Below are 72089 nucleotides of genomic sequence, written 5' to 3'. Positions count from 1 at the left end.
AATCGGCCTTGTTCCCCCTCAACAACTCAAGCTGCCTTTTGTGGTCCTTTTAACAACTTTTTCCTTAAGTAGGTCCTTCTGAACAAAAGAGACCACTTAAGTAGTTCTTTTGAACAAATTTTCCATTAAAAAATTATGTTGGTAAGTTTAAAAAGCATATAAAGGCATGCCTAAGGCCGGATCAAAATGTCCCTAAACAACCCAATTTAGAAAATTTCTCGGCTTGAAATTAACAACACACAAACCCAATATAATTTTGGTGATTTTTTTCATTAGGAATGAAAATCAAGCTGACAACCTATGTTAGAGTGTTTGATAATTTTAATATAAATGAATGACTACAAAATTTATGGTCACCATTACATTGGTTATATATTTAAGGGAAAATTTATGGATGAAGCTTATTATCTCCTAGAAATAAAAGTTATAATCCTTACAAAAAAAAAAAAAAAAAAAAAAAACAAAAACGAAGAAAATCTCTTGGTAGGGGCTAGATATATCATCAAGTCGTCAACCAACAACTCATCATATATATAAACGTAGTACAAATTTGGCACCTTCGTTTCGAACATCTATCCTAGGTCTGAACTCTGAAGTTACAATCAATTCTTTGTTTGACTTCAAGGAAAATGTAATGTAGGCATTAGGCAACTAGGCATGCATGTACAAGTAGTGCGTACAACGATTGCTGTGAACTGCGGTCCTTAGCACAATTGTTAGGAAGACGTTGTAAACTTGTAATCCTTCTCAATCACTCAATTGTATGTCATTTGTCATGTCATCTACTCATTTTTGTATCTTTCATAATTGTAGATTTGTAGATGATATTGCGAATTTGCAGTGAAGAAGCACTCTAGCCCGAAAAATTACATGAGACAAAGTTATAAGGGACCTTACATGTGAGGGGGAATGTTGAAGAATAGACCTCCCAAGTATCACCACATGTAAGTGTCCTACATTGGTTGAAGAAGAGAGAGTCAAACACTTTATAAAGCTAAAGGGACAAACCTCTTATTGTCATATGGTTTTGGGATGGAACCTCCTTTGGACTTGTGAAGTGAACTCTCTCTTGGTTTGCGGGTGCGGCCTAAACCCGTATTTAACATGGTATCAGAGTCAGGCTCAAGATATGGGACCTTAAATGGCTAAAGTTTCCTAGGCCAAGAGAAGGTCTATGTGAGGGGGAGTGAAGAAACACTCTAGTCCGAAAAATCACATGAGACAAAGTTATAAGGGACCTTATATGCGAGGGGGAGTGTTGAAAAATAGACTCCCCAAGTATCACCACATGTAAGTGTCCCACATTGCCACATTGGTTGAAGAAGAGAGAGTCAAACATTTTATAAAGCTAAGGGGATAAACCTCTTATTGCCATATGGTTTTGAGATGGAACCTTCTTTAGACTTGTGAAGTGGACTCTGTTTCTTAGTTTACGGGTGCGGCCCAAACCCGTATTTAACAAATTCTCACATCATTCGTTTAATTGATCATACACATTGACGAAGATAACCTTGTACAATATAATTATACGTAGTCACAACTTTTTTAATAGGAAAGATATTCCTTATTATTTGCAACAAAGAAATATTAATCTTGCATTTACCTACATTAAATTAAAAGTGACCGCTCAATAAAACAGCGACCCAAGTCTCACAATGATACATGTATATTTATACTACTCCTAACACCTAGTTTAACCTAACACCTAGTTTGTTGTGCCTGTTGACTGGTGTCAATTTGGGTGTACGAGCTGAATTTGATGACGTCGAATCGAATCAGGTCTATTTTAAATTTAAATCATGCGAAATTAATGTGTTCATACAAGTTAAAATATAAATTTGAATTTTTTCTGGTCGGGTGAGTCGGTCGGATTTTGACACCTTTAGTGAGTATATAATGATGGTGCGTTCCATTTGTTGATCGCACTGAATTAATTAGGTTATTGCATGTCACTCAATAATGAAGAGGAGAATATGCATTGTAGGAGCAGGCATTAGTGGCCTCTTAGCATGCAAATATGCCCTTGCTAAGGGTTACCAACCCTTAGTTTTTGAGTCTCGTAGCACTATTGGTGGTGTTTGGACCCAAACTTTAAAGACCACAAAGCTACAAACATCTAAACCTTCCTACCAATTTTCTGATTTCCCTTGGCCTTCTTCTGTGGAAACACTATTTCCTGACCACAACCAAGTTTTTGATTACATCCAATCTTATGCTAACCACTTTAATTTAGTTACGCATATTAGATTTAATACTAAGGTGCTTAGTATTAAGTATGATGGTCCGTCTCATGAACACGTCCAATCTTGGGCTCTTTGGGGTGGTAACGGTGATCCCTTTGGCGATAAGGGCAAATGGATTATCACTACTCGAGATCTTCTCACCCAATCGACTGAGGTAATTTCATACATTTTTAATTTTTATGTACTACCTCCGTTTTATATTATTTACAACGATTTAACATAAAGTGTAAGTAAAAAATGTCTAATCGTTGCAAATAATATGAAACAGAGGTAGTATGGATTAAAAACTTGTACGGTGGTACGTAATATAATTAATCTTCAAGAATACTGATTACTTACTTAGATTAATATGACAGGTGATTGTAGTAGATTTTGTAATCTTGTGCTTGGGAAGATTTAGTGATGTACCAAACATGCCGGAGTTCCCCTCGGGAAAAGGGCCAGAAGTTTTTGAAGGGAAGGTCATGCATTCTATGGATTATTCTTCTTTGAACGATGAAACTGCTACAAATATGGTGAAAGGGAAGCGAGTTATGGTGGTTGGCTTGCAAAAATCTGCACTTGACATTACTATGGAGTGTTCGATTGCCAACGGTAAGACCGCCGTAAGAGGCTAATTAAGATTTAATTTGCATTATTGCTATTTCACGCATATACACGTATGACATTTTTATAAATAAATTAATAAAATTTGTTGCTGACTAGAGAAAGTTGATAAATTATTTACGAAAATATCATGTAATAATTTGATAAATTACTGAGACAATTATATCGATTATTTTGTTGCTTTAATTCCTACAAAGTGATGATGATTGCAGGAGTGGAACATCCATGTACGATAATATGCAGGACTCCGCATTGGAATGTAGACGAGTCCTTCCCCTGGAAAAGACTCTATTCCAATCGCTTTTCTCAACTCATGCTTCATAAACCCGGAGAAGGGCTTCTGCTTAATATTCTTGCCTCATTACTTTCACCCTTGGTATGTAGATTTTTCATATTACCCCTCAAAAAAACGATACACTCTCTGTATGCATGTGAGTATGCATGTGAGTGTTTTTAGTATCATTGATTATTGAATAATTGCATAAAATAATTTAAAGTACTGTTGGTATTACACAACTTTTGTACCCTTTGTGTTTTTTTTAAAATGCATCAATTGAGTTTTCACACATGTTAAAGCATAATTTTAACCATTAATATCTTAAATTAGATATTAGTAAAAATTAATTAAAAAAAGTTATATTATGAAAGTAGACATTATAATAAATCCAACAATAATGTTTATAAATTTTATAATAGTATAAAATTAAGTAAGTGTAACATATGAATAGTACAAAATCTCAAATGATCTATTAAAAAAACGAATGGAGTATTTATTTGTTTCTTGACTTGGAGGAAAAACTTTATACAGAAAATATAACTTTCAAACAAAAACAATTTTCTAACAAAGTAGAGAACAATACATAAAAATTTCAATTTTCCAAAATAAAATAAAAATTTCTAATACAATGTAAAACATATTTCCAGATCTCAACCATCAATTTAAGCTTATGTAAAACTTTATAAATTTCAAATCAATCAATCATCTTAAACTGATGGTTGAGGGTTTTACTACACTTTCAATTTCTTTCATAATCCATAAGTGCTTTTTCAAATTTTCCTTTAAAGTTTTTGTAAACTTGTGAAGGGTAAGAAGAATATAGAAAAGGGCATTATAAATTAATTATTTTCTTTTTTTTTTCTTACAAGCAGAGATGGGGTATTAGTAAATTTGTGGAGAATGACATTAAGAAAATGCATCCCATGAAGAAGTATGGCATGGTGCCAGACCATAGCTTCCTACAAGAGATGAACTCTTGTTCGGTGGCGACCGTCCCAGCCGGATTCTATGATGAAGTTGAGAATGGAAGCATCATTTTGAAAAGATCGAAAACTTTTAGTTTCTACAAAGAGGGTATTTTACTTGAAAATAGTACTAATACTCTTGTTCAAATGGAAGAAGCTACTCGTATTAAATGTGATTTGGTTATTTTTGCTACTGGATTCAAAGGGGATCAGAAGCTCAAAGACATATTTGCGTCTCCCATATTTCAAGATTATATATTTGGTTCCCCTTCCGATACAATTCCTTTGTACAGGTACGTTATCAGTACGAGTAACTACATACTTCCTTCGTTTCTTTATATTTGCAATACTTCCCTAAAATGAAATTATCAAAATAGCTGCAACACACTATAAAATGAAGGTTTTTATGATGAAAATTGTATTATTACCTTTATTTAAAGCTCATGTCCCACTTGATCATACTCCTAACAACCTTTTAACCCCAAAAAGGTGTATGATATAATACACCTTTTTTTCCCTCAAAAAGTGTATTATATCATGTGAGGTCCACTTTTCTTAAATACCGTGATAAAGTGTGTTGTAACTATAAAGAAACGGAAGAAGTACATATCATACTAGCCATATTAACTAATGTAGGTATACGTCTTGTGAACAATCCCACATAAAAAATAAACAATATAGTGAATGTCTAATGTTTTGTTAAGAATGAAGAAGGAACATATAGGATATAATATCGCGAGTGAAGTTCTATTCTAAAACGAATTAGACTAGTGTCTCAATGCTAGTTATTAATAATGCTAAATAATTTGTAGGGAATGTGTCCATCCACGGATTCCACAAGTAGCAGTGATTGGTTTTTCGGAGAGTGCCAGAAACTTGTTCACTTCAGAAATGAGATGCCGTTGGTTATTTGAGCTACTTGATGGGAAATTCAGATTGCCGAGCATTTGGGACATGGAGAAAGATGTGTTAGAATGGAACAACTTCATGAAGAGATACTCTGGCAGCTACTTCAGAAGATCTTGTATGGGAGCATTGCATATTTGGTATTATGATCAACTTTGCAAGGACATGGGCTTAAACCCGAACAGAAAGAACGGATTTTGGGCCGAGTTGTTCGAGCCCTATGGCCCAATCAACTATGCCTAATTACGATGCCTATTCAATCATGCATTATTCGACGCAAAGATCGAGACAATTCTACATACTACTTTTGTTTCTTATTAGTTGCAACAAAGAAATATTCTATATCTCACAAATAATACCCTTTATTGCAACTAAAAAAGTAACAGAGGTAATATATGAAATAAAAAAGTATTATTTGTTAGATGTATAAATATTATAAATTAAAATAAACTATATTTAGGAACGAATGGAGTAGTTTTTTCTTATATATAAATTAAAATACATAGACAAGATATTATAACTTTGAACATATACTTCATCCGTTTTTTATTAATCGCAAGGTATTCCTTTCAGAAGTTATAAATTAATTGCAACACTACTTTTATTCGGACATTCGACAATAATGTTCTGTCTCTCCTATGGTTCACCAGTTTTTTCCTCTTTCTATCTCTCCTCTCCTAAAACACCGTGCAACTCTATTATGTTGCAGTTAAAGAACAGAGGAAGTAAATAACAAGTGTAACGAACTTTTTTTTTTTTTTTAAAAAAGGAGCTGGTATCTAAGCTTCCTTATTTATTGCTAATTGATTCAACTAATCACTAATAAAGTTCATAATTAAGAAGCCAGTACTCTTAAATAGATAGAAACCTAGAGAGCCCAAACTTTAAACATCTAATAGGCTTGAATATAATACAGCTCAAAGATAAGGCTGATGCTGCCGTTTCTTAGGGACAAAGCAGATTCTTATGGGAGAAACTTGGTGAAAGAATGAGCATCTCACCATTTGATTCCGGCATTGCATGAGAATTTTGCCCAGCGGGTATTACAAGCTCTTATGCAATGTGATCAGCGATATAAGTAGCATCACCAAAGCTGAGTACATGTGCAAAGGAATGATGCCCAGGCTTCAAGTAGTAGTGTCGTCAAATCTGGAGGAAAGGGGGCAGGGCATGGGCTGGGATGGGGTTGAGGGATTGCCCATATGATGAGAGGGAAATTCTATTGTACACCGCTCCACCTAGCCCAATCAACAAACTGCATACCACCGTAGACATTGTTGGCAAATCGCACACCAACGGTGAAAGCCAAAGCAACTGGTGGAAAATTCTTGGCCAACGGTGATGTCTCAACCACACGTTCCAGTCCATTAATAACTTGGTAACGAGTATTGGATGAAATGGCGAGGAATGCACCTGTTGAAAATGCACAAACAGCCATTTAAACCTAGTATCAGCATGGCCAAGAGATGCAACAACGCAGATTCCCAAATACAAGGCAAACTAAAGATATTATTAGGGCCAGGGGATTGAGGGCAGAGGAGAATATTAAGGAAAATATGAAACAAAAGTCATGTGCATGCAGAGAATCATGTCTTAAGTTAGACAGCTCCATATTTGGATAATTTATTAGATGCTTCATATCTTCATCTTTATTCCATTGATTAAATTTATAAGAAACTACACAAGGATAACAATTTGGATTTTTAACAAAAGCTAAAATGTTTAACCACTAAATAAGAAAAAAAGAGAGGTGGAAAAGGAATCAGATGTTGCAACTAGAAGGTTAAAATTATAAACATTTCTTAATGAAAATTGTGTAGATATTCACTGATCACTAATCTAAAAATGCATATATTTCAAGAATTAAAAAATGATAATGTATGAAAGTCTTCTAAAACCAAAGAGAAAGGATTAATTGAAGAATACACGAGTTTTGTAAGCCAAGTTAGATCATACATACCCCAGAGTACAGCACTTTTTATTAAAGGTGGGACTGGTATATCTTCATCAGACTTCTTTATGCTCCTATTACACAAAAAACAACAGAAGGATGTTAAAAAAGTTCAATCTCACCAAAAAGGAGTACTATAACAAGAACATCAATTCAGGGTAATTAATAGTACAACAATTGAAAGATTGCAGTCATTGCACCAGAATAATCTATACAAATCTAAGCCAAACTATAGGTAAAACATCCAGCAGTTTATGAAATAATGAAGGTTTTCTAGCAAGAAAATTCAGTCAATTAGTCCTGGTTTGACGTCTTAACCTTAGGTTGGCAGAAATCTTACAGTTAATTAGTCCTGGATTGAGAAATCTCATCATATGTTAAGAGTTCGACTTCATTCAGGTGAACCTTAAAATTTGGTATGGCATTGTATGCATAGAGTAACTGCATTGGTGTTTGGACAAAGAACTTCACAAGTTTGAGCTGGAATCAAACTTTCTTTACTTTTTATACATCAACTTTTCAGTTTTATCCCCCCCTTCTCGAGGCATCAACTTTTCAGATTTAAATAAATTAGAGGGAGCTATCCTTCCCCCATGAAACCTCAATGGTTCACGTCTCTTCGTTTTTCACACCCACACACAAGTTAGTTGTTTTTAATTTAGCTATCATATACTCCCTCCGGTCTTAAATACTTGCTCCACTTTCCATTTCCAGCCGTTTTTACTTTTTAAATAATTGTTCCATTTTCTTATTTGGAAAACTTTTATAATATTTAATTCATTTATCTCATCTAGTGGACCCACAATAAATCATATTTTATTAATTTCATATTCTCTCTCCTCTAATTCTCTCAACTACTTTTGTTTTTTACAATTTTATATTCTTCACCAACCCCACTACCTCCATTTTTTATTATTTTCTCCAATTTCGCCTAAAACTCCGCACATGGAAAAATGGAGCAAGTATTTAAAAACAGAGGGAGTAAAACCTACTAAAAAAAGGTTGTAATCCAACACTTGTGCGCAGAGAGCAAAGACTAGCATTATTATTGCCATACTCTTACGTAATTGTCATTTATTTTTTGAAGGACGTAAGAGATAGGGGGATTTTATTATTTGATGATTTCCAAAGTGGTGTATAATATGTTGCAACTTATAAAAAATAAGAACAAAAAGATGGTAATATTTACCAACCATAACTACCAGATAGGATATTCTTTTTATTTTAATTTTCTCTTTTGGTGTAAAAAGCTTATGTAACTCTAAAATTATTACCTTTCCACAGCCAAAAAAAAAAAAGAGTAAGCCATGGGATTCACATTTAAAATAGCCAGTGTATATTTTTGGCTGCATGATGTGAACAAGTAGACCACATGTTCTAAATCACAAAACCAACATTTCACCACCAGCCTAGACATGCTCGGATAATTATTTTCATGAGTGACAGAATCTTATGAAGTGCCTCAACCTTCTTCAAAACTTTGTAATCCCAAAGTTTAAGTCTGAACCCAAGTAGCTTTGGACAAAGACCAACTAGTTTTAATAACATATGTTTCCAACATTTCAAAGAGTATCACAATCATTCATCAATTCAAATGCTAACAAAATGCATTTACAACGAACTAATTGACTTAAATCTGCAATCCAAGATGTAGCAATGATACATGAAAAGTGCACTTGATCATATTATAAAATGTTAATACTTAATAGTTTGTTAGAAAGCTTACCTTTTAGCAGTCATGATCAGATTTGCAATACCTTGGCCAACAATGCCACATCCAAATCCAACTCCCCCTTGCAGTACTCCCTGTAAGGACAATTGAATAATTTATACTTCATATTGCAAAAGCTGCAAGGAACATTATGAACACTAAAAAGCAGAGCAGACGCCCTATTACATTGCAATTATCAATGTAATCCCATTTTGCAGAGCAGACACCCTATTACAATAATAATTGAAGCTTGGCAACAACAAAACAACAACAACAAAGCCTTAGTCCCAATAATAAGAAATAATAAGATCAGCACAACTTCTTCTCAGAAAAACCTCAAAATAAGCCCAAATGCACATTGAAAACAGCCCATAAGGAACTTGAACTCTAAGAAACTGTTTAGGACTATTAAGAGTATGAATATAGAACTTTAGAGGATTCAATTCTCAAATGTCAACCAATAAATTAAACTAGTGAAGCAAAGGCCCAAACGCACAAAAGACATATATTGAAAGCCATATCACTATTTCAGTCATGCAGGGTGCATAATTTAGTCCTTGCAAACTCCTGCAAGGACTTCTGGAATGACAAGTACAAGATGTACATGTTTAAATACTGAACCTTGGCATTTATTATAAAAGTCAGAATTGATGCAAGTCATGACAATCATCCAGGATAACAGAAACTGTAGTTAGACTTCTAACATATGTAGTCCCAATACCGTGTAAAGATATGAAGCCATTCGCTGCTTCACTGAAAATCGACTTCCTGGCCTTTCAGCTTCGAAGACGCTACAAAGCCAAGATTAAGTAAATTAATTAGTTTTTGTAAACACCTGTTGTTCCACCCAACCGATACAGCACAAAAGCAGAGTAGATCCACGTCTTGTAATAGCAGGACTAGACAGGCTCAATCTCAGTGATTCTAAACTTTAAATTTAAAGTAAGCAGATAATCTATACAGAATAATTAGAAATTTAGAACATTTAAAAATAAATGCAGCGCCCTATATCCTAAGATCTCAGGAAGCTCCACTAACCTACTGGGAAGTTCATTACAAGCACGTCTGATGCCTCCAAGAAAACCGACAGCAGATGTAGATCGATTCCCAATACGGACATATGGCGCTAACATGCCAACTAAGGCCACATTTACAACCACACCGACAAGAAGATCAGCAAGATAAAGTTCAAATTCCGTCCAAAAATCTTTTCCCCTTTTCTGAACTTCCGCAAATGTTGCACAACAGGAATCAATCACAATCTGCATGGTTCCAACAAATCTGGCTTAATACATGTCATAAGCATTTATCACATTTTATAAAGCATAATCAGATTCAAGCATTATTAACAATCAGCTATTAAGCAGGTAGTCACCATCATCATAAACCAGCCTGGTCAGAATTATCTCCCAACACGTCCATGTATCAGTTTTCATTTCCTAACAGACTGACTACTTAAGAAGATTTTCTTATACCACAATATCTGTCATTTAAATATTAATGAAATATTGTTAGCCGTCATTGCCAATGTAAAATTCTAATGGAATAATACAAGTCTATTCTTATACATCAATAAAACGATTACAAATATTTATTATCATGTGCATTACCAACGTTATCGAAGTAGAGCGTATATACACACTGCATTATTTTCGAGTAATTTCTACTTCCCACATATCCATATTTCCTTTAACCTCAACAAGCTCATCAACATCATTTCAATTTTCAACACCTTTAATTCTAGCAACTAAATGGAAGACTCTAGCTTACCTCAGTCCCAATTTTAAATAAGAATGCAGGATCAGCCAACATTCGATTTCGAAGCATAGCACAATGTCTCATCAAAAAGCCTAGCGGCCCAGCTGTTCCCTGCAATCAAACCCCAATAAATTAGAAAAAAAAAATGAAACAATAATACAAGAATAATAAACAAATAGTATACTACTCCAATAGTCCAATTTTTTACACTTTCAAGCTAGCCAATGCACATTTTACACCATTAACACCTAATCATCTTCTACTACCTCCGATTTTTATTATTTGCAACTTTGAAATATTTTATATCTTAAAAAGAGCATTCAAAACAAATCAAACATGTTTATTTTTCCTAAGCTATAAATCACAATAGACGGTCCATAGAGCAGAACCTGTGTGACGGTGTACACGTCCAAACATTGCAATTAAAAAAAAAACGGAGGAAGTATTAAAAACTACTCGAATTCGTATTATATAATCAAGAACAAATCACCTGCAACTCCAAGTACCGCATCAAAATCAACTCTCTAATTCCAGTAGTTTTCGCAGCTTCAAGAATATCATTCGGAAGAGTCGCCCCATATTTCTCAGTCTCTCTCATCACTTCCTCGAATTTCAAAATCGATCCAAACTCCTTCTCTTCCCCATCATCCCCATTTCCGTCGCCTTCTCCGCCACCACCTCCGCCATTTCCGCCATTGTCAGGCGGTAACTTCCCATTACTATCGTCAGAACCACCGTCATCAAGCCGAGCCGAAACATTCTCATCTAAAACCCGAACATCATCATCTGGAATCGTCACAATAGACTCCGAGTTATACGAATTGACGATAAACCCAACTTTCTCTCTCTTCCAGTTGGCCGAATTCACGAGTTTAAGAGAGAAAGATGGTCTGGGTTGAGAAAACCCAGAAACCCTACAATGGAGGATGAAATTGGAGCTCCATTGATTGATTGCATTGTTGGGGAGATATGGAAGAGTGGAGCTCAATGAAGTAACTGACATGGCTGCTCGAGAATCTGTGTTGAGTATGATGAATGAATTCGGGAATTAGTGTAGGGTTTTTGGATTGAATTTGATGAAGAAATTGAGGGAATAATTGATTGATTGATTGATAGTTGATTGAAAATGGAAGAGATTGAAAACTTCAAAGAGAGAGGAAGAAAATGGGGTGCATGAAGAAGTGTGGAAGTAGAAAGTGTGAGTGAGTACGGCGGCGATGAGGGGTATTGACGGGCAAATTAGGAATACTTCCGGAATTATGAGGTTTTTATTAAAAACGTGTGGTTATTATTTTATTAATTATTAGAAAAATTTGTAAATTACCACCCAAAAATAGAACCATTTTCGAAATAACCACCCATTAAAAAATTTATTTTAAATTACCACCCCTTAAATTAATTAATTACGCAGATTACCACCTTTTTAAATTTTCGGTTGAATTCAGATGTGTGGGGCCCACAGTCGTTACTTCCCTCCTAAATTTTTTTTTCCGTCGATTTCACTATTGTAAGCTATTGAAGACTACTCCTCTCTCAATTCTCTCATTCAATTCTCTCTGCAAATCCACTTATCTCCATAATTTCTCACCCACTCTTCAAATTAGGATCCTAAATTGCAGATTAAAACCCTAAATTCGTTTTAGTTCACAAAAAAAGTTGCTTCTGTCTGATTGGGGTTTTGCTTGAAGCTTGATTGCGAAAGTCGCTATTCTTAGGGCGTTTGCTGGGGACCACTTGCTGAGTTCATTCACCTAACAGTTGCTTGCTGTCAATGGCGACGTCAGAGGTAAGTAATTTAGTTCCTTGCCTTTAATTTTGTAAGTTGTTGGTTGCTGATGGTAGAATTGCAATTTTGTTGAAATTTAGGGTTCAATTTTTACTTTGTTGAATTGTTTAATAGAGGTCAATTATTGTTTAATTGTTGGTTAATTGTTTAAGTATAGATGTGGGTAGGACAGTGAATTAAGGGATTTGTTTATTGCTGTTATGTATGTTGGGTTTAATAAAGAATTCAATTATTGGCTACATCTCTTAATTTTGCTATTACATGCACAGATTGCTGCTTCTGTTCAATTTGTTGATGTTAAGGTTAGATTAGGGGGTGTGTTTGTGAACAAAAAAATAAGGGGGAAGACTTTGTGTGGCTATGAGGGTGGTTGGGAATATTGGAGGTATAAGTGCAAAGTGAATAAGATGTCAGTGCACTTGCTAAGGGAATCTTGTATTTGGGGGTTTGTGAAGCTAGATTTACATGTGCCAAACTCATGGAATATTTGGTACAAACAAAAGGGGAAGACTTGGTCAAATGGTAAAAAAGAAATTCTGACTGAAGATGATGTAAAGGGCTTTTTGGAGACAAAGACTAAGGATGGGTTTGTTGTAGTTTATTGTACTAGCCAAGAACCAAGCACTGTTCAACCCACCCAAAACAGGAAAAACCAAAGCTGATAAGCCCACTGAACTTAGGAGAAGCCCTAGGTTTAAGGTCAATGTGGAAAATACAGATAAGGTTATAGATCAGACTGAAGAGGGAGGTCCATCTGAGAGTGTGAAAGGGAAGAAATCATCAAGGAAGAGATTGTTCTCTAGGAGTGTGAAAGGGAAGAAGAAGCAAGGGGAACAGGAAGGTAGTTTTGGGAGAAATATAGTGAAGGGAAAGGGAAAGTGTACAGCAAAGGGTAGGAGGAAGAAGAAGACAAAGAGAGAGGTTGAGGAAGAACCAGAAGCTGGATCTGGCTCCTCCAGCTCTGACTGCTATGACACTGACCCTGATTGGGATATAGGGGAAGAGAAGGGGTTAGATGAGGATGCTGAGCTTGGAGAAGATCTGGACAAAACTGTTCACAACATAATTGAAGATGTCAATGCAAGTTTGGAGTGTGTGCAAGATAAGATAGAGGATGAGGTGCAGAACCAGGAGTACTTCCTTGAAAGTGAATTGTTGAGCAAAGAAGTAACTCTACAGAGAGAGTTTACTTCTGATTCTGAGGAGTTGGATAGCCCTAGGTGTTCTGATGATGAAGAAGACAAGTATCCATGGTTTCATGCCTCAACAGACTTCAAGAAACCAATAGTCTTGCTGAAAGGACAGAAGCTTATCAATAGTAAACTGCTTAGGAAAGCATTGAGGATTCATGCAGTGGAGAATAGATATGAATACTGGTATTTGCACAATGATAGCAGCAAGATAACCATCCAGTGTAGGAGGAGATGTCAGTGCAAATGGAATGTAAAAAAGTGTAGGCTGCCTAAGTGTACTTGTGTTGGTGGGAGGAGATGCCATTTTAAGGTGGTTGTAAGGAGATCTGTCAACCAAGATTTTTGGCAGATTAAGAATTTGAATCTGAAGCACAGGTGTGTAAGGGTAAGAAGAAATCTGAATCTTACTGCTGAGTTTCTAGCAGACAAGTACATTGAGGATTGGAGAACTGACCCAGGGTGGAAGCTAAAGGGATTCATTAGGAGAGTGTTAGTTGATCTTGGCATAGAAATTACTTATAGCAAAGCTTGGATGGCAAGGGCAAGAGCTAAGCTAATGATCTATGGATCAGCATCACAACAGTATGCCAGAGTGTGGGACTATGGCAAGGCTCTGATGAAGTATAACCCTGGGACAAAATGCATTGTTGTTATTAATGGGATTGAGCAACCTGAGCCCCCATTATTTATGAGGATGTTTGTTTGCTTAGCACCTATGGAAAAGGGCTTTTTTTCTGGCTGCAGACCATTAATAGGGGTTGATGGATGTCATCTCAAGGGTCCATACTCAGGGCAGATACTTGTTGCAGTAGGGAAGGATGGCAACAACAACATTTTTCCCATTGCTTGGGCTACATGTGAAATAGAGAACACAGAGACATGGGTGTGGTTCCTAGAGAGCCTAATGAATGCCTTGAAAGATGAAAATGAAGGGCTTGGATTTACCTTTATGTCAGACAGACAAAAGGTAATGCATTACTTTCATTTTTTTCCTCACATTTTATACATTGTGAAGTTCTCTAATGCATTACTTTTGATTTGATAACCGGGCTTGTTAGAAGCTTTCAAGCAGGTTGTCCCATATGCAGACACAAGGTATTGTGTCAGACACATATGGGCCAACTTCAAGTTGCAATTTAGTGGAGCAACATTCAAGGAGCTGTTCTGGGCAGCAACAAGGGCTACAACACAGGTATGCTATGCATGCTGAATTGAGAGTGGCTTTCTGTGACTGTCTGTGAGTGTATGTGGCTGTGTGTGAATCTCTGTGACTGTATATGACTGTGTGTGATTGTGTTTGATTGTCTGTGACTGTATGTGAGTTTGTGTGACTGTCTGTGACTTTTTGGGACTGAGAAAGTGTGTGTGTAATTGTTGTTCTGACTGTGTTGCTGAATCTGTCTATGTATGTGTTGTTGTGCTTTTTGTAGTTTGATTTTGAAGTGGCAATGGAGTCAATAAGGTTCTTTTCTGAGGATGCATTTGAATACCTAGCTAACATCCCACCTGAGCATTGGTCTAGACATGCTTTTAGTTCCTTCCCAAAGTCAAATATGTTGCTTAACAATGTCTGTGAGACTTTTAATGCTGTGATCAAAGAAGCTAGGGATAAGCCCATGTTAACTCAGATGGAGTGGCTTAGGAGGTATATGATGTAAAGAACCAATGATAAATGGGAAAGTTATCAGAAAATGGAGGGAAAAGTAGTTCCATATGTCAAAAAAGCATTCCAAAGGATAGAACCAACAGCTAGGCATTGTATTGTGCAAGTTTCTAGAGGTGACATCTATGAAGTTGAGCTTAATTCTGACATAGTCAAGGTGGACCTAAGCAAAGGAACATGCACTTGCTACCATTGGGAGCTAACTGGCATCCCTTGTGTTCATGCATATGCATGCATCATGGAAAAAAGGGCAGACCCTGAAGAGTATGTGGACAGTGCTTACTTTGTGTCTACATACATGTTAGCATACAGGTATGAGGTAGCACCTATGCCTGGTCCAAACCATTGGGAGAAGGTGAAGCTAAGGGAGCCACTACCACCAGCCATCAAAGTACAACCTGGGAAGCCTAAGTCTAAGAAAAGGAAGTTGGAACAGGGAGAAGTTGTGGGGCAGAGCCAGCAAGAAGATAAACCAGTCAAAAGAAGGGCAACATGTAAGAATTGTGGCCAACTAGGACACTATGCTAAGACCTGTAAAAACCCATCTGTGACACCAGTGGCTGTATCATCCCCTAAGAAAGAAGGTGGTAGACCACATTTGAATAATGAGTGGGTGAATGACCAAAGAAAGAAGAAAGCAGAAAGGGCCTTAAGAAAGGTAAATTAGAGTGACTTATGTAAATTTAAGTGATTTTCAAGTTTTTTAGCCCTAAATGTTTTATTTCTTGTTCTGCAGAGTGCTCTTGGTGGTATACCTGGACCACACAGTATTGCCAGCAAGAAGTTCCCCCAAGAAGAGCATAGGAAGAGTTAGCAGCAAAGTCAGCAGAATCAGCAGCAAAGTCAGAAGCAGACTCAGCAGACCTAGGCTTCAACTATAACAACTACCACAACCTATGCACCAGATCCAAGACCACCAAGAAGCAAGTTGCATATTATTAGAGGAGTTAGTGAATATAGTACTTTGAAACAATCTTAGTTGAACAATGATGAATGCCTTTGTTACAATCTTTTGGAATCTGTTATGAATTAGTGAATGACTAATTGTTGAATGTATTGGCAAGATAATTATTTGAAATTTTCTGTGTTATTATTTTTGTTGTTTAAGTTAAAAGTTTTGGTAACTGTGTCAATAACACTTGTTTCATTCAAGATCAAAGCACAACTCATACCAATCAAAAAATTGGTACCAAAATAACTTGGTTCATTCATTACTGCTCAAAAATAGCATTACAAACATCACTACATTCACTCCACCTCCCCCTTAAACCAGCTTATTTAGTAAAACACAACCTAAAACTAAAAAGACTAAACACATAAGAACTACAACAACCAAAAGCCTGCTGTCAGAACCACCATTGTTGTTGATCATCTTCTTCCTGTCACCATTTAGGGCCTTGCATTTCAATCTCAGAGTATCAACCTCATTAAGCAAGCATCTTCTTTGGGCAGTGAGATCATCAACCTGAACTTTGAGTGTGTTGACTTCACCCTTCATCAACTTTTTGTCAAGCACCAGTTGGTTAATCACATCTCTCTGCCACTCAGTCCCTTCACTGTCAACCCATTCAAAACACTTACACCCCCTAGTTTCAGTGTTAGGGTCATAGAATTTGCAAGCCTTGAATTTTCTGCCTGGGTTCTCCCTAGTCCAAGATGTCAACTTTGCAAAAGGCAAGCCACAGTTGCATTTCTTCTGGTTTGTGGGAGATGTGTTATTCCAAGACATTATCAAACCTGAAATGAGCATAAAACAAGTCAGATTACGCAACAATGACAATAAACAACCAAGTATACAATAACTACTTAATCACACCTATTCACTGTGGTGGTTGGCCACCATAAGGATAACCAGGGGGTGGCCAAGTCCCATTTTGCTTCATCCTGTACTCAATGATACAGTCAGCCAAGAAACCAGGGTCATCTGTGCTTCCAACATGTATGGTGTAAAAGTCCTGATTAGGTAACCTCCTAATCATCTTGAACAAATCTCCATCATCTTCTAAAGTCCTATCCATATCACGAAGTTGATCTTCAAATGCTATAGTTGTATCTTGTAAGTTACTTTTGCCAATCTCATATTCAAGGTCAATAACAATACTCAAATACTTAAATCTGAGAACCACCTTATTCTCTTCCATTTCTGCCACAATAATTCCAACAACAAATAAACATAAAAGCTTAAAACAAGCTTCGATCAATCCTAACAGTACTTAAGTACACAAATTGCAAACACAATTTTCCCAGAATTAGCAGCAATTCAATGACAAAAAACCAAAATTGGGCGAAGAACATGAACCCTAATTAAATAAACACCCAATTTCCCCCAATTAAAATACAATAAGAACCCTAATTTGCGAAGAAAATAAACCCTAATCAACTAATCAACCAGTTTTCCCCAATTTAAGTACAATAAGAACCCTAAATTTAAAGAATGAAAGACTTTACCTGATGCGAATTCACCTATGAAGTTTCTTGAGGACGCTTCTGCAATTACAAGCTGATATGTTTGGGGTGAAATTTGTGGAATTCGGGGAGAATTTGGAGTATAAATCGCAAATTAGGGTAGGAGTTATGTTATACTGGAAAAAATCGCGGGGGGGGGGGGGGGAATTCATTTGGGAAGCAAGAACTAGCCGTTATTAGCCGTTAGGAGGGCCCCACACATCTGAATTCAACCGGAAATTTAAAAAAGGTGGTAATCTGCGTAATTAATTAATTTAAGGGGTGGAATTTAAAATAAAAATTTTAATGGGTGGTTATTTCGAAAATGGTTCTATTTTTGGGTGGTAATTTACAAATTTTCCTTTTTTTAATTTAGTTAATTTGAAGTGGGACACTCATGGTCAAAGTGTCAAATTAGTTCTACTACTCCCCCGTCTGCCTTATTATTCTTTACGTTTGGTATCAATGATTAAAGGTTGGAAAATTTGATTTAAATAATCCAACCTTTGACGTATTTATTTTTAATAATTCTACCTTTTGATTATTCCACAATAATTCAAGCTTTGGGGGGTGTCTTAGATTATCAGGCCTAGCAGGTCACTTAACCTAAAAGTGCATGTCACCTTCCACGTGCCGAATTGTCATTTGTCCAATAAATATTTTTAATTTTTTTAAAAAAATAATTTTTGTAAAAAAAATCCCCCCTTCCCTCTTTCTTCTTCTTCCCTTCAAACCTTCATGACAGCACCACCACTACTGCTTCCCCTCCAAAAATCGACCACCACCACTCCTTCCCCTCCAAAATCCGACCACCACCACGCACAACACCACCCCTCCCCTCCAAAATCCGACCACCCACAGTCAGTCCCTCCAATTGCCAAGCACCCTACCTTCTTCCTTCTCCTCCATAATTCCCAACAGCTCATTCCTTCCTCCTTCCTTCTTACTTCCTTTCTCTTTCCTTCCTCCCTCCTTCCTTTCTCTTTCCCTTCACTCTCCATTGATTCTGATCCCCTCCACTCAGCCACCCACGACTGACCACGCACCGCCGACCTCCCTTTATCGTCCTCAATTTCTCTCTCTTCGTACTCAATTTCCGGCCGCCGCCTACCCTCTCTCGACACCGAAATCTCAGCTCGCCCCCCTCAAATAACATAACCCTTTTTCGATTTCTAGGTTTTCGGTGTTTTAGGTTCTGGGTTTTAGGGAATTGGGGTGGATTTCGAGGGTAGTCGGTAACTGGACAAGGGAGATGGAGGGGCAGCAGTTGCGCTGGGGTGAGGGGAGAGGGAGGGTCGGCAGGGGGGTAGGGGTGGCGGTGGTCAGAAACTAGAAAAAGAGAGTGGGAAGGGCGGCAGAGAGGTGGGTGGCTGGGTTTTACCTTTTTTTTTAATTTTTTTTTGAAAAAAAAATTTAAAATGAAATGAAAAAAAAAATTAGCTAAGAAACAGGTTGCAGGTCACCTTGGCCTGATAATCTAAGACACCCCCAAAGCTTGGATTATTGTGGAATAATCAAAAGGTTGGATTATTAAAAATAAATACGTCAAAGGTTGGATATTTAAATCAAATTTTCCTTAAAGGTTTGGAACCTCGTTGTGCTTACGGCTATTCCCAATACTACGAGAAAATACAAGTTAATCGTCTATTCATCTAGATAAATGTTCGATGTTAATTCTTGACCACCATGTAATTTCCTCTGCAAAAACAAGGTCATTTTACAAAAATTACGTAAAACTAAGAAAATGATGAAGACTAAGATTTAGATGGAGCACCCGACAGACCTTATGAGAAGCTTTAATGGAGTTCACGACCAGGCTTCAACAGGCTAGCTAATGGAAGAGGATGACATCCTTACCCTTTGAGTTTAAGGGCATGTTCTGTTCAGCTTAATTGCAGTTCAGTTCAGCTTAATTGCAGTTCATTTCAGCTCAGCTCCAATCAGTTTAGTTTAGTTCCTAATTTCCTCTCTCATAATCAATTCATTTCAGCTCTATTCAGTTCCATTCATTTCAGCCTCAATCAGTTCAGTTCAATTGTTTTCAGTAAATCGGAACAGGCCCCAACTATATCATTCATTTCTACATTTGTTCTTAAGGTTTTTGTTCAAATGGTTGCGGAGGAATGAGAAAGAGATGAAGGTGTGTAGGGATCACTGGAAGGAGGAACAAGATGAAGCATTCTACTTTCTATATTAAAGCTTCTTGTGAACTCTGTCATATAGGTCATTTAAGTGATTTTTTTTATTTGCATTTTTTAAAATATTTATTTTATGATTTTACACTTTTTTTTTCAATTTATTATTATCAAAATGTCACCCCAATTAAACCAATTAGGATGCACAACTCATTTATTAACAAGGGAGCCCTAGTTTCTATCATTGATACACCTTTCATCTAATACGGAAGTTAAGTTTTTTTTCCTCTTTTGAGTTCGGTCTCAAGTTCACCCACCTATTTTTTATATCAAGTTTTTCACTTGTATGAAATTATGTACATATGACATCGCAAGTAAAATTGGATGGATTGACCGAGTGAGTATATATATTGATAATAATGCATGAAAAGTAAGGAGAGGCGCCATTCTCGTACCAAAATCAAATTATTTGGTACTCCGTACTAAAAAGAGTACCAAAAAACAACGCCTAAAATTCTAGTTAGTGCCTTTGGTGGAGAGGGCAAATACTTTTAACTCTTTAAGATGCCACAAATATGCAAGCCACCCAAATAAGTCACTGCCAGCGAATATAGCATATAAAATGCGCATAATAACATTGTTTGGTTACTAATTCCAACTGAAAATTACTATAGTACTAACTACTAACTCTGGCATATAGTTAGTTCATCAGGAAAGATGCAAAATGCAAGAACAAGAGCTTTTCTATAGAACTTATTATCTCATGAACAAGTAAAATACCTAAGTGCTATTGTTCTGTACATGAGAGCATATATTCACACGAATCACACCAACGGATAAATGTGTATCTGTTTTTCAAAATGCTATAGTTCATGAGCTCCTATGTAAAACCAAAAACCTCCCAAGTCACATTTCAACACCTTCAAAAATTCACGCTACAGGTCATATTTGAATATAACTTCATTCCCGCTGGAAATGGAATTGAGTGGAATTGAAGGCTTACGACGCCAATAATTCCGCTCAAATCCAGACCCAAAAGCCAGCCACAAAACAAAAAACCTCCATTTTCGATCCAGTCCTCATTGGAGGCAAGCACAAAGCTTTGGCATTCCCACAATGCATCTTTTGCATGAGAACTGTAGTTTGATTGAAATAGGCAAAAAATATCTTATGTTTCCCATACTTGAGTCATCACCGATAAACCAAGCTTTCCTCCAAAAGAATTCCAAATGTTCTTGTTAATATACTTTTTCCACCTGACTTTGTCAACCAGTAATGCCTCTACTAGTTTTCACTGGAACAAAGAGAGACTTTTACGATGCCTCAAAGATCGGGAAGATTTAGGTTGGTCAACTGATGCCCTTGGACTGGGTTCAGCAACTTCAACCACATCTCTTTGAGCATTTGAAGATCGAGGGAGTAACTTGCAACCAATTCTCCAAGCAACTAAGCGGGGAGAGCTAAGTGAACTATGTGATTTACTCACTTTTCTCATCTTCTGCTTTATTTTACTGAATTCCTCTTCCAGTTCCTGAACCCTACATCTCATCCTGTCCATGTCTCCTTTAAGACCATGGTTTTCACACACAACAGAAACCCATCCATCTCTCTGGATTATCTGGCCCACCAATGCATTTTGGGCAGTATCAAGATTGGTTGGGCCATTTTCAGGGTCGTCAACATGGAGACAACCAGCAATAGCAGTTCGTAGATGCATCTGCTCAAAGAAAAGGACCTGAAGAACAACCCTAAGGGGCAGTCTTTCATTTTGAGATGCATGAGTGCACGCATCAATGGAGAGTCTTTGGTAGTCAATCATGTTGCAAAGTTGTTCTTTCTCTTTGTCAGAAAGCCAAGGATGATCCTGCATTATTCGATAATAATTAATAAATTTCCATAATGAACATGAACCAAGGCAATAGAGGATAAGCAAATCTTATGGAAGGGGAATATTATAAGAGCAGCACTTATACTCCTTACATAATACTAAGCCATGTTGACCGTATAAATGAGTGCCACAATCACGTATTGGGTTCCAGGAATTCCTACAGTGAATGGAACTGTAATACAAGTATATATACTCATAAAAATCTTAGGACCTTGATAGTTTTGTAATGATTGACTACATCCGTATAAACGTGCAAAATGGTTGAACAGATGTGATAAAGCAGTTTATGACAGAGCATTAAACCTCAATTAAGAGACAAACCTTGAAATATATGTCAAGAGCTCTGTATAGGCCATCATGGAAAGGTCGACAATCTTCTGGAAGAGCCTCCACAAGGGCACGTATCTTGTCTGGTTTTAAGTTCACATCAGAAGCAACCTCTGCAACATAGCCATCCACCAACTTTGCTACTTTCCTCAATGATTCTGATGACGGTGATGCTTCTATATCTGGCGAGCAAGGGGAAAAGGCTGGAACTTTTGGCTCTGTTGATACAAAATGCTGGATAATTCTCTGAACACAATCTGTGTCGTACAAGGTATCAGAGTCTGAGTAAGTAGGAATCAGTAGACCATCTAATGTTGCTAGATCAAGTTGCATTCCAACTCTTTTCTCCAAATAGTCCTTGCATTTTTCACCAACATCCAAAATCAAAGCGGTACGAAGAATTCCCAGTAAGAAGCGACAATAAGATTTGCTCTTCTTTTCTGGGAGCAACTTTGCAATAGTTTCCAACAGAACCTTCTGATCAACAGTTACAGGAGTCAAGCTAAAACTTGCAACTGTTCGAGTTTTACCAACATGCCCACCCTGCCATCTTCCAAGGCCTGGTAGGAATTTCCTAGTATAGTACATTATAGAACCCGCAATATTTTCAGGTCGTATACCTCTCGCTTGCATTGTCTTAATAAGTTTTTCAAATAGATCAATGCAAAGATATGATATATCTTCGTACCACCAATCAGACTCTGCACTTCTAATTCTTCCTCCAGTGTTAATTCCGTTCCACAGTATGCTCCCACCCGGGCTTTGTAGGCTACCATACATCATCATAGGCCATCCAAACAAACTTGGATCTGTGCAAACCATTGTGGATACAGCATTCAAGCATTTGTCAATTAGCTGAAGCTTCTCTGGCAATGGTATAACAGGTTCAGCACTCTGAAGGGCGACAATACAGTCCTTCCAATTACGAAGTATGTTCTTATGGAAAAAGCTGTCACACCTAGACAACAAATTATCCGAGCCATATTGATCTGTCATCTCTAGATAGTCCGCAGCACAATAGATTATCATAATATTCCTCGGAGTCAAATCAATACGAAGTCCATAGCAGAATTTAGCAGCTATGAGAAAAGTGTCGGGCCCCCCCGGGAACCCTTCCAGTAACATGGTGGATGAATCTTTGTTTATATCTTGTGATGCTTCAAATTCTTTATCCAATTTCCCACATCTTGATACAAGAGGAAACTGAGAATAAAACAAATTATTAACTCAAAGGTACAATAAGAGCAACGAATTCACCGTCTTGGCAGCCATGACAGAATGAAACAGTAAAGCAGTCAAATGTATCAGAAAACAAGCTAAGATTTCAACAAAGTGACAATTTTTACTAACCCACTGTCAAAGTATCAAATCAATAGTACTGACAGAAAATGTAGAGAATATGCAGGACATTGATGCAAACATAAGTAAGAGACTAACCCTAAACTCATGATCAGTTTTGTAGCATCCAAAATCCTTGTGACTTTTCCCATTGTGGATGACTGAGGTTCTAAAGTGGTTTCACTTTAAGTATATCTTACTAGACAGAGATAGCTTTAGAAGTTACTTGCCAAATTGTTTTACAAAGTTCTGCACCAAAATTTCCCATATAATATGCAATTATCCCTCTTCTCAGTCTTCTGTCTCAGTTACCCACTAAAACAAAGAACCCTTGAATTAGAAAAATTTAAGGCGTTGCCTTCCTGTTATTTTGTTCTAATTCAACAAGTTCGGATGATAGAAAGTAGAAATACTACAATGTGAATTACACAGAATCTTCTCTTGCAATTCTTTTCTAATTCAAGGCCTTGCTCTTCAGGAAAAAGGATTATGCAAATTTACACAGGAAAAACAAGAAGAAAAAGTTTTTTAAATCTTGAAAGAAACATTCAACTGAACTCCTGCAGTACCTTTAATTTTTCTTATGTTGTTTCTCATCAGACAAAAAATTGCATATGGCTGTTAGGAGATTCTTTGTTTTCCATGGAACATAAGAATAATGTAAAGCGATTGAAAACATTTGAAGAAAAAGCAGCCACCATAGTAATTTTTTTTTTTAAGAATTAAAAAAAATGACCCCCTCTTGTTATGCTTGGGAAACAGGGAAGTAATTAACAGCAAGAACCTATTGCTCTGACAATCCATAGTGAAGCTAATCCCATAAAGAATAATACACTCAGTTATATATCACAATATGTGAATTAAATAGAACAATATTCCTGCCTTATGGTAATCATTTGTTTATCTACATTAGTTAATAGTAAAGAGAATCCTTCAAAATAAAGCAAGCTCAATAAAGCAAACAAAGCAAGAAGCAGGACAAAATGATTAGTTGTAGGTTGCAAACTGAAGACTTCGAAAGAACTTCAAGCAACCCTCACATGAAGAAAGCTGCCAATAATTTCCAGAACTACAACAGGCCCTACGTATGTCCTTAAGGCATCATTGCTCATAACTACATTTCTTATTACACTCAAATGACCCAAATCTGATATCGCTTTAACAACATTAGTATTAAGTATATAGGTAGGCCAACTGGCCGACTCATTGGAACACCCAACGAAACGACTATAATGTGCACAACTTCACATAGACTCCTAAAAATAACACACATTCATATGCAACTAAACAAAAAATAGGAGAATCAACACTTCATTGGACTCTTCATTTCACACGAATACACAATCCTCGAAACATTGACATGAGAATGGACACTTCAGCTAGTTCAACAATTCATTTTGAGCCAAAGTTATGCAAAATTTTCACAAACGGACATTCAGGCAGTCGGATAAATTCCAATGTCCGACTTGAGTACCCGAGTCCAAGTAACAAAGCTCTAGTACAAATCCAATCTTCAGCAATTATATAGACAGAAATGATAAGAGCAGTGACTACCTTGTGCAAATGAAAATTTACTCCTTCCACAATCACAGTAATATCGCTTGGCAAACCTGCATTGCAGAACCTGTCATAATCATGAAAAAACATCACAAAAACACACATTAAATATAAATGACTAATAATATACACCTAAAATATCCAATAATTACGCCAATAAACAACCCATTTGTACCAAAAAATAAATCATTATAATCATACTTTATTAATCACGCAAACACCATCAGACAATCTTAAAACTTCAATACCATGATTCCAAAAATAACATGGCTTAAATACAAAGTATATACTACCAGTAATTAAATAACGATCCGTTTAGTATGCGGTAATAAATTTGATATCAATTACAACGATCCAATACAGATTTTTCAAGCTTAATTCTAAACTTCCAAAATTAAACCCATCATTTCAACCCAAAAATAACCAAAACTTAATCCAACAAATTAGAAAAGGGAAAAGAAACCAAATTACATGAACCAAAACAAAAACAAAAACAAAATGAAGAAAGAGAAAAGAGAAAGTACCAATCACTGCCTTCACGTTGAAATTCAGCCATTCTTCAACAGAAAAACCCAGAAATCAAACCTTATTTTCTATCTCTCTCTCTCTCTCTCACCCAAAACATCAAGTATTATTCAACCAACCAAAAAAAAAACCACATTTGAAAAATAAGAAAACTACCAAAACCCCAAATCAATACCAATGAATTTGGAATGTATTTTTGGAATTTAATTACAAAATTAAACAAAGATGCTATTTATTAATACTTCCTTTAATGTCTGAGCCAACAAACATCACACTACTGAGTCAACTCGGGGTCCCCTTCCAAACGTTAAGTATAATTTCATTTTTATTTAATTTTTTTTTCAAAAAAAAAAGGAAGAAGAAGATAGATTAGTGGGGGGAAGTTGAGTTGAACTTTACAGCAACGACAAAAAATGGAAAAATGAAGTGGGGTTTTATACTTTCATTGAAGGATGTTGAGAAGAACAAGCAATGGCAGAAATTATTTGAATATCCTAATCATTTTTATTTGATTTATTTTGATGTAATAATAATGATAATAATAAAATCCTAGTAATAAGTTTGTTTTTTCGAATTTAGGGAGAAAATAAAATATTTAAGGACAAGAGGAGAGAGAAAATGGTGAAAGAAGAAGAAGGATGAAAGGGAAGAAATTGATGACGCGTGGATTTCCATAAATATAAGAAGAGTGGGTCCATTTGAGATGGGGTGGTGAGGTAATGTGGATCCTTGACGACCAACATCGACATGTCACGCTCTTTTTTTTAAATGAGTCCCGTATGCCACCCTTCTTTGAAAAATTAATTTCTCTCCGTCTCATAATATCTCCATTTCTCCAACATCTCTCCATCTCCATCTCATAAATAATTTCTATTTGTGTTTTTTCACGGTTTATAAGAAACAAGAGAATAAAGTAGATGAAATACTTCGTTCATTAACAAAAGTGAAAAGTACAATTATAGACAATAGTTAAAGAGAGAAAATGAAGAAAAGTACATAGCATGTGTAAAATTCAAGAGTAATGTAAAATGAATTAAGTTAAAAAAGAGAGGGTAAAATGATCTTTACATATTATCCAAAAATAAAAACAGAAATAACATTTTGGCACTCCAAAATAAGAAAACAGGAAGTACATTATAGGATGGAGTACTTATGAATAAACTGATGCTTTGATTGTGTGGGAGTTCAAAGTCGTAAGGTCTTAAATACGAGTCTGGGCCGCACCCGTCACGGGAGAGTGCAAGTCCACCACTTTACAAAACCAAGGAGGTTCTACCTCAAAACCATATGGCAATAAGGGGAGTAGCCCTTTAGCCTTATATTGTGGTGGTAACTCTTGAATTCTTTCAATGTGGGATCATATTACCAATACACTCCATCTTTAGTGTTTTAGTATGGAACAAGAGAATGTTCACACGTGAATTGTTCATACGCTGAACATAAGGTATTAGTTTATCATCATTTTTAAGTACCTGACCTATAAAAACTGAATTTAAATAAGTTGTGAGGGTTGACTGTGCTCAAGGTAATGAAATAAAATAAAATAAAAACGAATACCAAATAAATCATGAAGGTATTCCTAATGCATTCAGTGGCGGATCTAGCCTTGGTCCTGCTGGGTCACGTGACCTAGCAGGAAAAAAAAAATTTAAATGGCACTTATTGGAAAATAAGATATAAACATTATTTTTGGTTATAAGTTAGCAATACAATCTTGTAGCTTAGTGGTTGAAGGGATTGGGACAAAGCCCAATTAGCAAGGCCCTAGCCATACAAGTCTTGAGTTCGAGCCTTATTACTTGTAATTTTTGTATTCCTTTTATCTTTTTGTTTTTTTGTTTTGTTTTTTTTTTTTTTTTGGAATTCCTTTTATCTTTTTGTTTTTTAGTTTTTTTTTTTCCTTCCTATGTTATGGTTATGTGATTTATTGATTTTCATGTGATTATTTCAATTTTTTCCTTCTTTTTTCATTTAATTCATTGTAGTAGCATTAGCTAGAAATAGAATATTTTTTTTTTTGGTTTTCCTTTTGAAATGATAATGAACTTATGATATTTGATTATCATGTGATTAATTTGATTATCCTTCAATGCTGTTATGTTTTGTGTTGTTGAGACATTACATTAAGTGGTTTTTCTAATTTGTGTTGTATATATTATGTTTGTATAATTAAATTGGGTATTGTGACTTAATTGGCTATAATATTCTAAAAACCACTTGGGTATAGAATAGATAAGTTGCAAAAAGATTGAATTAATCTATTTTTGACAATATTGGATTTTGTAATTAAATTGAAATTGTGACTTAATTTTCATAAAAAACATATGATATAACAAGTTTCTTTAGTCCCAAGCATCCTCCTCCACAAACTCATCGTCTATCACAAAATTCATCCACCTCCGGTATGCGGTCGATGAGTGATGATCGATATAGGTGACAGTGACCCATGACAGGCTAAAGTCGTATCACCTAATCAAAAGTAATTACCTAAGTCCTCTAACTAAAGTAGATAGGGAAGTAGGGTCGAATCCACAGGGAAACTGGTCTTTCTATTCCTAATTAATTATTATAATCCAAATTATTAAAGTAACCAATATTTGTTGTGATTATAAACTATACTACGAAGATTATGAGTAAAGAGAATAATTAAGGAAGAAATCAATAATAATAAAGCCTAGGGCATAGGTTCACTAATAAACAATATTCCAGGGTAAAACACAATAATCAATCATCAATGCATTAATTAATCAGATCATAAAGGGCTTTCGCTACGTATTACAATCACAGAATTAATTTACCGGTATTAAATCTCATCTCTCGAATCTCGACCTAACCATTTATAAATTAATCTGCCTATTGAAACTAAGCCTAAATATCAATTCTCATCTCTCGAATCTCGAATCAATATTGCTAAACTCATACAATTAAACCTGGCCAAATCTAATTGCATAGCAAATAAACAATCAATAGGAAATCAATTAAGCATTAATGATCAACAATCATAAAATTATCCTTTCATATTATTTATTAGATCCCCATAAACCCTAGAAGGAAGACTACTCAGACATAATTAAAACTAAGCAAAACATAATAATTAAACAAGACATGAAAGAAAAATAGAATGAATAAAATACTGAGATTAATTAAGAGAGAAATCGTACCAAGACGGCGGAATTACAATAGAGTTGAGGAACAAGAAAGAGAATAAAAGTCTAGAGAGAGAAAGTTGAGTAGAGAGAAGGAAGAGAATAAAAGCTAGAGTAATAATAATGAAGAAGAAGTCCTAATCTTGCCTAATAATAACACATTAATACTAAGCAAGACAATCTCCGCTAAACAAAACAAATCGGAAATCAAAACTCCCTAATTCTACACGCGCCCGGTCGGGCAAGGGGCCGCCCGACCGGGCCCGCCTTTTTCTCTCAGATGCTTTCTCGCGCCCGGCCGGGCAGTGGCTCGCCCGACCGGGCCCGCCTCCTTCCCTCAGATGTCTTCTCGCGCCCGGTCGGGCGCGTGCTCCGGGCGCGGGACCCTTCAAGGTGTTGCTCCGCCCCGCCCGGCCGGGCGCGCCTTCGGGCGGTGCTCTGGTGGTCCGGGCGAGGCTTCTTGGGTCTCGAGGCTCTTCCTTGGGCTCTCCAACTTGGCCCAAACGCCTCATATCTCCAAAACTGAGCCCTTAGTCACCGATTTGCTACCTCCAATCGGTCTTGGGCTATCGAACGTGGTCGCGGTCTTTCAATACTTGTAGATGTTCCTCGAAAAACCCGGGAAAATGCTCCAAGTACGCAAATTCCTACAAAACTCAAGCAAAACTACCAAAGCACTGGAAAACACAAATTAGTAATAAAAGTGGCTCGTAAGAGCCAAAAACACTACTAATTACGACCAAGGGACGGGGATAAATATATATATAAAATGAACACATCAAACTCCCCCAAGCCAAACCTTTGCTTGTCCCTAAGCAAAGGGCTCCTCAATGAACAATAAAACATGCCTCACCCCAATATAAAAAATCAAGCACAAACGATTCAAGGCAAATCAAGCGAGCATGCTTCAAAACCAACCAATCCTATCCATCTAATCACCCTTCCTCCCCAACAATTGTCAAGTAGAGCAAACCACAAGAGCATATAGAATTCAAGACTAGTGCTCACACACTCAACTCTCATTTATGTGGCGAGTAAAAGATGTACTCGATCGCTCTCCATCCCAACCCCGTTAATGTGAACAATGCCCTCCCAAACTCACAACACTCGTGTGTTTAAAAAGACATACACTCAACCTATTAGTCGACTCGAAATATGTCAAGTCATAATTTGCATTGATAAACAACACTTTCACATTTACACAACTCTATGCACAAGGTCAAAAGGTCTTTTAAGCTTGTAATGTAAGGCTAGGGTGAAAGGGTAGGATAAATTTGGGAATATGTGAGAGAAAAGCCTTGCTAAAAGGGAGCCATATCCTAATAAACCCATGATCAAATATAATGATCATAAACATCTCCAACAAAACTAACTCCAACACAAATCCACCAAATATACTCCAATCATAAAAACCAAACCCAATACTTACAAAATTTCACTCCCAAAAATATGATAATATAAACTAGAGTGAATAAACAAACTTTGAACTCAAAACTCAAATATTTACGTTGAAACTCAACTTTTTCTTTCTTTTCTTTTGATAAACCTTCACTTAGATAATTTGAACATGAAACACTTTTTTCCTTTTGCTCTTTTCTTCATTTTTTTCATTTTTTTTCTTTTTCATTAGAAGTTCACTTTCTTTTTTTTTTTTTTTTTAATTTCTCACTTTTTTTTCCTTGAACTTCTTTTTTTTTCCTTTTCATCACACTTTTATTTTTCAAATATATACACAATAAAACTCATCAAAATAAAAATATGATCAAGAACAAATAACTTCTCAAACCCACCCAAATTGTGCAAATAATGTGCACACTACAAACTCCCTCACCTCACTCACTAATAGCTCCCCCAAGCCAAGCTTGGGACTAGTAACCAATGGGGCAGACATGGCTTGTAATGTGGCTAAAAACAATAAAAAGTCAAGGCAACAACATGGGTAGCAAGAAGGGAACAAATGTATCTAAATAAATCTGAAGGCTACCTAAAAGAACAAATGCCTTCGTCCTCCACATGCGCATAATAGTGAGTTATGAAACACTACTCATAGTTGCAAACCAATACTCAAATTCATTGACATACCAGGAACTAATCACACATTCCTAACCAAATCAACTAGTCAAGCACTATATTCACAAGTAGTTGAACAAAATTGACGCACGTTTAGGAATCCAAGTAACTAAACTTCAAATCATGATCAACTAATCCACAATGCTCAAAATCAAATACCAAGAATCAAAACAATTTTTCTCAAGTATGGGGCACAGGGAAGCATGATTTACAGTTCATTGGTTCGTATTTTTTTTTTATTTTTTTGTTTTTTCAATTTTTTTTTTCTTCATATAAGGAAAGCAATAAACTAATCTAAAAAGCAATAAATCTAAACTAACAAAACACACCAAAAATAAACAAAAATAAAGAAAAAGGAAGAAGAAAAATATATACCAAATCCAAAAATCTTCCCCAAGCCAAGATCGGGCAATGTCCTCATTGGCTCGAAAGTAGCCCAGCTGGCTACTCTTCCTCATCCTGGTCCATCCGAGAGGACCCACCTGCTCCACCACTGGAACCTGCACCATCTGCACCAAAAGAGCTACCACCAAAATAGTTAGCTTGAAAAGTCCCCCCCGGCGGTCCCCCAAAAGGAATGTCCTGGCCGTACCCATGGAACGAGGAATAGTTTGTGTAAATACCATGGGCAGTGGGATCCCTATCGTATCCCTGAGGTGGGGGCTGGAACCAGTCTGGGTAAACAGCATCGTCGGGAATGTTGCCCCGACGAGCATAATCATCATAAATGGGGTAGAGTCCCCTACCCTGGTTCCTCTCTAGGTAGCCTAGCCTCTGGTCGACAGAACCAATCATCTGTCTGAACTCGGTCTGGGTCTGCTCTATGCGACCTATGGCCTGGCCAATACTCTGCAAGTCCCAAACTGGGTCAGAGTCACCGTGAGGGACGGAATGGGACTGTCGGGGTGGTGATGGTGGCTGTGGAATGGGTTGAACTACAAGCTGTGGTTGGGCCTGGGCCTGCTGTGGATCCTCACCCCTAGCATGGGCAACTAACAGGGCATAAGTGTAGGACTCTTGCCCTGGGGGAAAGGCGGTAAGGTCTGGGTTGGGTAAAGGAAAAATGGGCAAAGGTTGTTCAGTCCCTGTCCTAATGCACCAATGGGTGACCTGGTTCTCGTCTACCCGCAACCACCCAAGCTCCTCAAGGTACCTAGAGGTCATGTAGGTGTCGGGTCCCATGTTAGTCATCCGGTGGGGTCCACTCTCTACAAAACCGGCCTTCTTGATGGCTATCCTAGTGATAAGGCCACCAAGACGGATGGGGGTAGTGTGGTGGTTGCTGGTCGTAGCATGCCTACCTAGGTGGTGGATGATATACCGAGCTATGTTCAATTTCTCATACCCAAACATGTAATGGCCAATTACAGCTAGTTCATTGCTCTGACAGTTATGGGGTTCATTCCTACCTAGGAAACATACACCGGCAAATCTTTGCCACATTTTAGGGACGGGGTGGTGGATAGGCCTAGCACTAGCATGTTGTGCAGAAACATGAGGAATACCAGTCAAAGCTAAATACACATCCTCCATTTTAAACTCAGCATGCCATTGTCTGTTTAATTCCGGTTCCAGTTCAAACAATTTACAAAATTCCGCAAAAGAAAGAGTGATGTTTTTATTGTTAAGCCTAAAAATTAATTTTGGACCACTTTTATGGTTTTGAATAACAAGAGATGACAAGAATTCACAGGTTAATTCACGGTATGTCGAATAATGCATATCTACAAATTTGCGCATACCAATATCATTCAAAAATCTCTTAACAAAGCCATAAATACCTAAAGCCTCTAAAGTGGGACGGTGTAACCACCGTGAGGGAATTACCTCTCGTCCGTAGAGCACCTCCAATTTCTCCCGTTGCTCCGCCGTCGCGATCTTAATCGTCGGCCACTGAACGAGTTGAAGAGCCGGGTCATATTGTTGGGATGACCCGCTTGAGCTTCCCCCGAGAAAATTCCTCGCCCTTTTAGCCGCCATTATGAGTGGTCAAAAATTAAATTTTGTGGAGTTTGAAAATTTTTGATGTAGGAGTGTAGAGGATGAAGAGAGGAGTAAAAATATGTGAAAAGTTTTGGATTTGGGTAAGAGATGAAGGAGAAATTTTAGAGAGAAGTCAGAGAACAATAAGAGTTTTAGAGAGAGAAAGTGAAGGAAAAGAGAAAGAAAGAACGAAGAAAGAAGAAGGAGAAAGAAAAATAAAAGAAAGGTGGGGAAAGAATTAGGCGCGCCCGGCCGGGCGGCACGGGGCCCGGTCGGGCGATCTTGTCTGGGGAATTGTTTGTTCTCGCGCCCGGTCGGGCGCCATTTCGCCCCTCGCGCCCGGTCGGGCGTGTCCTTGCCCGGTCGGGCGATTTTTCTTTAAATCAAAGCCCTCTTCTCGCGCCCGGTCGGGCAAAGCTCCGTCCGGCCGGGCCAATTTAAAGTTCGTATACGTCAACTCTCGCGCCCGGTTGGGCGAAGCTCCGCCCGGCCGGGCCCGAGAGTAAGGTTTGACGATTCTACTTTCTTCAAATTTGGCTAACTCTTTTCCTGTAAACTGTACCAAAAAACTCATAAAACTCATTAAATTCCCTCCTCTCTCCTCTCATAAGAAAAAGAAGAGAAACAAAAATAAAAACAAGTAAAATACGGGTTGCCTCCCGCAAAGCGCTGGTTTATCTAGGTCCCGCACGACCTACTTACCATAGTTTTCTCAAGGTGAGCTGGAACTAGTCAGGTGTAGTAGTTCAACTGCACCAATCGTAGCCCCGTCATGATAAATCTTAAGCCTCTGACCATTTACCTTGAACTCATTACCATGCTCGTCAAACAACTCTACAGAACCGAACTTGTTGGCCCTTTTCACTGTGAAAGGACCCGACCACCTTGACTTCAACTTTCCTGGGAAAAGTTTAAGCCTAGAGTTGAACAACAACACCTTGTCACCCTCTTTGAATTCTCTCGGAAGGATCATCTTGTCGTGCCATCTCCTAGTCTTCTCCTTGTAGACTCGCGCATTATCATAGGCCATCAACCTAAACTCATCAAGCTGGTTAAGTTGTAGAAGCCTCTTTTCTCCCGCTAGCTTAGCGTCCAGATTGAGCTCTTTAATAGCCCAATATGCCTTGTACTCTAACTCCACCGGAAGATGACATGCTTTACCATACACAAGTCTATAGGGAGTGGTACCTATAGGGGTCTTAAATGCGGTTCTATATTCCCAAAGGGTGTCATCCAACTTATCGCTCCAATCTTTCCTAGATTTTGCTACCACCTTCTCTAAGATGACCTTAATCTCGCGATTAGACACTTCGACTTGGCCACTAGTTTGGGGATGGTAGGCTAGCCCTGTCCTATGGTAAACACCATACTTCTTTAGGAGGGTATCTAACTTCCGCTCATGAAAGTGGGATCCTCCGTCACTGATTATGGCTCTAGGCACTCCAAATCTAGGAAAAATAGTTTTCTTGAAAAGCCTATGGACCACCTTGGCATCATTGGTAGGAGTGGCAATGGCTTCTACCCACTTGGATACATAATCTACGGCGACTAGTATATAACGGTTCCCTCTAGAGGAAGGGAACGGTCCCATGTAATCAACACCCCAAACATCAAAAATTTCTACTTCCAAAATCCCAGTTTGAGGCATCTCGTGCCGCCGCGAAATGTTGTCGGTCCTCTGGCAAGAGTCACAAGCCTGCACAAAAATGTTAGCATCCTTGAACATGGTGGGCCAATAGAATCCTGACTCGTTTATCTTGGCCACTGTTTTAGAGGGACCATGATGTCCTCCATAAGGTGAAGTGTGGCAGCTAGTGAGAATACCATGTACCTCCCATTCGGGGACACACCTGCGAAATAATCCATCTGCACACTCACGAAACAAAAAAGGATCATCCCAAAAATAATGTTTAACATCATACAGGAATTTCTTTTTTTATTGGTAGGACAAGTCAAGAGGTAGAGTACCACCCACTAAATAATTTGCAAAATCGGCGTACCAGGGGTGTTGCTCTACAACTGCATACAGGTTGTCATCAGGGAATGAATCATCTATAGGGAGAAAATCCTTACCCTCATCATACCTGATTCGTGACAAGTGATCTGCCACAACGTTCTCTGCACCCTTTTTATCCCTTATTTCAATGTTGAAGTCCTGGAGCAAGAGAACCCACCGGAGTAGCCTAGGCTTTGATTCAGCTTTGGCTATCAGGTACTTTAAAGCTGCATGGTCAGTAAAAACAATAACTTTAGAACCAACTAGATATGATCTAAATTTTTCTAAAGCATAAATGACAGCTAAAAACTCCTTCTCCGTAGTGGCATAGTTGACTTGAGCCTCATCCAAAGTTTTACTAGCATAGTAGATAGCATGTAAAACTTTGTCCTTCCTCTGTCCAAGCACGGCTCCTAGAGCAAAATCGCTTGCATCACACATGATCTCGAAAGGAAGATTCCAATCGGGAGCACATATGATGGGTGCCGATATCAAAGCCTGCTTAATCCTGTTGAAAGACTCAAGACACTCATCAGTAAAAATAAAAGGGGCATCCTTAAGTAAAAGCTGAGTCAGTGGTTTGGCAATTTTAGAAAAATCTTTGATAAAACGGCGATAAAACCCCGCATGACCCAAGAAACTCCTAACTCCCTTAACATTAACTGGGGGAGGTAATTGCTCAATCACTGAAATTTTAGCTTTATCTACCTGTATGCCCTTATCAGATACAATATGACCTAGGACTACTCCCTCCGTCACCATAAAGTGACACTTCTCCCAATTTAAAACCAAGTTGCATTCTTCACATCTTTTAAGGATTTTAGCTAAATTTATTAGACATGAATCAAATGAAGAACCATAGACACTAAAATCATCCATAAAGACTTCCATGATAGACTCTATGAAATCAGAAAAAATGCTCATCATGCAACGTTGAAAAGTAGCAGGTGCATTACACAAACCAAAAGGCATTCTACGATATGCAAAAGTGCCATAAGGGCATGTAAATGTTGTCTTTTCCTGATCTTCAGGGTGGATCGGAATTTGGAAAAATCCTGAATACCCATCCAGATAGCAAAAGAACTTATGGTTAGCTAACCTCTCAAGCATTTGGTCAATAAAGGGGAGAGGGAAATGGTCCTTTTTAGTGGCGACATTTAATCTACGATAATCAATGCACATACGCCACCCTGTAACAGTTCTAGTGGGAATTAATTCATTTTTATCATTTTTAATAACGGTCATCCCACCCTTCTTAGGAACCACTTGTACAGGACTTACCCATTTGGAGTCAGAAATAGGATAGATAATACCTGCATCAAGTAATTTCATAACCTCTTTCTTTACCACCTCTTGCATATTAGGATTCAACCTCCTCTGGGGTTGAATGCAGGGCTTGTAGTTGTCCTCTAGGTGTATCCTGTGCATACAAAAATCTGGGCTTATACCCTTGAGATCATCAATACTGTACCCTATTGCCCTTTTGTGGGTTCGGAGAACCTCTAGAAGTTGGGAAGTTTGTGGGTCATCAAGTGCAGTACTAATGATCACAGGGTGCATTTCCTGCTTATCAAGAAAAACATATTTTAAATGAGAAGGGAGAGGTTTTAGTTCAGGTTTCTTTACCTCTGCAGGTTTCGATTCCTGAACTAATTTTACTACCTTCTTATTTTCTTTGTCATCGAGTTCTTCTATGGCAAGTGCTTTCTCAATAATATCCACCTCCTTGCTCCAGATACTCGCATCATCTGCAGACAAATTACCACAAAGTATTTCTTCCAAGGGATCCCTTGCAAGAATCTGTGTCAAGCTATCATCACAAATATCATCCATTATATCGATAACATCGATCAAACAACAATTTTCCTCAAGCATAGGACCTTTTAAAACCTTCCCTAAATTAAAAGTAATATTATCATCACCAACAGATAGGGTTAGTTTACCATTTTTAACATCTATAATGGCTCCTGCAGTATGGAGAAAAGGCCTACCTAATATAATGGGTATTTGTGTGTCCTCAGCCATGTCTAATACAACAAAATCAACAGGGATGAAAAATTTACCAACTCTAACAGGGACGTCCTCTAAAATACCTAGGGGATATTTAACAGAACGGTCTGCCATTTGCAAAGTGATATTAGTAATTTTTAAATCACCCATATTTAATTTAGCACAAACAGACGATGGCATTACACTAACAGAAGCACCCAAATCACATAGTGCTTTATCTATGAAGACATTACCAATATGACAAGGGATAGAAAAACTACCAGGATCCTTTAACTTAGGAGGAGATTTATTTTGTAACAATGCGCTACACTCCTCAGTAAAAGCTACAGTTTCTACCTCATTAAAGGCCCTCTTCCTAGTCAAAATATCTTTCATAAATTTAGCATATGCAGGAACCTGTGTAATAAGTTCAGTAAAAGGAACCGTTACCTGCAAATTTTTAACAACCTCCAGAAACTTACCAAACTGCTTGTCCAACTTAGTCTTTAGTTGGCGATTAGGGAATGGTAATTTGATAACTGGTGGTGCTTCCCTACTCTTCCCCTGGGGTGCATCCTTCCCTGGGGTTGTACCCTGCAATGAATCATCAAAAATATTAGCATCAGGAATTTTACCCTGCAACCCTGCAGGGGAAATTGGTACAACGGAATCAGGATTAGCAATATTAGATAATTCAGGTTCATCCTCTTTGGGCATCTGGGGCCCATCGTAGTGTGAACCACTCCTTAGGGTGATTGCATTTGCATGATCCGTAGGTTGAATTCCCTGCGCTGGTAAAGCTCCCTGCTGACGAGATTGAAGGGTAGAGGACAATTGTGCTATTTGGGTGTCCATGACTTTATTATGGGCTATAATAGAGTCAATCTGTTGGTCTCTACTCTCCATATGTTTTTGCATATTGGTCAGCATTGCCCTAATTTCTGATAAAGCAGGGTCAGAAGATGTAGTAGGGGGCTGTGATGGGGGTTTTTGATTAGCATGAGGATGGTAATATTTCTGCTGTGGAGGGGGTGCTTGTTGTGGTTGTTGTGGAGGTGGAGGATTTTGAACATTGGTGCTACGGTAAGATAGGTAGGGATGGTTCCGGTAGCCAGGATTGTAGGAATTGGAGTATGGGTTATTTTGCTTGTAAGTTTGGAAAGCATTAACTTGCTCCATTGAACTCCTGCAATCTTGTTCAAAATGACCTACACTTCCACAATTTTCACAGAAAGCATCATTAGCATTATTAGAAACAGCAGAAACATTAGCAACAGAATTAGGATTGTTAGTAGTAAGATTATCTAGTTTCTGACAAATAGAAGTAAGCTGGGCTTGCAATAAAGTGACTGAATCAACATGATGCTTGCCCTTGTTAGCAAAACCTCTAGCATTCCCATATTGGGAATTATGGATTGCCATATCTTCAATAACCTGACCTGCATCATCAACATTTAAATTCATAAATCTACCGCTAGCTGCGGAATCTAAAATTGTCCTAGATGCATTTCCTAAACCATTGTAAAAAGCTTGAAACAACTGCCACTTCGCCAAATTGTGGTGGGGACACTCCCTCTGCAGATCCTTGAATCTTTCCCAAGCTTCATATAATGCTTCATTTGCCTCTTGGGCAAAATTCTGGATAGCGCTTCTCAATAAAGCTGTTTTCTCTGCAGGGTAATATTTATTATAAAAATTCAACGCAAGAGTCTCCCAATTAGTAATACCAAGTGCAGCTCTATTCAAACCATTAAACCATAATTTAGCTTTTCCACATAAAGAAAAGGGAAAAAGAATCTCCCTGATTTGATCCTGCGTTACCCCATTCTGCCTAATAGTATTGCAGTATTGACAGAAATCTGCAATGTGAAGATTAGGATCTTCACCCTTTGCTCCACTGAATTGCTTTCTTTCTATCATCGTTATGAACTGGGGCTTGATCTCGAACTGGACTCCCTCGAGATCGGGCGTAGGAGAAAGATGTGGAAAATCCGTCAGCGATGGTTGCGAATAATCGCTAAGCTTGCGAGGTGGAGGTGGTGGTGGTGTACCCATCTCTAGTTCTGAATCAGAAGAATGCTCTGAATCACTAGAAGTAGGTAATGGATTTCTAGGAATATTATTACTCCCAGAACCTGCTAGGATCTACCTGTAAAAATTCTTCTGTCTATGAAACGAGCGTTCGATCTCAGGATCGAATGGAATATAACCTGATCTGGAACACCTGGGCATAAACAAAGAACTAAAAAGACAGATATTAGAACTACCTCAAAGAACTAATGTCCTTTGAGGCAAAAGAAAAATAATCTAGACTACAAAAACAATTAGAAATAAAAAATAAAATTGTTTCCCCGGCAACGGCGCCAAATTTTGACAGGCTAAAGTCGTATCACCTAATCAAAAGTAATTACCTAAGTCCTCTAACTAAAGTAGATAGGGAAGTAGGGTCGAATCCACAGGGAAACTGGTCTTTCTATTCCTAATTAATTATTATAATCCAAATTATTAAAGTAACCAATATTTGTTGTGATTATAAACTATACTACGAAGATTATGAGTAAAGAGAATAATTAAGGAAGAAATCAATAATAATAAAGCCTAGGGCATAGGTTCACTAATAAACAATATTCCAGGGTAAAACACAATAATCAATCATCAATGCATTAATTAATCAGATCATAAAGGGCTTTCGCTACGTATTACAATCACAGAATTAATTTACCGGTATTAAATCTCATCTCTCGAATCTCGACCTAACCATTTATAAATTAATCTGCCTATTGAAACTAAGCCTAAATATCAATTCTCATCTCTCGAATCTCGAATCAATATTGCTAAACTCATACAATTAAACCTGGCCAAATCTAATTGCATAGCAAATAAACAATCAATAGGAAATCAATTAAGCATTAATGATCAACAATCATAAAATTACCCTTTCATATTATTTATTAGATCCCCATAAACCCTAGAAGGAAGACTACTCAGACATAATTAAAACTAAGCAAAACATAATAATTAAACAAGACATGAAAGAAAAATAGAATGAATAAAATACTGAGATTAATTAAGAGAGAAATCGTACCAAGACGGCGGAATTACAATAGAGTTGAGGAACAAGAAAGAGAATAAAAGTCTAGAGAGAGAAAGTTGAGTAGAGAGAAGGAAGAGAATAAAAGCTAGAGTAATAATAATGAAGAAGAAGTCCTAATCTTGCCTAATAATAACACATTAATACTAAGCAAGACAATCTCCGCTAAACAAAACAAATCGGAAATCAAAACTCCCTAATTCTACACGCGCCCGGTCGGGCAAGGGGCCGCCCGACCGGGCCCGCCTTTTTCTCTCAGATGCTTTCTCGCGCCCGGCCGGGCAGTGGCTCGCCCGACCGGGCCCGCCTCCTTCCCTCAGATGTCTTCTCGCGCCCGGTCGGGCGCGTGCTCCGGGCGCGGGACCCTTCAAGGTGTTGCTCCGCCCCGCCCGGCCGGGCGCGCCTTCGGGCGGTGCTCTGGTGGTCCGGGCGAGGCTTCTTGGGTCTCGAGGCTCTTCCTTGGGCTCTCCAACTTGGCCCAAACGCCTCATATCTCCAAAACTGAGCCCTTAGTCACCGATTTGCTACCTCCAATCGGTCTTGGGCTATCGAACGTGGTCGCGGTCTTTCAATACTTGTAGATGTTCCTCGAAAAACCCGGGAAAATGCTCCAAGTACGCAAATTCCTACAAAACTCAAGCAAAACTACCAAAGCACTGGAAAACACAAATTAGTAATAAAAGTGGCTCGTAAGAGCCAAAAACACTACTAATTACGACCAAGGGACGGGGATAAATATATATATAAAATGAACACATCAACCCAGCACCTTAAAAATCCTGGATCCGCCACTGAATGCATTATATTCAAGAATGGAGAATGAACAAGAATGTTACATTTTCACGGTGTACACTGTACAATACCAAATTTTGTGAAAGTATGATTATATATTCAGCGTTTGTTGTATAATTGGCTGATTGATTTTCTATTAGATGGATGTAACGAATTTCTTGATGATAAAAAGTTTTGAGAAAAGAAAGATAAAGAAACACTGCAATAGTGTGATCCTATTATCCATAGAGTTTGTCGAACTCATAAACTTAATTCGTTTTGCTCTTAGACCCTCTCTAATGGTGAGACTCAAGTGAGTATTTTTAGGAGAAATAGAGTATTTTTTGCAACTCTAAAAGAAAGTTGCTAAGTTTAGATACTCAATTTTGAGTCTCATTTGACAAAAAGTGTGGGCCGCTTGTCAATATTCAAATATATTTTATAATTTATTTAATTTTTACCTTTTTTTTAAATCTTACAATATTTGATAATAAAAAAATGGATTTGGTGAGTCATAAATTAAAAGTGACATTTGTATATTTTAGATAGTCTCACCATTGAGAAATTAGGCTTCACATGAATTGCTAAATTGAGAAGTGGGTATGGTATCACCATTGGAGGTAAAAAAAAACAACTCATTTTGTATTTTAATAATCAATTTTGAGTCTCACCATTGGAGATGGTCTTATTGCACCATGAGAGATTTACGCCTAAAATGGGTGAATTATTGATGTCTATCCAATTACAAGTTTGACACCTCAATGATGAGTGTATAACTTCAATTATTGATATTACCTAATTATGATCAAATTTGTTATGATATTACCTAATTACGATCAAATTTATTATGGATGGTAATATACTAATACTAGTTCTTTGCCCGAGCAATGCTCGAATATTCACAAAAAAATTATTTTTATAAATTACTATAAGTTTGAGAAGTATCTATTTATGTTATCAAATTATTATAGATTAGATACGGTAATGTAGAGTACTTATCTCTAATTTTAGTTTCCTTACATCTTGTGAATTTAAAATTGAGTTAAAATCCTTTTGTAGAGTAAAAAACATACAATAAATTTTATATATTAACGATTAAAGATTCAAGGAAATGTACAAAAAAAATATTTTATTTATTTAAGTTGTTATTGTTGCTCTAATTTTTAGGTTGCATATTCTTTTTTTATCAGGTATGTTATTAATTTTCATGAACAAGAAAGAGAAAAAAAAAAGTTTTGGCGGAATTTTTTTTAATACAAAGCGACACATGTACTTTGGGGATAGGGATGAGGATTACTTTAGTATATTAGTATTGATGGCATTATGCATGTTGACTTCAAACCTTTGGCCAAGCCTGATGGAATTTACCAACTGTAATGGGCTTTGCTAGAAGAAAATTTAAGCCCAATGAATACGGGTTAAGCCATGTGACTCATATAAATTTTTACCTACACCCTCCTTTAGCCATAGCTGCCTACTCCCCCCCCTCCCCCCCCCCCCCCCCCCGAAACTACGTCGTTTTGATCATGTTCTGGTATTTCTTTGTTTTTTTTTTCTCTTTCCTTCTTCTATTACTTTCCTTACTTATTGTTCAAGCCACATATATATTACAATTTTAACCTATTTTTTGTATTTTTGATTCTTTTTTTTGCATTTTCTCTCTCTAGATCGTTAATTTCTGTCTCAATTATGGATGAATCATTGATTGTAGATGTTGATCGTGATTGTGAATTTCAGCATTCTTCGATTTCTGAGTTTGATCGTGACTGTGAAGTTGTTTTTCCATCTTCTACTGGATTGCTTAACTCATTCGTTGACCAATGTGAGTTGTTTTGATTAAGTTTGCTTCTGTTTTAGTTGTTTTATGAATGTAATTTGTTTGATTATGATCAAAGTGAGTTGTTTTGATTAATTCTGCTTATGTTTTAGTTGTTTTATGAATGTGATTTGTTTGATCATGATCAATGTGAGTTGTTTTTGACTAATTTTGCTTTTATTTTAGTTGTTTTATGAATGTGATTTGTTTGATTAAATTGTCTTTGTTTTAATCAAACAAATCACATTTAGTGGGGTGGTAACTGCATGGTTAGTGGGTGGTAACTGCAGGTGGTTAGTAGGGTGTGGTTAGTGAGGGTAAGAGTTTTATTGTAATTTCGGGGGGGAGGGGGAGAGTAGGTAGTAATAGCTAAAGGAGGGGGGGTGTAGTGATTAGGAATTGTGTGACTCAAGCCTACATGGACAATGTTATAATCTACTTTGAGAAAACGATACAATCAAGCGCTCGTGGCCTAATGGATAAGGCGTCTGACTTCTAATCAGACGATTGTGGGTTCGAGTCCAATCGGGCGTGAGACTTTCGTTTATTTTCAGTTCAGTTCAGCTCTCATCAATTCAGTCCAGTTCAGTTTATGTCTAATGATATAAAGCCAAATTTTATTCTTTTAAGCTCTTATTACAACGACGACAATAATAATAAATAATAAATAATAATAATAATGATAATAATAATAATAACATTTAATAATAATAATAAATAATCGATCACTAATCCGTAGTTAAAAATAACTAATTAATTAGTTAAGTTCAGCTAAGTTCAGTTTATGAGAACAAACTCTCAATTCAAATTTGGCACTATTTACATCCACCACTAAAACCTTTACTTGTTAGAATCATCTCTATACATAAGTTTTGAAATATCAAATTTTTAATATTTACATATATTATATTAAAAAATATCATTAGCCAACATTACACAAGTGCCGGTCAAAACAGAGCACTTAAATACAAAACAGTGAGAGTATTAAACCTTAATTGACCCAAATCATATACGGAGTAAAGAAAAATAAGCACAGCATAAGTTAGTTAGGTTAGTTGAAAGGCTTACAAGGAGCCAAGTCCAAACGGTCACTAACTTTCTAGATAGGATAGTAAAAAGTTAAAAACCACCTGCATTGATATTTCAAACAGAACTAACAGCATATTACCACTCATTTGTCTTACGAATACCATCTGAAGCACATAATCTATCTACAATTCATCAAAGAAATTTAAAGAAAGAACACAGTACTTGATGTAATCAAAATATATAGTACATTGCATTTCTTATCTCCATGCGACAAACAGATATAGCTAATAACAGATATAGCTGATTTCACAGATAAACACGTCCTTGTTCTTGGAGACTAATAACACTTCAGCAGTTTCGCCACATATAGTCCCCAATTATGCCAACATTCTAATACCCCTATCAAGTACATTACAGCACCTCTTATAGTACCCCTAATTTTTTAAAGTACCCTCCCCAGATTACAACTGATTATAACACGAACACAACTCTACCCACATAAGAACGACACAAAAAATAAAAAAGGGAAAAAATTAAGATATATGTGAATCAAACATTTAGACATATTTCAGAGTTCCGCTAAAAGAATTTGAAGACGGCAGCTAAACAAAGTGACCCCCCTGAGCATCACAACTTATACTCAGGCACACTGAAATTCGTTCTCTTCTATCTTTAGCTGGCAACTGGTTTCGATATGGCCTGCTTGATTGCCTCAGCATATGTCCTATGTTGGTATGTGAGGGTTGATTCAAGCAAGTCCCACAGAGATGTCTTGGGGTTCCAACCTGAATTTCGATGGAACAAAGTAATCGTTAATGATTTGTAAAAGAGATGAGGGTGGAAACATATGCTTCTTTTGTCCGGAATTAATGGTATACAGTTTTAGTTTATGATTAGATTTTCCAATAAACCACTATATAAATTAAGATATGAGTGATTCAACAATTGTAAATCATCTCATATTCTAAATTTTGCAGCAGTTGGGACAATGTCACAACTAATTTTGGATGGAAGAAATTTATCAAGAAATATTAGAATGGCATTTAGAAATAAGATATAATACCAAGCTGTTTGTTGATGATGGTCATGTCAGGAATTCTCTTGTCACTGTCATCATATCCTGTACCATAAAACTCCTGGGAGCTAACATCAACAGTGGGTGTTTCCAATTCAGACTCTCCACTCACCTTCGAGTAGACCTACAAAAAAATAATTGGAAGAGGATCAATTACACGACAATCTAATGGCCGAAAGCTCGGTATGAACCACATACAAGATGTGCATTAGAACCATGGAAACAACAATTTACCTTGGTCATCATTTCAGCAAGTTGTCGAACAGTAACTTCATTGTTAGGGTTGCCAACATTGAAGATGTGTCCATTTGCCCTGGCAGGATTTTCCTGAATAAAGACACCATAGTTCAGTAATGGCCCCCAGTAAAGATAAATTAACGACTTACAAAATTTAGAGGAAATATCATTTAGGTTGAGTATCAACATACAATCATCAATAGTACAGCTTCAATGGCATCCTTGATGTAAATGAAAGTTCTCTGGGATTCACCTCCATCCACAAGCTTCAGTGGCTCACGACGCAGTAGGTTCTGAAAAGACAAACCATGATTAACCCATTAACAATGAGAAGAAAAAAAAGAATAAACAGTACATAATCTGAGCAGTACATATATGAGATAACATACATTGCTAAAGCAAGCCAAAACTCTTGGAACACCTTCACTAGGACCATCAATTCCGGGAATGAAATCCATCCTGGGGCCAATCCAGTTGAAAGGTCTCACAATTGTGAACTCCAGACCATTTTCAGCACCCTCCGCTGTAACACATAAATATAAGAATATTAAATCAATGAGGATGAAGAATAGGATTCGACTCTGGGAAAAGGTTCCAGGAGAAGGAAAACTTGAGAGAAATAATATCTACCATAGACAAGTCTCTCAATCAATTGCTTTGCACATGCATAGGACCACCTCTGCTTATCAATGGGACCAAAGATACAGGGAGATTCATCTTCTTTGAGAACAAAGTATGAAGGATCCTGCCACATCAACATACAAGGATGAATAAACTGGAACAAGCCAATGGCCGCATATTCAACCAGTTCTACAGATTATTTCACAAAACTATTTTACACCCTTCTGTCATTCATTTCAGGCATTATCTAAAGCAACCTCCCATTCCCCATATATACACAAATCTGCATCACTCCAAACTCCTTAAAATACAACTACATCACTTCCTAAGAATTAGAAAAATATCTTACTAATTTTGCTCATTTCAACAATCAACATCCATGAGACCAAAAGACCCAAAAATATGTATACAAAAGGTAGGGCAAAAACACTTTCTAGTGTTAAGGAATTTGGAGGGGAAAGGAAGATTTGAGTGATACTTTGTTTTCCCTTGCTCGGATACGGAAATGAGGTTGTGGTGGGAATCCACTTACACTGCCCCCCCCCCCCCCCCCCTCTTCTTATTTTTCCCCCTTTTAAGAAGTGACAAATTAGGAATTTACTGAAGACTAAATTGCCCATCAAAGAAAATCAAAGATGGGCATAAAATAACTAGACAAATGCTACTTGGATATATGAAATCACATTCAATATATTTTAGATAGCTGGCTTCAATTTGGATACAGGTAAATATGTTTTCCCACAAGAAGAAACTGGGGAAAAGAAGTTACAGGTTCACAGAATTTTAATCCTAGAAACTATAACTCAAGTAAACCAGGTAAAAAATTCTGATAATGCTGCCTATGGTCACACCACAACTAGAATTGAGTGATGAGCATATAAGATAAGTGAGAACCTAAGGTTAAAAAAAATCACTCACAAAAGAATGAGGGAGGGAAGAAGTATTTCAGTAAGAGCAACCAAAGGGGATGATAAGGTAGGAGAGCAGCAGAAAAAAAAAAAAAAAAAAAAAAAAAAAAAAAAAAGTGGATTGTGGCTTCTCTCTTTGCTCCTACATTTCTCTGATCTAAATTATTTGTCTTCTTATCAGAACTTACATGCATTACCAGAGTATACCAGTTTTTAGTTAAATTGAATAGATAGAAAAAAGACTTATCGACCACCTTTTTTGAAGGTAAAAAGTAAAAGACCTTTATTCCAAAATTACAGGCATAGGTAAGCCATGACATCATTCACATATTTGTGATCTGCATGCCTCTTAATTCACATATTTGTTATCTGACCTCAATGTTGGCAGCAAAAGCTTTTACATGACTTTAAAAAGGCTAACTTGTAATTTAGATAGACATCTGTTGACCTCACAAACAAATATGTCTAGACAATCAAACTAGATTTTTTTTTTTAAAAAAAAAACAAAAAAAAAAAAAAGACAAAACAAGGTCAATTCCGTTCAAAACTTTCAAGGACAAGGACATAATCAGGTAGGATAAATAAAGCTTTGGTTTGATTTATAAATTCTGTTGTGACACTAATGTTGGCAATATGCCCGGTTATATGATTGATAATAAGCTCTGGTTGATGTTAAAATTATATTGTGGCACTAATGTTGGCAATATGCTCATCTATATGATTACAAATATAAAATTTTCATATGCCAATCATGTGTATAGATATTTGAGCTACTAGGTATGAGTGTGACAATATCAAATCAATTCAAAATGTCATGAAGCAACCTGCATGTCTGAGTGAATAGCATTGGCAAATCACTCCATTCTTGCATAAGTGAGCCATGCATGCTGTCGCTAAAAAACCTTATTTTATTATTTTTTATTTTTATTTTTTTTGTTTCACATTCATTCATTAGATCTATGATCCAGCCAATACCTCGTCACATAGTTTACAACATGCGATTATACCACAAACATTCAAACAAATTTACAAAGACATACTGAAAATTTTACTCCAGTTGCAGAAAACAATTTGTTATCAAGACTATAAGTTTGCATTGTGTGCCGTTTTAGCACCACTACCAACCACAGTAAAGCATCTTCGGAATAAATAAAAAGCATAATTCAACAAGGCCACTCCAACTTCAGACCAAGAGTAAGACTTATCCACCAATTGCATCAATAATTTTCTCCAGCTAAGAATCCAATCCTTGGTTATATAATCTAAGCTAATCGCGAATCCAATTGATTAATTGTTGTGCCGAGTAATGACTATAATTCTTAATTACAAATAAAAGTATCTGATTTTCTAAATGATCTAGTATATCTAAGCAGTAAACACCTCTTAATATTATATTCCAACTAGTCAACCCCACTCAAAGCTAACTACAAAAAAGTGACCAAATTAAATTAAAAATTATAAAATCAAATCTACAAAAGCATCTTTTTACAAAAAAGCTAGTGTGGCAGGAATATGAGATAAAACAGGCCATGAGGAAGAACACAGATCTGCATCAAAAGGCTAACGTGTTACCTGGCGCAAAGGACTATCCTTAGGAAGGAAGCAACCAATGGTTTTTCCATAGACTTCACAAGTAGAGAAGTGAATGAGACGCTTGCCATTCTCAGAACAGTACTTAACCTACATTACAATATCATTATCATAAATCAATGTCATAAAAATCAAACTCATTTAGATTTATTCGTTGTTGTCGAGGCGAAAACGAAATTAGAATAATGCAATTCGTACCACTGGCAATGCATCGATGAAGTTGCTGTAAATTGTGTCGAGTGGACGAGTGTTGTAGTCAGCAGGAGTACAGATCGCTGCCAAATTGATGGTCTAAAACAACAATTATACAAAATCAATCACAAATCTGATTGCCGACACCAAAATTGAGTAAAAATTTGAAACATCGCAACTTCTAAGCATCAAATGATTCTCCAAAATCGTGTTAATCAAGTATAAACAGCAATGTCGATATTAAATTCATAGAAAATTGCATCAGAAGTTTGAATTAACAAATCATGAAGTTTGAATTAACAAATCATTTAATAAAACTGCATTTATCAAGCATAAATTGCAACACCGACACCAGAATTCATCGAAATGAAAGTTCCGGCGCTTCAATTCGCCGAATAATTCAACAAAAATGCGCTAATCAAGCAAAAATTCAAGCACCGACAAATCAAAATTTCACGAATCCGAGAAATTTAAGGTAATTAACAATCACATGCTCCGCAAACATCAATCAAAATTCAAACAAACAATCAACAAATGAAAAAAAAAACCTAATAAAATGAATCGAAAAAACAAAATGCAATACCAGATCCGCCATCTTAATGAGACCTTCAAGGCGAGAATCATGCTTAATATTAATCCGGTGAAAGGAAATACGATCAGAAAAAGGAAGAGTAGAAGGTTCGAGAAGATGCTTGATCTTATCGTTGTAAACATCAACAGCAAGAACTTTGTGAGGAGTTTCAGACATGAGCTTCTCACAAAGGTGAGAGCCAATGAAACCACCAGCACCGATCATGCAAATAGTAAGCGGCTTAATCGGATTCCCATCAAGATCTACTCTGGTAGAGGACGCCATTGTTGATTCGTTTCTCTCTCTAACCAAGCTTTCTCTCTCTAACAAAATTATTTTGGGATTTTGGATTTTCTCTCTCCTCTCTGTGTGTGAGTGGGAAAAAGGGAGTGTGAGATGGAAAAATGAAAGGGGCGGTGGAGAGCTATATATAGGGGAGTGAGTGAGAGTGAAAAATCAAAGGAAATGTGGGTCCCATTTATTTATTTATTTTAATTTTTATTAATTATAGTCGCGGTTTTTAGCTAAGGCAATTTCTCACTTGCTGTCTAACCGCGTAATTTATTTTAATGATTATTTTTTTAGTATAAGTTTTTTTTAAATGATTTGGACTTTGGAGAGGAAATGTAAAAAATTTTGGATACACTTTGATGGGTTGATCTTAAAGGTGTTCAAAAAATTGGGCCGAGCCTTAATATGATACGTTGTGTCCAAATTCGCAAAAAAAGTAGTGGACTTGTCAGGTCAAAATGGGTTTCTCAAGTATTTTTAGGACGTATTCAGGTTTTTAACTAAAAAAACGTTTTTAGACTTTCCCAAACCAGCCCTATTTTCAAGCCGAATCGGGTCAGGCTAGTGGGTCGGGCCGATGTTTGATCACCTCTAGTTGATCTATCTAAGCCGATAAAGTTGTATCTACTCCCTCCATTTCATAATAAATAATCACAACATTTTTCTTTTATTTTCGGTTCATAATAATTGCAACACTTTCTAATTTGGTAAGGATTCACAACTATTTTATTATTTTCCTCTCCCACAAACCCCGCTAATACTACTTCAATATTATTTCTCTCTCCTACTAACAATTATATACGAAGTATATATTTTCACCAACTATACTTTATATTATAAAATTCACCCTATAATCCCTATAAATTTCCTAAAACTTTGTGCAAATCCTGCTATTGCGGTTATTACAAAATGGAGAGAGTATAATCAACGGATTTTTCACCATATACCACTGAGTTAAAGCTTAATTCACCATATACCATAGAAAACTTTCTAATTCACCATAAAACCTTTAGTTTTATGAAAATGTCACAACATGCTCTTTTCGTTAAATCAGTTAGTCATTAACGTTAATTGTGCCACATGGCAGCTTATAATTGGTTCTTATAAATATCATTTCTTTAATTAACTAACTTTAGAGAAATTATTTTTAAAATTAAAAAAAATAAATCACCACCACCTTAGCCACCCCCGCCACCAGCCTAGCCTTGACCCCACCCCCAGCTGGTCGGTGACCACCGCCCCCCCTCCCCGCCGGCGAAATTCCTGACCAGCCACCTCTCCCTTCCGAATTCCCAGCCATCACCTGCGAATTCCCCTCTCCTTCTCGAATTCCTCAGCACCACCTACAAATTCCACTTTCCCTCCCAAAATCTCCAGCCACCACCTTCGCGCGGCAGCCCAAATCCTCTTCCACACGCCGCCGCCCGACTTGCCGAAAAACCACCACCTTGAAACCCTAAAACACCAAATTCAAAATCCTAGATTTTGGTTTTAGGGTTTCGATGTACGTGGTGGTCAGTTGGGGTGGAAATGGCACCGAGATAGGCGAAATCGATTCGTCGGCGCGGGGGATGGTGGTATGGGCGCCGACCGGTGGTTAGGGGAGGTTTTTTCGAGGGAGGTGGGTTGTTTCGTGACCGGTGGTTCAGTTGTTCTCGTAGGATTTCGTCAGTGGTTCAAGAGAAAGGGAGTAGCGCCGGCGGCCCGGCGGGGGTTTTTTCGTTGAATTTCAGGCCAGTGCGGGGTTTGTGGTCGGATTCCGCGCCAGTGCGAGGATTATGGTTGAGTTTTGCGCCGGCCGGTGGTGGCTGGCTGGAGGGACGTGGGTGGCTGGGTTTTTTTTTAATTTTTTTTTTATAATTAATTATATAATTATTTTAAAAGTAAGTATTTTAAAAGGGAACCAATTATATGTTGCCACGTGGCCTTATTAGGTCCGTTAGTCATTAATGACATGTTGTGACATTTTAGTTAAACTGAATGGTATATGGTGAATTAGAATGTTTTCTATGGTATATGGTGAATTAAGCTTAACTCAGTGGTACATGGTGAAAATTTTGTATAATCAATGAATAACGTGGTTTAAAAAATAATTTGGGATTAGGTTGAAAATAATTTGGAATTAGGTTGGTTCGTTAATAACCATGGATTCACGTGGATGGTGAAAAAATCCATGGATGCACGTGGATGATATATTAAATTAGTATTAGGTTGGCTCGTCACTAAGCATGGCACGACACTACGTGATACGATTTCCTCTGTTTCGTATTAAATGTAGTAGTATATTTTGCACGAAGTTTTAGAAAAATTATAGAATGGGGATCAAAAGGAGAATTTTATAATGTTAAGTATAGTTAGTACTGTTAGTAGGGATATATTTAATTATTAGTAGGAGAGAGAAAAAATACAAAAAAGTAGTGAGTCCTTACCAAATAAAGAAGTGTTACAAATATTAAGAAACGTACGTACATGGAAAGTGTTGTGATTATTACGAAACGGGGAGAATATAACATAATGTAGATTATACTTATGATACAACTTATTCATATGTCACATTAATTTTGGAGAAGTCCGATATACAGAGTATTAGACACGATATGAAGGTATATAATCCGCATGATGATAAAGCACATCACATACGTGAAGCAAGTGTTTTAAAAAAACAGTTGTGTGTGTTAAGACATGGGTCCTGTTAAGGTTGTGTTTTTTTGAAAAAACACAAGGCATAACACAACACAAACATGCCCAATTTTTGTATAGGTGCAAGAGTGGCAGAACCAAGTATATTGTTAAGTGGATTTTAAAATGGTACTCCTTTAGTAATATTGGCTTTTATATGCTTTGCTCCTTCGAATTTGAAATTCCATAATGTATTACCCAACTCCAATTAGTAACCACGTGGTACCCCTGTTGTTATCTAGACGTGCAAAATTACGTTAGTTTTCTTGTAAATCCACCCTAATTGGATAATAGCCACAACCACCACCTCCGATCCAAAACCACCACAACCACATTTGAACTACTACTGTCACCTCCTTAAACCACCTTTTAACAATGAAACCACCAATATCATATGTTATCACATCACGAAACCACCACTATCACCTTTTTAGTGATGCGGGAGTGTCCTTGAAATAAACCTACGGGTTATATGGATATATGATCCGTTTAGTGACATTTATAGCTCAATCAACTTTTTGGATGAATTCTATATGTTATGATGTGTTTTAGGTGAATAAGAGCAATCCTTGTGTCTTGATTTTATAAGTGATGGTTGAAGATGAAGCATGGAAACAAGGATGAAAAAAGAATGACTTGTACTTGATAAAAAATGGATAACTAAACCTAAATCTTCTTTATTAAAAAGAAATTTTTAGGTGATTCAAATTGGAGATAAAAGTAGAGTCTGAAAGCTTTCCAACAATAGCTCATACGCCAAATTTGAGTAAGAAACAAAGAAGTTATGGACGTTTGAAGTTGAGTTGTCTAGGCAGTCGCGAGGAGCGCCTGCTCTACCGATAATGAGTGCCCACTTCTTTGGATGTCAGTTGAAGTTTGCAAAAAAAAGTGAGGAGCGCCCGTAACTACCCTCTAGAGCAGCCGCTCCAGAGGCCTTGTTTTAAGCGGACAACCTTGTTTCTTTTATGCTTATTTTTGCTATCTTTTAATATAGGTCTTTCATTTGTAATCCAAGGGGTGTAGTTTATGAACTCTCGGGTTTGTTTGTAAAGCCTTTAAATAATGCTAAGCTTGCTTTTGGGAATAATTTTTGCTTAATTTTGAATCCAATGAGATTTTCTCTCTCTGCCCAAAATCTTGGTAATTAATTGCTTTCTTTGTGATTGCTACTTTGTAATCTTTATGGTTACATCTTAATCCTAGCTTTACTTGGTGTTGGCTTTGATTAAGAATCCCTATTTTATAGATCTTGGTGATTTTTGAGATAGGTTTATCTTGTATTGTTGTTGCCTTGAAATTGTTGTTAGTTGTGTTTCCCCTCTTTTCTTGGTTATTTCATATCAATTAGAGTCTTATACCATGCACCATCCTAAATCACGTAAACACATCTTAAATCTGTATAGATTATAAAACCACCTCCAAAACAATTGTGTGTTTTGCATGGGGTTGAGTTATTTAGGGCAGTGTGGTGTTTTCAACGGTACGGTGGTGGGTGGTTTTTGAGGGTTGTTGGATGATGACACATTTTTTAGGTCAGTGGGGTTGAATTTTTAAGGCTGGGCAATAGCTGAAGAGCCAACAGGTAAGGAGATGGTGATGGTTTAAGGATATTGATCAATGGTCATGGTGGGGGAGACGGGGAGGAGGGAGAAATGAAATACTACCAAACGTTTGTTATTTATTAATTAAAATTGAGGATACCATGTGGATACTAATTGGACTTGGGGGAAATTGTAAATATTAAGGGGCACAACTTAGAAAAGTCAATACCTCAAGGCTAAGAGTACCATGTAGAAAAAAATATTATTAAGTGGGTTCATTCTCTTAATTATTGTTGTTGATGCGTTGGAGTATAAGTTAGATAAAGAAAAAAAGAGTTAATTTAACTTTGATTCAAATAAGTGGATTCAGTTGATCCCCTTGCTTAAAATGTGGTTCCACCATTGGGTCATGTGTGCACAAGATGAAAACATGAGTTACACTTAAGCTTGGTTTGTTTTTGTAAAAGTTGTGGCACATATAGTAAGCGAGTTAATTCAACCAACCCAAAGCAAGAGGGAGAGGGGAGGTAGTACATAAATGAAGATATTTTTTTATCACATGTGTGCATTATAAATTGTGCAAAAAGACTAGTAGGGCAAAAAAGAAGGAACGACTAAATAAAGTAAACTGCACTTATAATAAATCATTAAAAGTACAATTGTTGAAGATATGCGGTAAAAAAAAATCTGAAAACGAAAGCATTTTATTAAAAAAATGGGTAGAAGAGTTTTTTTTGGGTGGGAGGAGTGGGCCAGAACTATTGTAGAGTCTATTTTTTTTTCTTATGCAGGTAAATTACCCAACGGATAAAGTTATTTTGTTTAAATTTAGACCGTAATTTTAAACAACGCTTAATTAATGTAAATCAAATGTAATTTATAATTAGGGTAATGATGTACGCAATCTTAAGGGATGTATATAAGCATTAAATACTAGTTCTGAAATAGTATAAGTTTGAAAATTTATGACAAAAACACACGTAAATTTGTATAATGAACATATAAGATTATAACTAAGACTCTGTTCACCTCACCTTTTTATACTGAACTAGAGTAATTTTTGCTGAACTTAAATTTTTTTACAGAAATAAAATTAATTGTACTAAACTGAACTATTTTTATCAAACTGGAATTATTTTTATTGAATTGAACTTATTTTTATTGAATTGAACTTAGTTTTGCTGAATATATAATATTTTCTGTAAGGTGAAGTGAATTGAACAAGGTCTAATACTACAGTAGAATGTTTTGGAGCGATTTTTCCTCATAATCCACTTCTATTATTATTATTATTATTATTATTATTATTATTATTATTATTATTATTATTATTTGTTTATCGTCTTTTTTTTTGTTATTTTTTTTTTGTAGAATCATTAATTTTCCTATGAACTTCATTTGTTTTAAAAAAAAATATTATGATTGTCTTTTATACATTTCTTTAGAAAAAAAATATTTCTCTAGAAACTTTTATATTTCAATTTTAATTACTATTAAATTTAAAACCAAGCATGGCTCGGGAATTATCTAGTTCTTAGTTATTTATGATCTTTCCTCCTTTTCAGTTTATGATATTATCATTATTCTCCTCATTTTTATATATAGAGTTATAAACAAAATTCAATTTTAACTCTTATTTCTTGTTTAGTAAAGAGATTATTGATGAGAATTTAACTACTTCTCCATTTTGAATAAGTGACACACTTTTCTCTTTTGGTTGTTTTAGATATTTGATACACAACCATAAATGACAAGGGACCGCGATTATTGAATTCTTTTATTGTATTCATTGTGACCCATTAACTTTTCTCACTATCACATGTTCAGATTTTACAATAATATTCTCTTCGTCCTTAATTGTTTGCCCCACACATGCCCGTTTTTAACTTTATTAATAAGTTTCGTTATGTGAATTAATGTGAGAGAAAAGTGATGGGATCTAAGCACCCACAATGGGCAACTCACACCCTCCTCGCAGCTCTCTCTCTCCTCCATTAAGCTACCTCACCATTGTAGAAGGTGACTCATGGGTAGCTTTAGCAATGAGGCTCCTCCATCTTCCAAGTCATTGACCTCCTCGACACACGAGCCCAATGACAAACAAGAAGATGAAAAGTGGAAAAATATATTTGTTGTCCAAATTTAGCATATAACAATTATTTTAATTACATTGAGGTGGTTGCCGTGGTTCATCATTGTAGAAATAATAAGAGAGTGACTCATAATATAGTGATTCAAAATAGTGAAATATGATGTGGAAGAGATGGAGGAGGATAGAGGAAGTTGTTTTGAATTGTGAGCTACTCCACCAATGTGGATGCTCTAAAGTAATTTTTCTTAGAGTAAAGTTGTAGCCCCCCTAGGCCTTAGGCATTTATAGTACGAGATAATCTTTATGGGACATACTTATATAGAATTTGGAGCAAACAAATAGGGATAGAATGAATAGCATCCACAATAGCTAGCTACATGTACATGTAGCTAAAGGTTGCTACACATTATTATTTCTCAAGCTACATGATTTAAGCAACAACCTCTACACTGGCAAGCTACTTCTTTTGTAATTTTATTATGTCCCACATGAATGACATGATGACATAAAATACATATGTAAAATATATTAAACAATAAATATAATAGCATTGGGTGGAGTGAAACTACATAGCTCTATATAGTTTAGCTTAGCTACAAAAGGTTGTAGCTCCACAATGGGTAGCATCTAGCTAGCAATTATTTAGAAATTGCTAGCAAATCCTTATGTACAACCATTGTAGTTGCTTTAAGGCCTCATTTTGGTTGACACAGGAAATAAATTCCCATTGAAAAATTCTAAATATTGGGAAATTACTTCCTTTAATTTATAGAGATTCCTTGGAATTAAACATATGTGTGTTGTTATGTGGGAATTTGTAAATCTTAGGAATTGTGAATGACTTTGGATAAAAGAGTTAAAGGTTCCTTAGTTTTGATAAATACTCTCTTTGTCCCAAAATAACTGACAGTCTGACACAATCAACCTTTAAACACATGTCGATGCATTAGTTTAACCTTACTCTTATATAATTAAATATTATGAAAATTAAAAGTTATATAATGAAACTTTATATTTATACTTATCTAACAACATGTTTTATGACAAAATATGTTTTTATTATGTTTGTAAAAACTATAGCCAAAGTTAATATATGAATAGTGAAAAAAAGTCCAATGGAACGGGGGTGAGAATCGATCCCAGAATCTTCTGGAATCAGGAGGGAAACTTCTAACCACTTAAGCTATCTCTCACTTTCATGTTCTTCCCCATTTTAAAAGGCCTTGAGGTCAGACACTTTAAAAGTGAAGGGAAAAAATAAGGGATCCCTACCTTTAAAAGATTTCTAGTGAGGACTGAACTCCCAAACCTCAACTTGATATAATATATGAATAGTGAAAAAAAGTCCAATGGAACGGGGGTGAGAATCGATCCCAGAATCTTCTGGAATCAGGAGGGAAACTTCTAACCACTTAAGCTATCTCTCACTTTCATGTTCTTCCCCATTTTAAAAGGCCTTGAGGTCAGACACTTTAAAAGTGAAGGGAAAAAATAAGGGATCCCTACCTTTAAAAGATTTCTAGTGAGGACTGAACTCCCAAACCTCAACTTGATATAAGTATATAGGTAACGCCGTTGCCGGGGATCGAACCCGGGTCACCCGCGTGACAGGCGGGAATACTTACCACTATACTACAACGACTTTGTTGATTTTAATTATAGTAGCATTAGTTTATTACAACATTAGTATCTGTACATGAGAATACTTATTTTTTTTCCTTTTTTTTTTTTGGAAGGAAGTAAAGGGAGTGGTTGATGTCAATATCGACAATATGTCATCTTGTGATAAGTTGGCAATTTGTCGGTGCAATACAATTGCCGAAAAAGGTAATGATTTTCCCAACGATCCCGCCATTATGCCGGCAAATTCCATTAAACTGTAGTATGGACGGGCTATACCGCTATATACTATCTCTTTGTGTCTCAGTTTTGCTTTTGTATTATTACATATTCTCCCCGTTTTTAAATAATTAACACAGTTAAATTTGACACACGTTATAATGCACTATTTTGACCTTAGATATGTTTCTTCCATTTTTATTTTCTTGACTAACATTCTTAAAATAGAAATGTCATATTACTTGACCTATACTATATTTGATAAGCTTTTGGTAGATACATTCTCTAAATTACCCTCGTATGCACATGAGGACAACTTTTGGGGATTATAAGGTAAGCCATGTGCAACAAACAAGTAGGGGTGTTTATGAGACGCGAACTACTCGAATTCGACTCGGTCAAAACTCGACTCGAGTGAGCTCAACTCGAGCTCGCTCGAAATGTTAATGAGTCGATCGAGTTCCTTTATATAATGACTCAAAAGCTCGTGAGAAGCTAGAATTCCTTTATATAATATTACATTCACTAAAATTAGAATATTTTGATTAAAAAAAAACCATTTTTTACATTAATAATTAATAAATCAAACATTATTATCTATGTACTCATATCATCATATATATATATATATATATATATATATATATATATATATATATATATATATATATATATTTCTCAAATGACAAAATTAAAGAGAATGAAGAGATGTTACACTAAATAAAGAGTTCTACTAAGACGGATTAAATTGCAAGCTACTCAAGATCGATTCGGTCAAAGCTCAACTCGGTCAAATTTAGTCAAAGCTCGACTCGATTAAGCTCAACTCGATATGTTAACAAGTCGAGTCGAGCTACCCCAAACTCGAACTCGACTTGCATCATAAGCTCCCTACAAATAAGTGTCACAAATTACTATTTCTCTCCTCTCCTTAAATATTGTGCCAAATACTATGAGTCAAGTGAATAGAATTAGAAGAAGTATATAATTAAATATTCATATAAAATAAGTTGATATTATGAAACTTTATATTAATATCTAACAATATATTTCATGATAAAATTTGTGTTTATATGTACATTATTAAAAAGTATGGTCAAACTTAGTATATAAATACTAGTGGTAAAAAGTCACTACTCGCGTCAAGTTTGAAGCGGTGGAGTGTGAGCTATGCCCAATATGATATGCAAATTAGTTATGATTTTGATTGTAAAAGTTATGTTATTTTCTCTGGATCTCTAGTTTACAAATCTTTATTATTGTTGTAGATGTCGTATGACTATTTATTAATGATAATATTTTTCTTGTTGTAATAGTGGTAAAAAATCAAACGTGTCAAATATTAAAAAACAGAGGAAGTATTGTTTTGATCAATAATATTTATGCTTTCAACCGGTCAATCTTATTAAAATTTTGCACTAGTCAAATTTCATTTCTTTTCTACTCCAAAGGCTCAAACACCTCTCTTTTGCTCCTCTCAACTCAGCATTTAGTCAATGGTTTTTTGTTAAGATATAAGATATACTCAATACTCATAGAGTCATAGGCACATGTGAAGTTACAATAATAGATATGTTTTGTTAGCTTAGCTGTCGAATTAATTGAAAAACTCTTTTGATGATCAAGATAATATATAAGAAAATGGTGAACCCTAGAGAGCAATTTATAAACTTCTTCATTTTTATTAGTAAATTAGGTATGAAATAATTTCCGACTTGCCCCCTTTTCACAACCGAAGAAGTAGACATCTATGATTTAAGTAAGCATTACTATCATTTATTTTTCAAAAAATATTTAAAATAAAAAAATATTTCAAGTGTTAAAGGGTGCCCATGGATCCATTAGAAATTTATACATGAAACCATAGTAATTAAAATTTGTCATTAGTTGTGTTTTACACACACATACACAATACATTTGTTTCTAAAAGTTGAACTCACTATTCATGTGGTCAAATAACTTAATATTGACCATATTCTAGGATTTATTTATAATCCACAATAGAAAATAATTAATATATGATACTATGAGAGATCTTGTTAATGTTATCTTAATGCAAATGTTCACAATTTTAATTACACCTACATTAGTATATATAATTAAAGATATAAATCGACAGGGACACACATTATGTACCATGCATGCAAATAAAAGCTAAGCGAATTGAATTATTAATTAGGAATGGAGGGTTTTATAAATCTTGATGGTAGATTTAATTTGTGTAGAATGAATAAGAAAAAGATAATGTATGTTGATGGAATCAATGGAATCAATATGTGGTGATGAGCAAACCTATGTACTCTTATAGCCTTTGAGGTATCCTTGGTTTTGATTAATGAAATTGGACCATTTAAATTCAATATTCTTATCTATCTACATACATAATGAAAGCTCTAGCTTTCTATAAAGAACCCTTTGCCCTCTTGGCCTGGAAGACTTTAAACGATAACAATTTATTATTGTATGTACAATCTCACCCCCTCCAACAACAAAAAAAATGATATATAAATTTGTATATACGGAGTACTTAACTAATGTTCAATATATATATATATATATATATATATATATATATATATATATATATATATATATTTTCAAAGTACAAAACACATACTAATATTAGTAATTAATTAATAATATAGAGTAATTAACTATGTGAACCAAGCAAATTTCACAAAAATAATATTTTTAAACATAGAATCTAAACTGACAATAAAGAATTAAGAAAACTATTAAACTAATAAGTCCATGCCACATTCTATTAATTCAAAGCTTTGCCTTAATTTGTGATTGAAAATTCCACTCATGCATTTATAGTTAATGGTTTTTTTTTGTTCACTTATCTTAAACAAGGGTTATAATTTCGTGAATTGAATTTTTTTAAAAGGATATAGTTTTATTGGATTCTCCATATTTGAGTTTATTATCTACGTAAAATTTTCCTTAAGAAACTTTCTTATTTAATGAATTATAGGGGTACAAATGAAAATAGTGGATGATGACAAGTTTAACTTAGCCTGTTTAACACCTTTTGGTACAGAGTAAATATGGGAAAACCATAGTCCTTGTGAGGTTTTTCCGTATGTATTGATGGATAAATTATCAATTTAATGACACCTTAACGGGTTTTTTTTTTTAAAAAGGAAGAAACTACAACCCAATGGCATGGAGGCACGACCATATTTTATCTACTATTAGCTTGTAGCAAACCAATAACAACCAACATCTAGCTTAGTTATCTATACAGAGTAACAGAGTTGGTATCAAAACTAAGGATTGAATCTCATTTATATCAATACTCCATTTTGGTAAGTGTTGTAATTAAGTTTGATAGTAAATTTGTGAGTGAATTTTCTGAAGAAAAACTTATTGTCATCATTAGGGGTGAGCAAAAATTCCGGGTATCCGGAATTGGAATTGGAATCGGTTAGGAACCGGCGGGTCCGGATCTACAATTGGACCCGGTGGTTCTAATTCCGGGTAATAAATTTAGGAACTGGTTGCAACCGGTTCCAATTCCAATTCCCAATTTTTTGGACCCGGAACTGGTTGGGTACCCGGTTATCCAATATATATTAAACTAAATATACTTTTTTCTTAAAAAAATATGTTAAATGTATCTAGTTAGTAAAATAAAAAAAACATATTATTAATATCTAACCTAAATAAAATAGCTTCATGCAACCATGCATATATAAATATAAGTATTAAACGCTAAAAATGAAAATGGATCAAAATAAGTATTAAATTTGTATTAAAATTTAATAATTATGTACATAAGTGGATACCCGGAACCGGACCCGGTACCCGACGGTTTCAATTCCAATTCCTAAAATTTAGGACCTGGTGGTTCCAATTCCAATTCCAAATTGTAGGACCCGGTACCAACCAATTCTGAATCCGATTCCTAAAAATTTGACCGGATACCCGATTTGCTCACCCCTAAATACAAAAGCCAAACTGAGACACAAAGAGATACTCATCATCAAATGGTATGTAATGTGAATCCATCTCCACTATATGTACCTCAATTTCTTCATAAAATTTTATTATTACCGTCTATTGTCATTCATTATTATAATCATCATTATGTTATAAGTCCTAACAAAAATTTATGATTTAGAATTTGTGAGTAAATTAATGTATATAGACTTGGAAATTTACACAAAAAACTCATTATCATTCTCGCAATTTATAATAGCTAATCAATTCATTTGCATATAACTCTCCCTACACCAAAACAACCAATTCAATACTTATAAAGTAATCGATCAAGCCACAACTTTGTGTAACGTTGCACATTATTCTACCGTTTGATCTAACAACCTTATAGTCATCGCCTCATTGGTCATTCGTCTATACCACAAACATTCCTTTACAAGTCACATGATATATAACAAATGATCATGCTACAAATTTTGAAGCAACTAATACTATAAATTGCCATACAACGACCATATTTATGTGCTCAAGTTTTAGGTAGAATATACGGTGAATAATAGCTTATAGATCAATTTATGATGAATGCGATATCGAAGGTACCTATTAGATCATGTTCACATTTATTGAACTGAGCTGAACTGAACTGATTGGAGCTGAACTGAACTGAACTGAACTGATTGGAGCTGAACTGATTGGAGCTGAACTGAACTGAACTGAACTGAATTGAGCTGAAATGAATAGTTTATGATAGAGGGAAATTAGGAGCTGAACTGAACTGAACTTAACTAAACTGATTGGAGCTGAACTGAACTGATTAGAGCTGAACTGAACTGAAATTAAGTAAATGTGAACAGACCCTTAGTCTATTACCTAGTTTTTGCCTTGAAAAAATATAGCAATTAGTTTTGTTGGTAGTGTAGTTGTTTTTGAGTGCATATATTTTAACTCTTTTGTCTTTATTGTTTGGACCTCACGATTTAATGTTAGAATATCTTCAACATTTGTTGGTGATTTAAAGTATAACGTTATTAATGTTAGAATATTCTCGACATTTGGCCATACAATTGAGTTGTAGTATTATTGATTGAGATTTTGCATGAACAAGTGGAGAAAGTGCGGCATACAAATGGATATGTTTACTCAAGTGTGGTCGTATGGAGTAATATAAGAAGTATTGATGATATGCCGTCGTACTTCTTTTGAATTGTAACATTTCTCATTTTACGCTCATTATTACAGTTAACATTTACCTATCAGTCCGTAATAACTTAGCAGAAATTTAGACATATAAATTTACTTGCAGATTTTTTAAAAATAGAATTTACTTGCATTGCAGATTAATACTACTAATAATTAATAAAACATTGATATATTAATCGCATAGAAAGATATAATACATGCATCACCATACTACGAGTCTACGAGTATAAGCTATGTCCGACAAATTTCATGCAAAGCACAAAGCTTATACTCTTTAAGTCACTATGTACATGCAACTTCACTGACAAATTCCACGCATATTATGACAAACTCATTTCCAAAACTTACATGCATATTATGACAAACTTACATTCAATCACAAACTTCCATTCATATGCCTAACGTAATCATCAATTAAATAATACTGTATAATATTTCCGTTTATATTTGATCTTAACATTTGGCTAGGTTTAGATCACCTTATTTTAAAACCTTATTTCATACCAAATCAGAAAAAATAAGTTTTGAACATACTTTATAGTTTATGTGTGTTTTCTATATTAACCTTAATGTTAAATATATTAATTTTGTAATGAAAAATTTATAAAAATTATATATTTGGAAAATACTCGTTAAAAAAAATCTAATAAGATCTCATTTGATATATTTTTCTTTACATGAACGTACATATAAAGTTAGAGTTCAGTCAAATTAGATTATATGACCAAATCAGAAAAAACAAGTTTAGATCAAATCAATAAATAAGCAAAAATAAGGTGAACTAAAATATTTTAAAGTATTGTGTTATTTTGACTGATATATAGTTTTAGTTATTTAATTGCCTTTATTATATTGAGATTGATGTGAAATAATTGAATTACAAAACTAGAGATACTAAATATTAATGGTTAAAGTTGTACATTGAAGACCACATATGTAAAACACCCATGAGAAGATAAAAAAGAACGGAGGAATTACATTTTATGGGGTAAGAGGTAATATAAGGTAGGAGGAAATACGAGTAAAACTATTAGGCCATATGATATGATATGTATAGCTAATGGGCCGATGATAGGTTACGAGCCCTAATCTTTCTAGGTTGTATATATACCTGTGTATATGCTAATACAAACAGACACACTATTCTCTCTAAACACTCTATTATTGACATGGTATCGGAGCCGAAACAACGCTAAAACCCTAACATTCTAATTTTTTTTTATCATCTTCTCTATTTCTTTTTCTGACTCTTTCTCTTCTACTCATCAATGGTGGATGACACGAAAATTGACCCTACCTCTCCCTATTACCTCGGTGCTGGTGACCAGCCGGGGAATCAGATTACCAATGTCATCCTCAAGGGTGAATACTTCCTTGCTTGGTCTCGTGCTATCTCCCTGTCATTGAAATCAAGGCGCAAGTTTGGGTTCATTGACGGTACTATCGCTAAACCTTCTGATTCTACTAAATTACTTGATTGGGACACTGTGAATTCTATGCTCATCTCTTGGATTCTGCGCACTATCGAACCCAAAATTGCGACTTCCGTCCCTTACTTTGAGGAGGCTAGGAAATTGTGGGTCTATTTGGAGAAGAGGTATTGCGAGGCCAGTGGTCCTCGTCTCCAACAATTGCGAACAACCATTGCTAATTGCAGGCAATCGAAGGCTATGTCAGTTGAGGATTATTATACAACATTGATGGGTTATTTTGATGATTTGTTGCGTCTCAAGCCCCCTCATGGTTGTGAATGCGGCAAGTGTACGTGTAACGTTGCCGAGAAATATGAGTCGGACAGGGAGGAAGAAAAATTACACCAATTCTTGATTGGTATTGATGATGATAAGTATGCTCTTGTCCGTACAAACCTCCTTTCTCAGCAGCCCCCGACGACCTTAGACCGTGCTTATCAAGCGTTCCTTCAAGAGGAACGTTCTCGAGGGATTGCTCAAGGGAAGACAACAATGGAGAGGGCCGAGACTCATGTATTTGCTCTTCAAGGAGATGGTCGTCGCTCCTTCCAACCTTCTCCACGCACTGACAAATCAAAGCTCTTTTGTACTCACTGCAAGCGCTCAGGTCATGAAACTTCTGGTTGCTTTCTCCTCCACGGCTACCCTGATTGGTGGCTCGAAAAATACGCTCAGGTCATGCCCCTGCTTCACATGGCAGCAAACCTGCCCCTGTTTCTCATACTGCTGCTGCCTCTGCTTCGCCACAAGGGGCTGCTACCGTGGAGTCCACCAAGCCACGGCCTCGAGCTAACTCCGTGGGCAGTGTACTTGGGGCTTCTTCTGGGCCTTCCCAAGACACTCTCGCTGCTTTATCTGATCTCAAACCCGAACATGTTCGACTGCTCTTGAATATGGTGAATAACCAACAACAAGATAAGATGACCAGTGAGCCCCTTTCTTTGTCTTGGATAGTGGATACCAGAGCCTCTCATCATGTTACCGGTGATGATTCTTGTTTGATGGATGTGCAATCTATATCTCCTTGTCCTGTGGGTCTCCCGGATGGTGCCCATGCTATGGCTACGAAGGAGGGGCGAGTATACTTGACAGATGGAATAATTCTTACAAATGTTTTATTTGTGCCAACATTAACTTGCAATTTAATATCGGTGTCTAAAATGATTGATGATTCCCATTGTTTTGTCCAATTCAATGACTCTTTATGTGCTATATAGGACCAACACTCGGGGAGCCTGATTGGAGCCGGTGAACGGATAGATGGACTATACTACTTCCGGTGCATTCCAAAAGCATGTGCGGTGACAAATCCAGAGGTTTCTACGTTTGAGTTGTGGCATCGTCGTATGGGCCATCCGTCGAACAGCATTGTCAAGCTAGTGCCCGCTATTAGTGGTAGTTCTAGTAATTCTTTGAATAAAGCTTGTACTGTTTGCCCGCAAGCTAAACAATCACGGGATAGTTTTCCTATTAGTGATAGTAGAGCTACTCGTATTTTTGAATTGATACATTGTGATTTATGGGGGTCGTATAAGACACCTTCTACCTGTGGTGCACACTATTTTTTGACTATTGTGGATGATTATTCGAGAGGTGTTTGGGTTTATTTATTGAATGCCAAAACTGAAGTTTATTCTTCTTTTTGCTCTTTCTTTGCTATGATTAAAAATCAATTTGATGTTTCTGTGAAATATGTGCGGAGTGATAATGGTACAGAATTCAAACCCATGCTCCCTTATTTTGATGCACATGGCATACTCTTTCAAACCTCTTGTGTTGGTACTCCACAACAAAATGGGCGGGTAGAGCGCAAACACCAACATATCCTAAATGTTAGCCGGGCTTTGATGTTTCAGGGTAATTTGCCAATATCTTTTTGGGGGGAGTGTGTTCTTGGGGCGGTTTATTTAATTAACCGTACTCCATCCCGTTTGTTAAACAATATAACCCCATATGAACTTCTTTTTGTAAACAACCTAACTTTGATGTTTTAAAGGTGTTTGGTTGTCTCTGTTTTGCTCACAATCAAAAAGCCAAAGGTGATAAATTTGCACCTAGAAGTAGACGGTGTGTTTTCTTGGGATATCCTCATGGGAAAAAGGGTTGGAAGGTGTATGATTTAGAGACGGGTGAAATTTTTGTGTCACGGGATGTTAAGTTTCATGAAAATGAATTTCCATTTATGCTTAGTGACGCCTCGAATGATTCTCATGTTGGTACCGAAAGAGATTTTGCCTTTTTGGATGATCTTGAGCATGTTCTCGCCCTTGGTGACACATCGCTTCAGCATGGCACGCACGAGAGCAGCCCCGAGCAGCCTTCTACTACTGCTCCAGCTGCCTCGGGGACTGCCGCTTCTGGTATGGCTGCTGCCAACAGCAGCGTGGGCTCTTCTGCTGCCTCGGGGTCTGCTGGCAGTGAGGTCCGCACCCCCCCCTCCCCCGCGGCTGGCAGTGCAGACCGCAGCCACACCGCGGCTGGCACTGAAGACCGCAACCACATCGTGGAGAATTCTGCCGAGGGGGGCAGTCCTTTGGCAACTACGGATTCTTCTCCTCTTGATTTGGGACGTGATCAGCGTCCTAGGCATCCTCCGAATTGGCACAAGGATTTTGTCGCACATGCTATTTCTAGTCCATCTATTTCCTCCCGTTCATCGTCTACTCCATGCTCCTCAGGTACTCCCTATCCTTTAGCACATTTTGTGAATTGTGATAAATTTTCTATGCGACATCGTGTTTTCATTGCAGCTGTGGATACTGTGATAGAGCCCCGTAATTTCAAGGAGGCTATGAAGGATATAGGGTGGAGAGAGGCAATGCAAAAAGAAATATCTGCGTTAGAAAATAATCAAACATGGGTAATGGAGAAATTACCTCCGGGAAAGAAAGCTCTTGGGTGCCGATGGGTTTACAAGGTCAAGCTCAATTCTGATGGCTCTGTTGAGAGGTTGAAAGCTCGTCTTGTTATTTTTGGTAACCATCAGGTCGAGGGTATTGATTATAATGAGACGTTTGCTCCCGTTGCTAAAATGACCACTGTTCGGGTTGTTCTTGCTGTTGCTGCTGCGAAAAATTGGGAATTGCACCAAATGGATGTTCACAATGCTTTCCTCCACGGCGATCTTGATGAGGAGGTCTATATGACACCCCCGCCCGGATTTCATGGTTCCCAACCAGGTTTGGTGTGTCGTCTTCGCAAGTCTTTGTATGGTCTTCGGCAGGCACCTCGTTGTTGGTTCTCTAAATTGGCTACCTCTCTGAAAAGGTACGGTTTTGTACAATCGTACTCTGATTACTCTCTATTTACTCTGCACTCTGGGTCTATTCAACTTACTGTTCTGGTGTATGTTGATGATTTGATAATTTCGGGAAATAATTCTTCTGCAATTTCTTCATTCAAGTCATATTTGAGTGACTGCTTTCACATGAAAGATCTGGGTGTTTTGAAGTATTTTCTTGGTATTGAGGTTGCACGAAGTCCGGAGGGCATATTCTTATGTCAACGGAAATATACACTTAATATTATTGCTGAGTCTGGTCTACTTGGGGCACGCCCGGCAGGTACTCCAATTGAGCAGAATCATACTCTGGCGAAATCAGCATCTCCTTTTATCTCTGATCCAGAAATGTATCGGCGGCTTGTGGGTCGTTTGATTTATTTGGCTTTTACTAGACCTGATCTGGCTTATGCGGTGCATATTTTATCTCAATTTATGCAACAACCGCGACAGGACCATTGGGAGGCGGCTCTCCGAACAATGCGATACTTGAAGGGATGTCCGGGTCAGGGAATCCTTTTGAGTTACGATTGTGATTTGCATATTACAGGCTGGTGTGATTCGGACTGGGCAGGTTGTCCCCTGTCGCGCCGATCTATCTCTGGCTGGTTGGTGTTTCTTGGTGCTTCCCCTATTTCTTGGAAGACCAAGAAGCAGGACACTGTGGCCAAGTCTTCTTCAGAGGCCGAATTCCGCTCAATGTCTAAACTTACTGATGAGTTGAAATGGTTGAAAGCTCTTCTTCTGAGTTTGGGTGTCTCACATCCCCGCGCAATGAGTTTGTTTTGTGATAATCAATCTGCATTGTATATTGCGCAGAATCCGATTTTCCATGAGCGTACCAAGCATATTGAGGTGGATTGCTATTATCTTCGTGATGCGATTCAGGATGATATCATTAGTCCGTCGTATGTGAAGACAACGGACCAATTAGCGGATATATTCACCAAGGCTTTGAGTAAAAGTCAATTCATGTATTTACTTGGCAAGTTGGACATTTGTGATTTGCATGCTCCAACTTGAGGGGGGGTATTAGGCCATATGATATGATATGTATAGCTAATGGGCCGATGATAGGTTACGAGCCCTAATCTTTCTAGGTTGTATATATACCTGTGTATATGCTAATACAAACAGACACACTATTCTCTCTAAACACTCTATTATTGACAAAAACTAATGGGTTTGCTCATACAGAAAAAAAATTGAGTTAAGAACTTAAAAAAAAAAAAAGAGTGGACATTAATTATTGTTAACTAATTAAGCAGAAGTAATACAAGTATCTATTTACTTGTTCTTAGTTTGATATTAATTATCACGTGCTAACTTTTTTAACTTATATATTTTGTCTAAAAAAAAACTTACTAACATACATAGTATATACTAGTAATTAAATATAAAAACTCTAATGAGAGTGAGGAATTAGCTCAAGTGGTTAGAGCTCTCCATCCAGCCCTCTCTGTTATTTAGATGAAATACTACAAGAGGGGGGTGAATTGTAGTATGGAGCTTGCTAGTCATTTTTCGCGGAATTAAAAGAAACTTAACGCAAGTAGAGAAATAGTGCAAGAGAGATTTTACGGGGAAAACTTCCTAGGCCTAATAGGAAGTGAAAAACCTCGACCCCAAGGGATTTTGACTCAAAACATTCTACTAAAATAGGTCAACGACTCTGTTACAACCTATGAGGAACTTGAGCCTCTACCGAGTTCCTCAATGAACTCATATCCCAACAACAGCTCGAAATCTTCCCTCAAAGACCTCTCTTCTCACTAGAGATGGCAATTCTAAATGGATATCCGCAAACCCGATCCACCCGATATATATAAATGGATGAAAATCCGCGTTACACGGATGAAAGGCGGGTGACGGATGAAGCGGGTGACAGATCGAATCGGATTCGGCTGGGGCTCCGTTTCATCCGTCACCCGATCCATCATCCGTTTATCACCCGCCATCCACCCGAATATATAATACATATGAATTATTGTTTTTTTCCAATAAAAATAATGGACCTTATATATTTTACTGTGTATATATATATATTTCTGAAAAAAAATTGTTATAAATTATAAGATTTTATTTTTAAAAACATATAAGCCCCCTCTAATATACATACTGTTTATGTATTATGTACTTTTTTTTTGTGATTATTACTAAGGTTTGGAATTGGAAGCTAATTAGTGGTTTACTATTCAAGTAAAAAATTTGTTAAAAAGATTTTTTAATATATATAATGTATTAGACCGTTAAAATTGTGATTATGATTATCACCTGCTAAGCATCCGATCCACCCGTTTCACCTGCGGATGACTGATAGGCTAAAGTCGTATCACCCAATCAAAAGTAATTCCTAAAACCACTAACTAAACTATAGATAGGGAAGTAGGGTCGAACCACAAGGAAACAAGTCTTTTTATTCCTAAGTAATTAAAGCAATCTAAATTATCAGGTAACCAATTTGTTATTGTTTAAAGGAATATACTACGAAGACTATGAGTAGGGAGAAATAAAAGTAGGAGGACATCAATGAATAAAAGACCTAGGGCATAGGTTCACCAATAAACAATATTTCAGGGTAAAACATAATAATCAATCATCAAAACATTAATTAATCAGATCACAAAGGGCTTTCGCTACGTATTGCAATCACAGAGTTAATCTATCGGTATTAAATCTCATCTCTCGAATCTCGACTTAACCATTTATAAATTAGTCTGCCTATTGAAACTAAGCCTAAATATCAATTCTCATCTCGAATCAATATTGCTAAACTCATACATAAAAGACCTGCGCAAATCTAGTTGCATAGCATTAAATCAATCAATAGGAAATTAATCAAGTATTGACAATTAACAAATATAGATTACCCCTTCATATTATTTATGGATCCCCACAAACCCTAGAAAGAGAACTACTCACGCATAATTAAATCTAAACTAATCAAAGAAATTAAACAAGTCATGATAGAAGAAAGAAATTAAAATGCTTAAAAGAATAGAGAAGAAATCGTTACCCAAATTAACGGAAATAAAGAGTTGAATTAAGGATAAGAGTAAAGTTGTAGAGAGAAATTAAGAGAGAGAAAATAAACTAAGTAGAGACAGAAAGCTAAAGGGAAGAAGTAGTGGTCCTAAAATTACTTAACAAAGACGTATTTATATTAAACTCGAAGATCCTAAACTTAAACGAATTAAATCGAGCTAAATATCTTCCAAAAACACGCGCCAAGTCGGGCGCGCCTTTTCTTCATCAAATCTTCTCTCGCGCCCGGTCGGGCGCGAGATCGGGAGACTTATTCTCTTCCGCCCCGCCCGGCCGGGCGCGCCTTCGGGCGAGACCAATCTTGACCGGGCGAGACCATCTTGACCGAGCGAGGCCATCTTGGGCACTCTAAGCCACTTTGGGCAAGCCTTCGACTTCGATTGGGCCCCGATCATTCGGCCTAATCCGGATTTCCTCTTTGGGGCTTGACTACTCGGTCCAAAAGCCTCGGTATAATGGTCGTGCTCCTCCAATGCTCGTAGTCGCTTCATAAAATCCCGGGAAAAACGCTCTAAATGTGCAATTCCCTGCAAAACTCAACCAAAACTACGAAAACACTAGAAAACAACAATTAGTAATAAAAGTGGCTCTAAAGAGCCAAAAACACTACCAATTACGACCAAGGAACGGGGGTAAAATACTATATAAAATAGACATATCAATGACGGATGGATCGGATGCGGGTGATGGGTTTTGCGGGTGACGGGTGGATCGGGTGGAGCGGATGGCGGATGAGGGTGGATGTGGGTGAGGCTCCATCCGACCCAAATCCGATCCGTTGCCATTCCAACTTCTCACTCAAGACTTCACTCAAAGCCTTGCTCTTTCTCTTTCTCTCAAGCTTCACTCAAAGCTTTTTCCCCAATACAATAGTTCACTCAAACCCTTATAAATTCCCCATTACAAGAGTTCACTCAAACCCTTAAACAACTCTCAAATACATATAAAAGATATAGTATATAAAACTAATATGTTGGACACTTTGAGATATGTAAGGAACTTGGAACTTGGAAGAATTGGCTTACCAACGTGGAGAGAAAATATATTTCTTTTCTACTGCTCTACCATTTGGGACAAACTCCATTATGGAATGACTCACTTAAGCCAGACATCTTGGAATGAATGAAAACATTTCCTTTTATAGTGCTTCAAAGACAAACCCATTCATCCCATGATCTTCAACCATAATAGTAGTGCTTCCTATATTCTAGGCATTATCTCCATTAACTCCATGAACATAAGAAGTAATGGAAGAAAAGGATTGGAGTCAAAAACATGTTCTCCATGATCTCCTTATTTTTCTCCAGTAAAAAGTTGTTTCAAATTAAACGTGAAAAGTAATTTTTATTTTTCCAAAAACTTAATAAATAAAAGGATTTTTTGTAAATAACCACCCCTCAATACACCCTATTTTGTAATAACCACCCATTTTTTTCAATATTATAAAAAACCACCCTTTTCTTTACAAAAGCATCAACTTTCACCACCTCTGAACAAAAGATGATGATTTCCAGTGGACTGCCTAGGAACTTCTAGGCAGAAGCAGTGAACACAGCATGTTACATATTGAATAGAGTTTCTATTAGGGCAATAACCAACAAGACGCCTTATGAACTATTTAAAGGAAGAAAACCAAATATTTCTTATTTTAGATCTTTTGGTTGCAGATGCTTTGTACACAATAATGGAAAGAGAAACTTGGGAAAGTTTGATGAAAGAAGTGATGAGGCTATATTCTTAGGATATGCCTCAAATAGTAAAGCTTATAGAGTTTATAATAAAAGAACAATGTGTGTTGAAGAGTCTGTACATATAATTTTTGATGAAACTTATTTTGTGATTGATGTACAGGATGATGATGATTTCGAGATAGGGTTAGTAAGAAGACATGACCCTGATGAGGAATCAACAATATCCATGAAGCAGCAAAACAAGAATCCAGTAGCTGAAAACCAAACTGCAACTGAAACAGAAGTTCCACAAGAGGAACAACCCGAGCTTGAGAATCCAGAACCTAAGAATCAGGAACCACTGAATCAAGAGACAGGAAACAACGATGCCGAACCTGAAAAGTTGTATCCAATAAAAGACTTTACCCCCAAACGATGGAAATATCAAAAGTCTCATCCAGTGGATATGATTATGAGTGACATAACCAAAGGAACTCAGACCAGAACACAGCTAAGGAACTTCTGTGCATTTTTCTCGTTCCTATCAACTTTGGAACCAAAGAACTGTGATGAAGCCTTACAAGAAGCAGATTGGATCATAGCCATGCAAGCTGAACTAGGAGAATTCGAGAGAAACAAGGTTTGGCACCTAGTTCCTAGACCGGAACATCAGAAA

The 72089-nt window shown here is 36.5% G+C and overlaps 5 protein-coding genes and 1 non-coding gene across 6 annotated transcripts; 2 read left to right on the top strand and 4 right to left on the bottom strand.

The window, feature by feature from the left end:
* Nucleotides 1-1959: 1959 nt before the first annotated feature.
* Nucleotides 1960-5240, top strand: LOC145587847 (putative flavin-containing monooxygenase 1). Its single transcript, XM_081644523.1, has 5 exons — nucleotides 1960-2397; nucleotides 2600-2837; nucleotides 3062-3225; nucleotides 3999-4384; nucleotides 4904-5240. Exons 1-5 carry the CDS (start codon nucleotides 1960-1962, stop codon nucleotides 5238-5240), a joined length of 1563 nt encoding a protein of 520 aa, XP_081500649.1.
* Nucleotides 5241-5583: 343 nt separating this feature from the next.
* Nucleotides 5584-11636, bottom strand: LOC145587846 (protein RETICULATA-RELATED 1, chloroplastic-like). The gene is made up of 7 exons (XM_081644522.1): nucleotides 10908-11636; nucleotides 10430-10528; nucleotides 9698-9921; nucleotides 9381-9450; nucleotides 8675-8754; nucleotides 6958-7022; nucleotides 5584-6410 (listed from the first exon to the last, which is right to left on the bottom strand). The coding sequence occupies exons 1-7, from the start codon at nucleotides 11418-11420 to the stop codon at nucleotides 6217-6219; spliced, it is 1245 nt and encodes a 414-aa protein (XP_081500648.1). The 5' UTR covers nucleotides 11421-11636; the 3' UTR covers nucleotides 5584-6216.
* An 8728-nt stretch (nucleotides 11637-20364) lies between these two features.
* LOC145587845 (BTB/POZ domain-containing protein At3g44820-like) lies at nucleotides 20365-25855 on the bottom strand. Its single transcript, XM_081644521.1, has 4 exons — nucleotides 25274-25855; nucleotides 24747-24816; nucleotides 21849-23057; nucleotides 20365-21503 (listed from the first exon to the last, which is right to left on the bottom strand). Exons 1-4 carry the CDS (start codon nucleotides 25303-25305, stop codon nucleotides 20931-20933), a joined length of 1884 nt encoding a protein of 627 aa, XP_081500647.1. The 5' UTR covers nucleotides 25306-25855; the 3' UTR covers nucleotides 20365-20930.
* A 17532-nt stretch (nucleotides 25856-43387) lies between these two features.
* LOC145589611 (UDP-D-apiose/UDP-D-xylose synthase 2-like) lies at nucleotides 43388-48752 on the bottom strand. The gene is made up of 9 exons (XM_081646261.1): nucleotides 48372-48752; nucleotides 47795-47887; nucleotides 47579-47686; nucleotides 45108-45222; nucleotides 44867-45000; nucleotides 44669-44770; nucleotides 44475-44567; nucleotides 44229-44364; nucleotides 43388-43950 (listed from the first exon to the last, which is right to left on the bottom strand). The coding sequence occupies exons 1-9, from the start codon at nucleotides 48642-48644 to the stop codon at nucleotides 43838-43840; spliced, it is 1167 nt and encodes a 388-aa protein (XP_081502387.1). The 5' UTR covers nucleotides 48645-48752; the 3' UTR covers nucleotides 43388-43837.
* Nucleotides 48753-56532: 7780 nt separating this feature from the next.
* On the bottom strand, nucleotides 56533-56604 carry TRNAD-GUC (transfer RNA aspartic acid (anticodon GUC)). Its single transcript has one exon. It is a non-coding gene; the product is annotated as a tRNA-Asp (tRNA).
* Nucleotides 56605-63214: 6610 nt separating this feature from the next.
* Nucleotides 63215-66712, top strand: LOC145588871 (uncharacterized). Its single transcript, XM_081645467.1, has 6 exons — nucleotides 63215-64071; nucleotides 64119-64497; nucleotides 64636-64848; nucleotides 65415-66096; nucleotides 66169-66464; nucleotides 66686-66712. Exons 1-6 carry the CDS (start codon nucleotides 63215-63217, stop codon nucleotides 66710-66712), a joined length of 2454 nt encoding a protein of 817 aa, XP_081501593.1.
* The last annotated feature ends 5377 nt before the right edge of the window (nucleotides 66713-72089 follow it).

This window comes from Chenopodium album, chromosome 17, assembly GCF_948465745.1.
Source record: "Chenopodium album chromosome 17, dcCheAlbu1.1, whole genome shotgun sequence".
Classification (NCBI taxonomy): Eukaryota; Viridiplantae; Streptophyta; class Magnoliopsida; order Caryophyllales; family Amaranthaceae; genus Chenopodium; species Chenopodium album.
This window is presented reverse-complemented; position numbering and strand designations above follow the sequence as displayed.

What these genes read in the sequence shown, in the direction of transcription:
- LOC145587845 (XM_081644521.1), bottom strand. Translation starts at nt 25,305, where the DNA reads ATGGCTGAATTTCAACGTGAAGGCAGTGATTG. An exon ending in TAAATTTTCATTTGCACAAG is followed by an intron (nt 23,058 to 24,746) that starts GTAGTCACTGCT and finishes TTTTATTCTCAG; the next exon opens with TTTCCTCTTGTATCAAGATG. An exon ending in CTCTTGACATATATTTCAAG is followed by an intron (nt 21,504 to 21,848) that starts GTTTGTCTCTTA and finishes CGAATAATGCAG; the next exon opens with GATCATCCTTGGCTTTCTGA.
- LOC145587846 (XM_081644522.1), bottom strand. Translation starts at nt 11,420, where the DNA reads ATGTCAGTTACTTCATTGAGCTCCACTCTTCCATATCTCCCCAACAAT. An exon ending in TGCGGTACTTGGAGTTGCAG is followed by an intron (nt 10,529 to 10,907) that starts GTGATTTGTTCT and finishes GTTTGATTGCAG; the next exon opens with GGAACAGCTGGGCCGCTAGG. An exon ending in CTGATCATGACTGCTAAAAG is followed by an intron (nt 7,023 to 8,674) that starts GTAAGCTTTCTA and finishes TTTGTGTAATAG; the next exon opens with GAGCATAAAGAAGTCTGATG.
- LOC145587847 (XM_081644523.1), top strand. Translation starts at nt 1,960, where the DNA reads ATGAAGAGGAGAATATGCATTGTAGGAGCAGGCATTAGTGGCCTCTTA. An exon ending in GGAGTGTTCGATTGCCAACG is followed by an intron (nt 2,838 to 3,061) that starts GTAAGACCGCCG and finishes TGATGATTGCAG; the next exon opens with GAGTGGAACATCCATGTACG. An exon ending in CCTCATTACTTTCACCCTTG is followed by an intron (nt 3,226 to 3,998) that starts GTATGTAGATTT and finishes TCTTACAAGCAG; the next exon opens with AGATGGGGTATTAGTAAATT.
- LOC145588871 (XM_081645467.1), top strand. Translation starts at nt 63,215, where the DNA reads ATGGTGGATGACACGAAAATTGACCCTACCTCTCCCTATTACCTCGGT. An exon ending in CTCCACGGCTACCCTGATTG is followed by an intron (nt 64,072 to 64,118) that starts GTGGCTCGAAAA and finishes TTCACATGGCAG; the next exon opens with CAAACCTGCCCCTGTTTCTC. An exon ending in GTCTACTCCATGCTCCTCAG is followed by an intron (nt 66,097 to 66,168) that starts GTACTCCCTATC and finishes TTTTCATTGCAG; the next exon opens with CTGTGGATACTGTGATAGAG.
- LOC145589611 (XM_081646261.1), bottom strand. Translation starts at nt 48,644, where the DNA reads ATGGCGTCCTCTACCAGAGTAGATCTTGATGGGAATCCGATTAAGCCG. An exon ending in TCATTAAGATGGCGGATCTG is followed by an intron (nt 47,888 to 48,371) that starts GTATTGCATTTT and finishes TTGTTGTTTTAG; the next exon opens with ACCATCAATTTGGCAGCGAT. An exon ending in TTTTGGCTTGCTTTAGCAAT is followed by an intron (nt 44,771 to 44,866) that starts GTATGTTATCTC and finishes TTGTCTTTTCAG; the next exon opens with AACCTACTGCGTCGTGAGCC.